This window comes from Radiomyces spectabilis (genome assembly GCF_025331425.1).
Source record: "Radiomyces spectabilis strain NRRL 2753 chromosome Unknown BYT42scaffold_21, whole genome shotgun sequence".
NCBI lineage: Eukaryota > Fungi > Mucoromycota > Mucoromycetes > Mucorales > Radiomycetaceae > Radiomyces > Radiomyces spectabilis.
The window spans coordinates 1-72089 of NW_026251946.1; the positions used below are offsets into that span (position 1 = coordinate 1).

A 72089-nucleotide genomic window follows, 5' to 3' on the forward strand; every position below is an offset into this window, starting at 1 on the left:
CCAGTATTGTCGATTATTTCATCACCAACATCCCTTGCGTCCTCAATCCTACCATCACCATCTCCTCCGATCTCTCATTAGGCTCTGATCACAAATTGATGTCCTTGTCTTTTGACTACACAATCCCTGTTGATCATCCTGCGCCTCCATCCTCCACTTCTACCCGTCACCTTTGGAATCTCTCACGCTTGCATGAAGATGATGTCCGTTCTCTGTATCAAGACTCCTTCCACTCATTTTCTGCTCCACTCCTTGACCAACTTGTTTCCATTCATACCGAACCTCCTTCTTCCCGGCCAGACATCGATTCGTTAAATGCATCCCTCAATGATGCCATATATTCGGCTCTTGATCACTCTGTTGGTTCCCGTTCTCCTCGTCCTGCTCACTGGAAAAGTTTCTGGTCCTCCGAACTCCAAGCCCTTGCCGATGCCCGCGATACAGCGTATCGTCGATGGCGTCGTGCTCGTGGATTGGATAAGGTACCCCTATGGGATGACCACCAAGAAGCTCACCGACGTTTCCGTGCTGCGGTGAAATCAGCCAAGCGCCGATCTTGGCGTGAATTTTGCGAAACTCTGGCCAAAGGTGAGTTTTCCCGCGCTATGTCCAAGGTCAAAATGATCCGAAACAGACGCCGCCAACAAGCTGGATTTTCCCATCCAGATGGCCCTGCAGCGGGCGCACAAGCCATGTGCGATCACCTTGCATCGGTTTATTCTGGTTCCTCTCTTCCTGTCACCCGACCTTTATCTCTTCCTTCCTTCTCGCGCCAACTTCCGTTTAACGGCCCATCACAGTCCTTTCCCATCTCGTTCCCTGCCGATGAAATTGCATCCACCATGCAACGACTTCCTGTGTGTAAAGCACCTGATGCTGACCACCTACGTACAGAAATGCTCTTGCCTCTTCGTTCTCATCTGGCCCCACTCCTTTCCTTACTTTTCGAAATCTGCCTTCAATGGTCCTACACTCCTTCTCTCTGGCGCCATGCCCAGGTGGTGCCCATCCATAAAAAAGGCGATCCCACCCTTCCTCAAAATTTCCGCCCAATTTCCCTCACCTCTATCATCCGCAAACTTTTTGAGATGTGTCTCATTCCTTTTGTTGAACGTGGTTCCCCTGTCCTTGATGTAGCCCAAGGCGGTTTCCAGCATCAATGTAGCGCGTTGGATCAAGCCCTCTGCTTGCATGACTTGATGCGCGCCTACCGCGATCGCCACAATCATTACCCTGTTGTTGCGTTCCTGGATATCAAAGCAGCCTATGATACTGTCGACCGACGTATCATATGGCAATCCATGCTTGTTTCCTCCGCCCCCATTTCTCTTGTGTCTCTCTTGGCAAACATGTTCGACGATGTCACCATCTCCGTTCTTTTACAGAACCACACCTCCTCGTCCTTCCATCCCGATACTGGTGTTCTCCAAGGCTCCGTCCTTAGTCCTCACCTTTATTCGATTTACATCAACACTCTTCCTGTTCTTCTCCGTTCCGCTGTTACAGCTTCAACCCCTTCCGTTCTTTCTTTGTCTCCTTCTGCTCCACCTGGTTCACCCCACGGTGATACTGTGCCAGCACCTATTGGTCTCCCGTATGGTCCGTGCCAGTCCCCCTCCACTGCTTCCCAAGTTCCCACACCTACACCCATCAATTGCCTGCTCTATGCCGATGATGTGGCCCTGGTTGGTTCTGCTAGGGATGTCTCCAACATGCTGGCCCTTGCGCAAACCCATTCTTTTACCCTCGGGTATAGATGGAGTCCAGCCAAGTGTGCTGTGCTCAATGCCCCTTCCGTTCTTTCTCATTCCATCAACCGGTTGTGTCTCTATGACGAGGTTCTTCCTTCAGTCGATGAGTTCACTTACCTGGGTGTCCCTTTTGACAGCAAAGGTATCTCGGTACCAGCGCTGATCAAACTTCGTTCCTCTGCTGCGTTGGCAAGCATGGCTCAACTCGCCCAAATGGGCTTGAATCGCAATGGTTTCCCTCTCCTTTTCTCCGCCCGCATTTATGCTGCCTTTGTCCGTCCGAAGTTGGAATATGGCCTCGCCATTGCCCCTCTTCGCCTAACCGATTACCGGGAGTTGAATCGTGCCCAAGATCGCTGCGTTCGCATGCTGGTCGGTGGCCATCGAACCTCTTCCACCAAAGTTCTCCTCCATATTTGCAACCTTCCCTCCATGTCTTTCCGCGCCGATACACTCGTTCTCAAATACCACCTTCGCGTCTCCTATCTCCCGGATGACTGCCTCTTGTCGCTCCTTTCTTCTTCTGTCCGTCTTTCCTTGCTCTCTCGTCTCCGTCAGAGGAAAATGGTCTTGGACTACCCTGCGGATGATGATGATCCTCCCCGTCTTCCCTCTTGGCTTCGATCGTACCGCCAAGCTGCTTTCGATTCCTTCCTAGCATCCACCTCCCAAGTTCTGATCCGTGCTTGTCACCCAGTTCTTCGGGTTGATCCGATTTTGTACCTTCCTGCCTCCTGTGCTGACCGTAGTCGTTTTCGACGATGGCGTATGGGTTGGCTTCCCGGCAAACCGCGTCCCTGTGCTTGTGGCATCGGGCTCACAACCCGGGCCCATCTGCAACTGTGTCCTGCTGTGCCTTTGACCCTTTGGCTCTTTCTCCCGCTTCCCCCGCCTGGGTTTACTGGACTCCGCGTTGACTATGCGTTGAACCAGCTTCCCACGTCCCCCTCCGCTCCTTGTCCCCCTTGGTGGTCTGCTCTGTGCCGACTCTTGTGGCACTACGACTGCCTGTGCAATCCTGATGGTAATTACACCACTGATGCCCCCCCTGGTCAGCTTTGGCTGGATCAGTCTCGCTCGCCCATGCGCGAACAGCACTAATTTCCCCTCTTTGGCTTTCCTCTCCCACTGCCAAACTTTTCTAGTGCACGCTGTGGAAGGAACCATTGAGTTGATCTTAGTTGCCGAGTAGCCTTTGTTCCTCTGACCCCTCCACTTTCCTCTTTTTTCACCTTTGTGTCTCGATAGGTGTTTTTTTCGTTCCCTTTTCCTTTGTGTACTGGATAGACATATCGACCCATTGGTCTTCGTCATCTGTATTCTCTAAAAAAATAAACAAAATCTTTCGTCTGAGCTACATCCCCACTTTTCTTTCGGTTTTCAATCACTTTTTGCCTTTCAGAAATCGGCAAAAGGTTTTCCCGTCAAAAGAAGTACACATCCATACTAAAAATCATCCATCCATCAACAAAACTGTTGCATCCATCATCAGTAAGTCCGTACGTACCCATTGATACTACTCCGACGTCTGTAGACCGCTTCCTTGCCATGCAACATTCCGATTCAGTTCCAGCTGAATCCCGCCACCAGGCGACATTACAACATGTCGCTAATGTTCCCCCCAGCATGCCCCATGTGGACCTCATGCAAGTCGTCGCTGCTCTCCAGCATACTGTTGCAGCTATGCAAACCGACCTCTCGTCTGCACTGGAACGTGTAGACCGATTCGAAGCCGTTGTGGAGGAAAACTCCCAACTACGAGCCAAAATCGCTGCTCTTGAAGCACGTCTGACGGAGTCAGAAAAACATTCCGCCGCCCCCACCAAATCCACTTCCGTTGCTGGCAATATGCCCACCGCCACCGTCTCCCGCGCCACTGACCCTGCTCCCGTGGGAGCTCTAGCTTCTTCCTGGGCCCAAGTTGTCCGCAAACATCATCCAGCCCCACTGGCTATTCCCACCCGCCGTCAAACGGCCATTGCCCGTTCCTTCCAGCCTGCCGAAGGCCCCAAAGGTTTCGAATACCTTTATTTAACACGCTCCCGCCGCATGGATCGGCCTGAAATCCGCCGCAGTCTGCGCCGTTTAGGCTTGGACTCTGCCCGTATCCTCGATATTTCTTTCTCTGCCCGTTCCGCCATTGGCTTGCTTATGCATGTCCAATATATCCCGGTGGCCAAAGAAATTTTGGCCAAATCGAAAGTGGTGCCTCTCGATTCCTTTGACCCTCAGGATCCTACCCACTTGGATGATCCTAAATACTCAGACCTTCCTGCTGCCCACAAAACCAGCATGGCTCTCGACTTGCACCGTAACCGCTGCATGCGTACGCTTCATTTCCTTCGTCCCGCTGTTGCCATCCCGGTCACCCGCACCTTTTTTAATGCTGGTTGGATTAGTGAGGACGATGCCATGACTATGACCAGTCGTTGCCTCCACGCCATGAAGTATAAGGATCGCGATGCCTTTTCACCTTCGCAATCTGAGACCACCGATGCTGACGATGATGCCTCTGCTATGGACGTTTCTGATCATGAAGCACATGATGAGGATGCTTCCATTCACTCCACTGCCACTCCCACCACTGCTACCGCCACCACCTCGTATCAATAATGCCAGAATTATCAATTGGTTTGTGGAATGCTAATGGTCTCCAAGCTTCCACTATTCATGATGTTTTGCCGCACTGTCACTCCTTCTCCTTACTCTTCATTACCGAAACTTGGCTTCTCCCCCCTGCCCGATTACCCACCTCATGGAATCAAATCCATTTATATGGTACACCTGTTGCTGGCAACTACCGTGGTTTCATAGGCATTTCCGCTCTTATTTCCCCCTCCTGTCCTTATCCAGTTTTTCAATTACCCTCATTTTCCAACTATGCCCTCTCTCTCAAGCTTGGTCCGCTTCATGTTATATGTTTATACCTTCCCCCCTCCCTCCCTCCCGAAACAATTATGCAAGTCCTATCATCCATCCCCCTCCTTGACGATACCATTATCTGTGGCGACCTAAATGCCCGGATGGGTGATTATATTGGCGATCATGATTCCAACCCACGCGGCTCCCTACTCAAGCAATGGCTGTCCGATAATCAGCTCGAAGTGCTAAACGTTTCTCTCGCCTTTGGCCAACCCACCTTCCTTTCCTTCCGACGAGAACAAGAAATCAGTAGTATCATTGACTTGTTTATCACCAACACTCCTTTCTCTTTCCAGTCACCCAACATCACCATTCGTTCCGACCTCTCTCTTGGCTCTGATCATAAACTTATGTCACTCTCCTTTACCTACGATCACCTTCCTGCCGAAACTCCTCCACCACAACGCCGCACATGGAATCTCTCTCGCCTTCATGAACCTGACGTCCACTCCTTATATAACCGCTCCTTTATTTCCACCACCAACACCCTTCGCCACACTCTTTCCGACCTCGCCACCAACCCCCCACCCACTCACCCTGACATTGACCACCTCACTGGTGAGCTCAATGATGCCATTTACACCTCCCTCGACCAGTCCATTGGTCCCCACCGCCCCCGTCCATCCCATTGGAAGCACTTTTGGAACGAAAGTCTCCAAAATGCCGCTGACAATCGAAACTGCTGCTACCAATGATGGCGTCATGCCGCTGGTATAGACAAAGTTTACTGGTGGACCAAACACCAAACCGCCTGCCAGACTTTCCGTTCCGAAGTCCAAGCCGCCAAACGGGCATCCTGGCATGCTTTTTGTCACTCATTAGAAACCAATTACAACAAAGCAACCTCCAAGGTTGCCCAGTTGAAACGACGTCGTCGCCCCCTCCAATCCTTTACCCATCCTGATGGTCCCGCAGCCGCAGTGGAAGCAATGTGTTTCCATTTACAGTCTGTGTATAATGGCCATACCCTTCCCTCGACTTGCCCACAAATTCTCCCGCCTTCCCCCACTCCAAACGAACTGTTCGACTGTCCTTTTTCATAAGCATCGATCCAGTATCACATCCGCCAACTTCCCAACCGCAAAGCTCCTGGTGTTGACCACCTCAAAGCCGAAATGCTCCGCCCCATCACCTCCGCCTTATCCTATACGCTCCTTTGTCTCTTTCGCCTCTGCTGGCAGTGGTCCTATGTTCCTACCTTGTGGCGCCATGCCCAAGTGTTTCTGATTTTCAAAAAAGGCGATCCCACCCTTCCCTCCAATTATCGCCCGATTTCCCTCACCTCCGTTCTCCGTAAACTTATGGAATTATGCCTCGCCTCTTCTCTCCATGCCTTTTCGCCTGCACTGGATATTGCCCAAGGTGGTTTCCGTCCTCGTCGCAGTGCCCTCGACCAAGCTTTATGTCTCCATGAACTTATGCACTCCTACTTCCACCGCCACCATCATTTTCCCGTCATCGCGTTCCTGGATATAAAGGCTGCCTATGATACTGTCGATAGACATATTGTATGGCAGGCCCTCTCCAACGCTGATATGCCTCCACCTCTTTTGTCTCTCCTTATGCACCTCTTTGACGATGTTTCTGTTTCCGTCCTTCTTTCTAACCATTCCTCCACTTCGTTTTCCCCTGCCACAGGTGTCCTCCAAGGCTCTGTTTTAAGTCCCCATCTTTATTCCGTTTATATAAATTCCCTTCCTTCCCTTCTTCGTAACGCCGCCACTTCCACTACCACCCGATTAACGGTTTCCGATACACCCTCTCCCACTCCTGTCAATTCTCTCCTTTTCGCCGACGATGTTGCCATCCTAGGTTCCTACCAAGAAGTCAAGTCCATGCTTACTCTCGCCTCCCAACACTCCTTTGAACTTGGCTACCGATAGAATCCTGCCAAATGTGCCATCATCAACCACCCTACCGCCCGTACCGTCACTCCCCTCTCTCTCTATGGTGAACCACTTCCCATAGTAGAAGAATTTATTTACCTTGGTGTTCCCTTCTGTCGCTCTGGCCTCTGTGCCTCGTCCCTCATTAAATACCGCACTGCCCCTACCATGCTCGCCATGTCTGTTCTCCACAGCATTGGTGCTAGCCGCTCTGGTTTCTCCCTCCTCCTCAGTTCCCGCCTCTACGCCCAGTTCATCCACCCCAAGTTTGAATATGGGCTCGCCATCTCTACATTCCTTAAAAAAGATTTCAAAGCCGTCGAAAAACTCCAGGATCGATGCCTTCGTATGATCGTTGGCGGCCATACCACATCCTCCACCACTGTCCTTAAACACCTCTGCAACCTCCCCTCCATGGCTTTTCGTATCGACATCCTCACCACTCGTTTCTGCCTTCGTGCTTCCCGTCTTCCCTCCGATTGTCTCCTATCCTTAATATCTGCCGACTTCCCTACCACTCGTTTATCTTCCTCTCTCCAAAAGAACCGCTTATACAGTACAGCCGTAACGAGGAAGAACACAAGAAGCACTTGCACATGGTGTTGGAAAAATTGCGTGAACACAAGCTGTTTCTGAACCCGGACAAATGCGAATTTGGTGTCGACGAATTGGTTTTCGTTGGATTTCGAGTGACTAAGAACGGTATCCTGCCGGATAACAAGAAGATTGCGAAGCTGCAAACTTGGCCCACTCCCACCAATGTCCAGGAGGTGCAACAGTTCCTTGGATTGGCAAGTTATTACCGCCGATTTATCAAGGATTACGCCCACATCGCCGCACCATTGACCGACCTCACGCAAGGTGCTGGACTGAAACGCCGAAAGATCATTTGGTCGCCGAAATGTCAAGCTGCTTTCGAAGAATTGAAGACACGGTTAGCCTCTGCTCCTGTGTTGGTGGCTCCTCGACTCAATCGTCCGTACAAGGTGTATACAGACGCTTCAGATTTCGCTTGTGGTGCTGTACTGGTTCAAGATGACGACGATGGTTTGGAACATCCGATCGCCTATGAGAGCAAGAAGTTTAGCAAGACTGAGCAAAATTATCCTGCTCAAGAAAGGGAATTATTTGCTATCCTTCATGCTTTGCGCACGTGGCGATGTTTTTTGGATGATACCAAGTATGTGGTATACACGGATCATTTGCCACTTCGATACTTACGTTCGCAGAAAACTCCAACCCCTAGGCTGGTACGCTGGATTAACGAGCTGGAACTGTACGACCCCGATATTCAGTATCGACCAGGCAAACAACAAGTAGTACCGGATGCACTCTCTCGGATCGTTCAAGACCCTAACGATGACCATGATGAGAAGCCCGTAGTGCCCGAATACTTATACTTAATGGACACGGTGATGCCTGTGGTGCATGATACAGATTGGCCTCTTTATTACATGTACACCGAAGAAGCCATTCCTGAGTCCGTACGAGAACAGCTGAAGGAAAATAGCGATACGTTTATGATCAAGGACGACGTAATCTACCACCGAAACGATGAACACTGGACCCGATTTGTTCCTTACGTTGAACGTGCCGACCTGCTTGCTCGTTATCACCATTCCGTTGGACATGCCGGATTGTCAACCATGTTACACGTATTACAACCCCGTGTATGGTGGCCCCAGATGAAGAAGGAAATCGAAGAATGGTTACAGCAGTGTCAAGAGTGTCAACTAGCCGGTAAACCTCAAAGATCTGTTCGCAAAGCGCCGATGCATCCTCTTAACGTCCCGGAACCGTTTGGACAATGGCATCTGGATTTCATTGGTCAATTACCTACGACTCGTCAAGGCAATCATTGGATCATTGTTGCCGTGGATTATTTGACGAATTGGCCAATTGCTCGAGCTGTCCCAGTGGCGTCTGCAGCAGCGGTAGCAGACTTTTTGTACGAAGAAATCGTCATGCGCTTTGGTTGCCCCAAGGAGATTCTCTCGGATCGTGGTGCTGCCTTTATGTCCCAAATCTTGCAGCGATACACGAAACGAATCAAGGCAACGCATCGATTTACGTCGGCTTATCATCCTCGAACGAACGGAAAAGTCGAACGCTTGAATGGAACCCTGAAGTCGATGCTCATCAAGTACTTGCGTGAACGAATTCATGAATGGGATCAACACTTGGACGCAGCCGTATGGGCCTTACTGTATGTGTTCGTAAACACGCTACTACTGGACATAGCCCATTCTACTTGGTGTATGGTCGAGAACCTGTGCTCCCTGGTGACCCATTACGACCTTATCTAGCTGAACCTGATGTTCCTGTGGACCCGAACAGACCTTCTGAAGAGCTAGACAAGCTAGAATCAGCCCGTCAAGACGCCGAAACACAACTGAAGTTGCAAGCCGAATGTGACAAAGTTCGATGGGATGCTACGGTTAAGCCCATTACGTTCGAAATTGGTGACTTAGTCTTGTTGCGTGTGGAACAGAAAGTTGGATTGGAATTTTCATGGGAAGGACCTTATCATGTACGACGCAAGAACGACGACAACGATGTCTATTTATTGGAAAGTCTTGATGGCGTGGTTCGACCTGATTGGATACATGTCGATCGCCTGAAGCAAGCAAACACAGTCGAACAGTTACTCGAAACGCGACCCTGGTTCGATGTGCGAACGTCCCGTTCCCAATGGCCTGCTGGTGCATTACGCGATTTGCCACCATCTAACGACTTTCATGAAAAGGTTGACGCCATCGTGAACGAGCCCAACACTCACGATGCGCAAGAAATCGTTGCTCCCGAAAACCCCATGGTTGAAGATGCCGTCGAAACACCTGCCCTGCCGAATGACTCCGAAAATTCTATGGTTGACGAAGTTATCGATTCACCCGACGCAACAATCGATCAAGAGGATACAATCTGTGATGAAGATCTCGACGACACTGAAATTATCGACAGACCCGATGTCCCCAATGTCTCAGTCGATTGACCCTAACGAACATGACCGCTCGGATTATGAACCCGCTTTGGATTTAATGAACGACCCCGACATCACTGACGACGTGGTTTCAACCGAACTTGAAGATGTCCCCGCTATGTGCGAAGTTGACACCGTTGAACCCACGGCAATTAACGAAGTTCCACTGCAGACGACAGAACCCATCAAAGAAATGGCTCCTTACAATACCGAGATAGCATCCTCATTGGATGAACCGTTGGAATAAGATCCTACACTGGACGAACCCATCGATGCCCCTATGGATCTTTCTACCGTGCCACCTCCTGACCAGTATCACCTTTCTGACTCGGATGCCTCTTTCGATAACGAAGCCCGAGGATGGACTTCAGGCAAGAGGGGGGGTATTGTCAGTTACGCCAGTTCTTCTTTTGCGCCGATTAGATTTGCTATACCAAAGTTTAGCAAATACGGAAGACAGCGCATTGGCTCGTCCGCAGATCGATGTCTGGAGGAACCTTCGAGAAGGTATGAAGGACCAATGGATGAACGAGGCATACCAAAGGTATTGCCTGGAAAACGGAAGAAATATAGACCGAATCCGTTTAGCATTAAAGTGGTCCGCAATACTTGTTGATTGGTTATGTTTCGGAATAATAGAAAACCGTGCAGGAAGTTGACGAGAACCTTCCTGAAGATTGTAGACATAAAAATGATCTTGATAGAAAATATAAATATGACCATGTTATGGTAGAAATAAAGAAGAAAAAAAAAACTACAGATTTAAACTGAACTCTAAAGGAGTACTCAAATCTGACACTTCCAGTGTTTCATTCGGGCTGGGGTAGACTTTAAACGTTCTTCAGAAGGGATACTTTTAATCCGGCGGTACTTCTGGTATTCTTCAACTAATTCTTTTCTTAAAATTTCTTGTACGTGTTCTTCGATTTCGTACAGATGTAAGGGATATTTTCTCAAGGTTCGGAGGATCAGTGTTCATGGAACAGCCGCTACCAATTGTCGTACTTCACTCGGATCTGATATACAGTCAAGATCACCAAAGTGGTTTGCCAAGAAATATAGGTCTAAAAACGACTGACTTTTTATTATTCTGTTTGTTCTGTCTTTTATATCTTTTCTCTAGTTTACTGATTATTAATCTATTATACAAAAGGGTATTAGCCCTTTTCAGAGTCTATATGTTATTGGTGTTGACTCTTCACTTGCGAGGGAGTCCGCAGGGAGTTCTGATTGGTCAGAATGGAAACAGGTCACGACACTCTGTCAGATTTGAGTACTCCTTTAGAGTTCAGTTTAAATCTGTAGTTTTTTTCCTTCTTTATTTCTACCATAACATGGTCATATTTATATTTTCTATCAAGATCATTTTTATGTCTACAATCTTCAGGAAGGTTCTCGTCAACTTCCTGCACGGTTTTCTATTATTCCGAAACATAACCAATCAAGAAGTATTACGGACCACTTTAATGCTAAACGGATTCGGTCTATATTTCTTCCGTTTTCCAGGCAATACCTTTGGTATGCCTCGTTCATCCATTGGTCCTTCATACCTTCTCGAAGGTTCCTCCAGACATCGATCTGCGGACGAGCCAATGCGCTGTCTTCCGTATTTGCTAAACTTTGGTATAGCAAATCTAATCGGCGCAAAAGAAGAACCGGCGTAACTGACAATACCCCCCCTCTTGCCTGAAGTCCGTCCTCGGGCTTCGTTATCGAAAGAGGCATCCGAGTCAGAAAGGTGATACTGGTCAGGAGGTGGCACGGTAGAAAGATCCATAGGGGTATCGATGGGTTCGTCCAGCGTAGGATCTTGTTCCAACGGTTCATCCAATGAGGGTGCTATCTCGGTATCGTAAGGAGCCATTTCTTTGATGGGTTCTGTCGTCTGCAGTGGAACTTCGTTAATTGCCGTGGGTTCAACGGTGTCAACTTCGCACATAGCGGGGACATCTTCAAGTTCGGTTGAAACCACGTCGTCAGTGATGTCGGGGTCGTTCATTAAGTCCAAAGCGGGTTCATAATCCGAGCGGTCATGTTCGTTAGGGTCAATCGACTGAGACATTGGGGACATCGGGTCTGTCGATATTTCAGTGTCGTCGAGATCTTCATCACAGATTGTATCCTCTTGATCGATTGTTGCGTCGGGTGAATCGATAACTTCGTCAACCATAGAATTTTCGGAGTCATTCGGCAGGGCAGGTGTTTCGACGGCATCTTCAACCATGGGGTTTTCGGGAGCAACGATTTCTTGCGCATCGTGAGTGTTGGGCTCGTTCACGATGGCGTCAACCTTTTCGTGAAAGTCGTTAGATGGCGGCAAATCGCGTAATGCACCAGCAGGCCATTGGGAACGGGACGTTCGCACATCGAACCAGGGTCGCGTTTCGAGTAACTGTTCGACTGTGTTTGCTTGCTTCAGGCGATCGACATATATCCAATCAGGTCGAACCACACCATCGAGACTTTCCAATAAATAAACATCGTTGTCGTCGTTCTTGCGTCGTACACGGTAAGGTCCTTCCCATGAAAATTCCAATCCAACTTTCTGTTCCACACGCAACAAGACTAAGTCACCAATTTCGAACGTAATGGGCTTAACCGTAGCATCCCATCGAACTTTGTCACGTTCGGCTTGCGACTTCAGTTGTGTTTCAGCGTCTTGACGGGCTGATTCTAGCTTGTCCAGCTCTTCAGAAGGTCTGTTCGGGTCCACAGGAACATCAGGTCCAGCTAGATAAGGTCGTAATGGGTCACCAGGGAGCACAGGTTCTCGACCGTACACCAAGTAGAATGGGCTATGTCCAGTAGTAGCGTGTTTACGAACACGTAAGGCCCATACGGCTGCGTCCAAGTGTTGATCCCATTCATGAATTCGTCCACGCAAGTACTTGATGAGCATCGACTTCAGGGTTCCATTCAAGCGTTCGACTTTTCCGTTCGTTCGAGGATGATAAGCCGACGTAAATCGATGCGTTGCCTTGATTCGTTTCGTGTATCGCTGCAAGATTTGGGACATAAAGGCAGCACCACGATCCGAGAGAATCTCCTTGGGGCAACCAAAGCGCATGACGATTTCTTCGTACAAAAAGTCTGCTACCGCTGCTGCAGACGCCACTGGGACAGCTCGAGCAATTGGCCAATTCGTCAAATAATCCACGGCAACAATGATCCAACGATTGCCTTTACGAGTCGTAGGTAATTGACCAATGAAATCCAGATGCCATCGTCCAAACGGTTCCGGGACGTTAAGAGGATGCATCGGCGCTTTGCGAACAGATCTTTGAGGTTTACCGGCTAGTTGACACTCTTGACACTGCTGTAACCATTCTTCGATTTCCTTCTTCATCTGGGGCCACCATACACGGGGTTGTAATACGTGTAACATGGTTGACAATCCGGCATGTCCAACGGAATGGTGATAACGAGCAAGCAGGTCGGCACGTTCAACGTAAGGAACAAATCGGGTCCAGTGTTCATCATTTCGGTGGTAGATTACGTCGTCCTTGATCATAAACGTATCGCGATTTTCCTTCAGCTGTTCTCGTACGGACTCAGGAATGGCTTCTTCGGCGTACATGTAATAAAGAGGCCAATCTGTATCATGCACCACAGGCATCACCGTGTCCATTAAGTATAAGTATTCGGGCACTACGGGCTTCTCATCATGGTCATCGTCAGGGTCTTGAACGATCCGAGAGAGTGCATCCGGTACTACTTGTTGTTTGCCTGGTCGATACTGAATATCGGGGTCGTACAGTTCCAGCTCGTTAATCCAGCGTACCAGCCTAGGGGTCGGAGTCTTCTGCGAACGTAGGTACCGAAGTGGCAAATGATCCGTGTATACCACATACTTGGTACCGTCCAAAAAACATCGCCACGTGCGCAAAGCATGAAGGATAGCAAATAATTCCCTTTCTTGAGCAGGATAATTTTGCTCAGTCTTGCTAAACTTCTTGCTCTCATAGGCGATCGGATGTTCCAAACCATCGTCGTCATCTTGAACCAGTACAGCACCACAAGCGAAATCTGAAGCGTCTGTATACACCTTGTACGGACGATCGAGTCGAGGAGCCACCAACACAGGAGCAGAGGCTAACTGTGTCTTCAATTCTTCGAAAGCAGCTTGACATTTCGGCGACCAAACGATCTTTCGGCGTTTCGGTCCAGCACCTTGCGTGAGGTCGGTCAATGGTGCGGCGATGTGGGCGTAATCCTTGATAAATCGGCGGTAATAACTTGCCAATCCAAGGAACTGTCGCACCTCCTGGACATTGGTGGGAGTGGGCCAAGTTTGCAGCTTCGCAATCTTCTTGTTATCCGGCAGGATACCGTTCTTAGTCACTCGAAATCCAACGAACACCAATTCGTCGACACCAAATTCGCATTTGTCCGGGTTCAGAAACAGCTTGTGTTCACGCAATTTTTCCAACACTATGTGCAAGTGCTTCTTGTGTTCTTCCTCGTTACGGCTGTACACCAGGATATCGTCGAGATAAACCAACACGAATCGATCGATATATTCTCCGAGAATTCGATTCATCATTGCTTGAAACGTTGGTGGAGCGTTCGTTAAACCAAAAGGTAACACCTTGAACTGATACTGTCCATATCGAGTGTTAAACGCAGTTTTCGGTCGATCCTCGTCACGTAATCGTACTTGATGATATCCGCTTTTGAGATCCAAAGAAGAGAAAATACGTGCGCCAGCCAAGCGATCCAAACATTCGTCAATTCGTGGCAATGGAGAAGTGTTTCGAACCGTCAGTTTGTTCAAAGCTCGATAGTCAACACACATACGCATGCTACCATCCTTCTTTCGTACGAACAATACTGGAGCACCCCACGGTGACTTGCTGGGTTCGATCAAGCCTTTGTCCAATAACGCCTTGATCTGTCGCTGAAGTTCATCTAGTTCACGCGGACTCATCTTGAAGGGGTTTTTCGATACGGGTGTTGCGTCGCCGACGTTGATCACATGCTGTACGTCGCGTTCTGGAGGCAAACCAGGTAACTCGTCTGAGAATAGGTCTTCGTATCCCTCGATCCACTTAGCAGCTTTCTTCGATAAATCGGACACCACCTTGATGTCGTTCTCGCTGTTGACCAACAACAGGGCTACTTCTTCTCGCTGCTTGATCGACTTGACCACTTGCCTCGGGCAACACACAAAATTCAGTTCGTCATCGTCCGTTCGTTCGTTAGGGGAGAGCACCATCTCGCCCTTTGCCGTCTGGATCCGCCATGTTTTCGTCTTCCAGTCTACGGACGGGTTAACCGTTTCAAGCCAATCCATGCCCAAAATGAGATCGAATCGACTGGGAATCACCAATGCCTCGATGTGATCTTCTTTCTCGACTTGTCCAAAGGAGAAAGGCACCTTGACCACCGTATCCACCATGATCGTCTTGTTACCAGCAGACTTAACTGGCAGAGCGCATTTCAACTTGCGTTGCGGCAAACCTTTTGCCAGACGTTTGGATACATAGTTCGCTGAGGCTCCCGAGTCGATAATAACTTGCATAGATTCTCCGGCGATATAACCTTTATATGTCGGCAAACCAATTGCACCACGTCCTTCGTTGGCCAAATGCTGTAATTCTTCCAAATGGTCGCGTTCCTTTTGCCAACGGTCGTGAGTTTCCTTGTCCTGGTACCACTTGAAAGGGGAAGAAGCTTTCGATTTCTTGACACCACCGCCCTGCTTCTTCCCAGCACCCTGATCCTTGCTTCCAGGACCTAGTTCCGGTAGAGGGGTGGTTACATCTTCTTTGCGCAATACGGCCCCCTCTTGACCTATTGCGCGTTGACTTTTAAAGCAGCTTTGGCCGCTTTAACCACTGGGCAATCCTTCACGAGGTGACCTTCCTGGTCACAGGCATAGCACTTCGGGGTCTTGACGTGCTTCTTGCCGTTGGGACGTCGTTGTCTCCTGGGACGATCCAATTCATGCAAGTCCAGATCCATCGGTTCGGGTCCATTGAACCGACGTTGAGCTTGCTGGGGACGGAATACGGGACGGAAATTACCACGGCGAGCATCTTCGTAGTCCATAGCCAACTCGATGGCACGATCCAGAGTCTCCGGTCTATAGGTGTACACATATTCCTGGATCGGAATACGTAAACCACGAGTGAAGCGATCCAAAGCTTCCGCTTCCGAGACATCACCAGCGATCGCTCTCAAGTCCTGGAACTCTTCGGCATAACGTTGCACGGAACCAGTTTGTCGTAGGTTGTGCAACTTTCCACGGACTTGTCGGTACACACCAGTTGGGACAAAGTAGTGCCGAATGGCATCGCATAAATCTTCCCAGTTATCGATCGTATCGTCACCACTAGTCTGCTTGTGACGTCGCCACCACATCTTCGCCTTGTCTTCGAGGAGCATAACAGCAAAGTTGAACCGCTGTTCCTCCGGCATTTTTGTAAAGGTGAAGTATTGGTCGACATCATCGATCCAGTTTTCCACAACGACGGGGTCCTTGGCACCTCGGAACTTCGCAGGCAGAGGAACCTTGACTTCTGCACCTTGGGTCTGCTTTCCGGCGTTTTCTTCCTTCTTCTTCTCGCGTTCCAGAAGGTAAGCCAAAGCTTCAGTGAGAGTCTTCATTTGTGCGTCCATAGTTCCGGTTTCGTCGTAATAGTAATTGGGCTCAGGTCGGGTTTCTTTTCAGCCGCTACCAGTTGTCAGATTTGAGTACTCCTTTAGAGTTCAGTTTAAATCTGTAGTTTTTTTCCTTCTTTATTTCTACCATAACATGGTCATATTTATATTTTCTATCAAGATCATTTTTATGTCTACAATCTTCAGGAAGGTTCTCGTCAACTTCCTGCACGGTTTTCTATTATTCCGAAACATAACCAATCAAGAAGTATTACGGACCACTTTAATGCTAAACGGATTCGGTCTATATTTCTTCCGTTTTCCAGGCAATACCTTTGGTATGCCTCGTTCATCCATTGGTCCTTCATACCTTCTCGAAGGTTCCTCCAGACATCGATCTGCGGACGAGCCAATGCGCTGTCTTCCGTATTTGCTAAACTTTGGTATAGCAAATCTAATCGGCGCAAAAGAAGAACCGGCGTAACTGACAACTCTAAAGGAGTACACAAATCTGACATTGTTATGAACGTTTTAGGAAATACCAAAAAAGGATACGCCAATTTTAGCAAAAATATTGATTCCTGCCAGATTCGAACTGGCGACCGTCTGTGTGTTAGACAGACGTGATAACCAACTACACCAAGGAATCACTGGTTATTCCACTATTCATCACTTTTTTCACGGATAATAGTTTTACCGGTTTCAGCAAAACTTTGACAACGAATAGCAGCAAAACAACAAACCCTCCAACTGTAAAAACACTCTCAAGCTCCACTACCAACCTCGCAGAACAAGTTTCGTTAGAAGCTCCAAGCGAAAGCACCGAATTCTGTCCTGCGATTCCAACATCCGGCCATCCAACAAAAAAATTATTTATCAGTAAACGGCGGTGAACATCTATTTTACCAGCCCGCATTACTTGAATCCCCGCACTTAAACGCACGCGTCCAAACTTTCCTGAACAACTGTCCACCGTTTCTGACCTGCAACTGTTAATGGGCGCCGTCAAAACAGTGCAAAAAAAACCCGAGAAAAGCCAAGGAGCCCTTGGGCTGGCCAAGCCGCCCAAAATTTTTTCTCCTGACGCCGTGGCCCTTTTAGCCTCCGATTTCGCTGAAATGCGTCAGTCCCAACTCAGCTGCCTCAAATGCAACAAGTCCACCATCAGGAAAAATGGCCACACTAAGACTGAACCAGCCATGCCCATTTTTCTCTGTCAATGCGGCCAACGTTTTTCGCATATTAAGATGCGCCAACTGATCGACCAAACCCGCGCTCGTGATGCTTCTGTGGAAACGTTACCTGATATCACCATGGTTGAATCGCCTGAATCTCAGGCATCTACTCCGACCCAGAACCCAGCTACACCTCTTGCACTGACGGAACAACCTCTACCCTCCACCATGTTACAATTTGAGCATCATGAAGCCCTTCCATCATTCATGACAGCCATGGTCGCTCAAATGAATCAAGTTCTCCGCCGCCTCGATGAGTATGATCAACTGAAGGCAGAAAATCATCAGTTAAACCAATCGTTGGCTGCTGCCGAAGCTCGAATCGCCCAGCTTGAAGCTCAATTTGAAACCCAATATGCTGACCCTACCCCCATTGGAGCAATGGCTTCTAAGTATGCATCCACCTCCACAGACCCCCCTACAACCGACACTTCCCCAGTCAAGGACACATGGGCTTCTCGCACTAAAAAAAACCTACCTAAAAAAAAGTTCTCAACCAAACAAGTGGAGACCGTTGCAAGAACCTTCGCGACTAATAGTAAGACCCATGGTTTCCGCTATGTCTATATCCCCAGCAAGTTCCGGATGAAGACTAAGGAGATTCGCAGCCGCCTTCGCATTCTTGGATTTAATAATTCACGCATTCTGGATGTTCACTACCCCGATCGCCAAATTGTTGCCCTGCTGATCCATAATGACTATTATGATGAACTTACTACCCTCCTTGCCAAACACACCATTCAGCAGATCAAAGATTTCAACCCACGCGACCCTATGTGTTTGCGCGATCCTAAATTCGAAACCTTGGCTGCCAAGGATCGTCAACAACAGGCTGATCAACTCCATGTCGAACGACTTGAGCGTGCCATTAATTTCATCCGTGCACCTGTCAAATTTGCAGTCGCCCGGTCTTTCCATCAACAACAGTGGCTCTCCGATTCCCACCTCCAGTCCATTCTTTCCCGCACTGAACTCACCACCACCCCACCTGACAATCCTTTTCTCACAAATGATGATGACACTAACGTCCGCCGCATGTCGATTACGAGCGACACTTCCACCCAGACTAACGCGAACCAAATATCCGATCAATGAGTGAGCCCATTACACTCTCTTTATGGAACGCCAATGGCCTCCAACGTCACCTCATAGATACGATCCTCTCCTATATCCCGAATTCTGCACTTATGTTTATCACCGAAACCTGGCTTCTCGAACTCCATACCTTTCCCACACACTGGATCCAACATCATACCTATGGAACACCACTACGCAATGCTTATGTCGGCAGTATGGGTATATCCCTACTTGTCAACCCATCCTTTCCTTACCACGTTACTGTCCTACCGAACTCCTCTCCTTATGTTCTCTCCTGCATTGTCACCGATACACTCATCCACTGTCTCTACTTACCGCCCTCGCTTTCTTCCTCTGCCGTCATGGCTGTTCTCAACTCCCTCCCCTTTCATCACGACAACACCACCAATACCATCCTATGCGGTGATTTTAATGGACGCATCGGTACCTTTATTGGAGACAATATTTATACACCCCGTGGTACTATGCTTCTCGCTTGGATACAAGAGCATGGACTAACACTTTGGAATGCCTCTCTGGCCTATGGTATACCCACGCTTCTTTCGGGCCACGGTTCTAGTATCATCGACTGGTTTATAAGCACGCAACCACTCTTGAACCCCTCTATGTATGTCAGTAGTGATCTCTCTCTGGGATCAGATCATAAAATCGTCCATATCACATACACTCCTTCTACCCCTCCTCCCTCAAGCACTTCTCACCATCCACGTCGCCTATGGAATCTCAGTCGTTTTCGCTACCCTAGTCGCTTAGACCAGTATCTCCAATCCTTCAACACCCTGTCCGCTCCTTTATCTGACTTACTTACCACCACTCTTTCCACTCGTTCGCCTCCTCCACTTGATGCTCTCAATGACCAATTGTGCAATGCCATTTATTCTGCACTTGACCAAAGTGTAGGTAAACGTAAACCTCCTCGCCGAAAGTGCAAATGGTTTTGGAACGATGAACTCCAGAAAGCATTTGACGATCGTGAACGCTGCTACCGACTCTGGCGCCGAGCTTCTGGTACAAGTAAACTTTCTCGTTGGGTAGATCACCAACGCGCTGCTGCCATTTTCCGCCGCCTTGTATCTCGAAGACGCCGCCTAACTTGGCGCGAGTTCACTGAGAAACTGTCTACTGGTGATGTTGCCACTGCCACAACCACAATCAACAAAATCCGCCGCAACCGTAAAACTAATCCTTCTTTTTCTGACCCTGCTGGTCCAGTGGTCGCTGCTGACCACATTCTGACACACCTCGAATCAGTTTTCTCCGGGAATCTTCTTGGACCCTCCATTACCGAAGAACCCGTTTCCTCTGCTCCCTTTTCAACTCCTTGTCCGATCGATTATTATACCGTCACTCAGGCTCTCAATCGCCTCGCTTGCCGAAAGGCGCCTGGTATTGATCATGTACGTACTGAAATGCTCCTCCCACTCATTGACACACTCGTTCCACTCCTCGTAAAACTTTTCGCCCTCTGCTGGAAGTGGGGTCAAACCCCTTCTGTATGGCGCGTTGCTCAAGTGGTCCCAATCTACAAGAAAGGCGATCCATCCAACCCTTGCAACTACCGCCCAATCTGTCTGACCTCTGTTTTCCGCAAACTGTTCGAAAATTGTCTTGCTCCCTCTCTGGAAATTGCTGCTCCCACTCTTGATATTGCGCAGGGTGGTTTCCGTCCTGGCCGTAGTGCCATGGATCAAGCCCTCTGTCTGCACGAATTGTCGGTGATGCATGCTACCATTCACGGCCAAAGTCCTGTAATAGCATTTCTTGACATCAAATCAGCGTACGATACCGTCGACAGAAACGTCATCTGGCAAGAACTGGAGCTCGCCGCTGCACCGCCCCTGCTCGCCCTCTTAAAAAATCTTTTTGATGATGTTGAGATCGAAGTTACTCTCTCTGGTATCACCTCGCGCCGTTTTCAACCTGCCACTGGCGTTCTCCAAGGATCTATTCTGTCGCCGTTTTTATACTCTGTATACATCAACTCACTGCCCTCCCTCTTGCGTCTCACTGAAGAGGCGATCAATCCTATCGATGATGATTTTGACTTTCCCACGGAATTTCTTGTTCAGAACCAACGCATAAACTGTCTACTTTACGCTGATGATATTGCCCTGATCGGCACATGGGCAACCATGCCTGCTCTACTCGCGGCCTGTGAGCGCCATAGCCGTCAACTTGGATACCGATGGAATCCCGATAAATGTGTTATCACCTATCCTGGATCTCCTGCCATTCACCCACGACGACCCCTTACTCTGTATAACGTCCCACTTCAGAGCGATCAATATTTTAAATATCTTGGTATTCCGTTTAACAACAAAGGCCTCATTGATTCAGCGCGACTCATCTACGAAAACAGCCGTGGTGCAGTTGGTGCTATGCGTGTTATCCATTCCCTGGGTGCAAATCCCAATGGGTTCTCTCGTCTCCTTTCCGCTCGTTTATACCAGCAATTTATTCGGCCAAAATTCGAATATGGCCTTGCTTTGATCCGCCCTTCGGTGAAGGAAAAGATAAAACTTGAAAAAGCACAAGACCAGTGTCTACGCTTACTTTTCGGAGGCCACCGCACATCCTCAACCATGGTGTTTAAACACTTGACCCGTCTTCCAGCAATGGTACATCGCCATGCCATCCTCCAGGTAAAATACATCTTTCGTGTGCGTAATACCCCAGATGATAGCCTGCTCGCTGCACTTCGCCCATCTATCTTTACCACGGGCCACTTATGGTTCCAAATTCACAAAAACGAAATTTGGATTTCATTATCCCGCCCACGTGCAGAGACAAGCCCTCAAGACCTCAAAAAAGCGATCACTACATACAAGCAGGATCAGCTCGAAGCTCGACTGAACAGTCGCAATAGCATCCTCCTCCGCGCATGCCGACCCCAAGCTAGAATAGATCCCATCCTATTTCTCCCAATGACCCGACACGAACGTAGCCGCTGCCTTCGCTGGCGCATGGGATGGCTACCAGGCCGCCCACGCACTTGTTGGTGTCAAAAGGACCACACTAGCCGTCGCCATCTTATCTGGTGCCTCAACATGCATGAACGATTACAACTCACTGGATCGAACCGCCCAGATGACCCGCTCTCCTTTCGACTGAATCAGCTTCCCTGTTCCCGCCCAACATCTGCTGCCCGCATTACGTTTTGGCGTAATATGTGGCCACGTATATGTTGCATTCTTCTTGAGGTCGACCAAAGTTGTCACCCAGATCCACATTTTCTTGAATACCATGATCCTGATCCCGGTCGCAGGTTTTATTTTTCATGACTTTCCCACCACACTGACCTGGCGAGAGCAATTTGCTTCACACCTGAAGCTCGTGCTCGGCTTCGCCTCGCCTTCAATAAACCTTTAACCTACACCAAGGAATCACTGGTTATTCTGATGCGGCCTGTTGTGGATGTTCCGGTCGGCCTTTAAAATATTGGTCCGGAGTTGGCTGTCCGGCATGCGACCCGGAATTTGCGAATGTAAATTTTAGCTTAAATCGAATTGATCATGCATTGTGAATAAATCGACTCTTCTTTGAGATCTATTTTTTGGGGGGCCTTACGTTTATTTCGTGCTGACAGCAGACTTATTGACGACCCTATTTCTAACATTATATCGACTTGACTGTCACAGAAATATACTTGGATTGCAGTATCAGAACGGCAATAAGGAGTATTGTCAGAACGGTACTGATCGTATATTTTTGCGGAAAGGCGGAAACCGTGCAACGACCTTCACTGTTTTATTTTACCTTGATCATATCTGTACCGCGGGCTCTATCACTTACCACTCATTCCCCGATCCCTATTTTCGTTCTTCTTTAATCGCCAGCCACATACACGTATCAATTCTGTGAAAACCAAAGTTGTGCAAGCCTCGGCCGACTGCCTTTTTCGGATTTCCCTTGTTCTGGTTAATTTCTGTGGTTGCCTGAATTCGTTGGTCTTTTCCCTTTCTTTTGGTGTTTCTCCCATGGTGCTATGATGTTTGGGCGATGAAATATCGATCGATTTGTCGGTTCCTTCTTTTTCAGAAGCGGAGTGTGAATTGGAAGTCCTGTTCGATTTTTCGTGAAGTTCGTTTAACGATCTGAAATTATCTTATGATCATTACGCGTTCTGATGATGACTCAAACCATGATTATTTCTATTGTTCTTACATATTATGTAATCCCTTAATTAAGAAACTATAGTACGGTGAAAGTATTTACAGTGACTCAAAAAAGTGGGGCAATGTTTGTGAAAAATGTCTATTTAAATGAATTTCTCAAAAATGGATGATTCAAATTAAATGATATTTCATACAGATAAACTACAGATAGTACTCTAAAAAATAAAAAAAAAACGAAGCAGATTGATTGGCTAGATCTAGAGAAATCGCCGATTAAAATATATTATGCATTGCCCCACTTTTTTGACTTACCTAATTTTTATTATCTACCACTTTGTTTGTCCACCTTTAGCCTGAATCACGGCCGCCAAACGTGCTGGCATACTTTCAATATGCTTCACACACATTTCCTTCGTTACTTTTTGGTACCAGACATCTCCTGTGCGCTTCCAAAGTTCAGTGATGCTGGTGGATGCTGTATCATATCCACAAAGCTGACACTTGAGATAATACCATAGGTTCTCAATGGGGTTGAGATCTGGAGAGTATGGAGACCAATCCAAAATGTTAACCTGATTGTCTTCTAACCACTGGCATGTCAATTTTGAGGTATGCTTAGGATCATTATCATGTTGGAAGATAATATCCTTCAAATCTATATTATAATCATGCAAGATTCTGAAGAGATCATCTTGCAGAATCTTACAATATAGATCAGAATTCATACCACCATCGATCTTGGTAATGTAGCCAGGGCCCTCAGCAGTGATACAGCTCCATAGCATAATGCTACCATCACCATGCTTGACTGTAGGATTAACGTTATGATCGCGAAGAGGCTCTCCACCTTTCACCCAAGTCCAATGCTTCCCATCAGAACCTAAACGATTGATTTTAGTTTCGTCACTAAACACCACACGTTTCCAATCATCTACAGTCCAATGTTGATACTTCTTTGCAAACTGTAGACGAAGCTTCTTGTGTCTTGGTGTCAATGGAAGTGCGTTTGGTTTAATTCGCGGTTCAAAACCACATGCTGAAAGGTGATTTCGGATGGTTTGGGCGGAAATAAAAGTATTTTCTGCTGCAAGCTGTCTTGCAGCGTCAGCAGCAGTAGTGTAAACACCAGTGGCGAACTTGCGCAAGATGAGCCACCCAAGATTAGTGCTGATTGTTGATGGGTGGCCATTGGCAGCATTAGACTGAATGTCTAATTGCTTAGCAATTCGTCCAATCGTTCGACGTGAAACGCCAAGAGCAGCTTCAATAGTCCGTTGGGACTCTCTACGTCGCAAACGTACTTCAATATTCTGAGTGGTGGTGGTGGGAATTGACTTCATGTTAGGATGGTTGCTAATTGCGAAAATCGTTGGTAATTGGTGAAGAGGATGGAGATGAATCACTTGATTTTGAAAGAGAAAAAAAGAGAAGGCCTTGTTTTGATAGCGTCCATGATTTTGAAGAATTTCGGACAGCAGTCACTTAGGAAATTCGCGCCTGCCAATTTTTTTCCATACAACTCAAAAAAGTAGGGCAATGACATATAAAATCGAATCGCCCATAACTTTACAACCAGACATGGGAACAATATGAGTAAAAATTCATTCGAAAGGTAATTAAAAGGGCTTTTATTTAAAAAAAGAAAACTGTACTTTATTATGTAGGAAATTACAAAATTAAATAAAACGCACATTTTTTGCAAACATTGCCCCACTTTTTTGAGTCACTGTAACGAGGTTACTGGTGCTCCATATCAAGAAAAATCCTCGTTGAAGCCCGGTGGTGGAACTGGTGGTGCGAAGTCTGGTGCTTATTTGGTGGAGGCCGTTCCTTCGGTTGACATTTTGTCCGCTGAGAAACGCCGACGCGTGGAAGATCAAGAACCGAGTAAGACAGTTGTCAAGACAAGTAAGACCGCCGTTCAGCCTAGAAAATCGCGCAATCCCCCGAGAACGTTGGAAATCGATCTTATTCCAAAGAAGATCTGGGATAAATTGCAACACACCGACGCTGGATTAACCATGGCGGACTGGCTATATCTGGAACGACAGGCTGGAAACGATATTGCCGCGGGTATACGTTATTGGCGGCGAAGAAAACCAGCCAAGGAAAATTCCATGCAAGTGAACAATTTGGAAGTGCTCTCTGATTCCGAAGACAGTCTCGATCTTGGTTCCCAGGCCAGCAGTGAAACTGAATCTGATGTGTTGGAATGGGAGAAAGACATGGAGTGGGAAAGTGATACCGATTCCGTCGATACGAACGATATGACGTACCCTTATGATCTTTCCAAGATGCGTGTTGGGTCTCCTCTCAAGGGAAAAATTTCCATCAATGGTCATGAAGTCGAAGCGGTGTTCGATACTGGTGCAAGTGTGAGCGTCATCGGCAAGGATTTGAGCGACCGACTTGGTTTGGCCACGAATGGTGATCAGATGCATTTGTCTGGTTTTAACATTGGTAACAAGGACCCCAGCGATATCACGACCGATGTGCCCATTTGCGTTGCTGGCAAGATACGACCTGAACATATGTGTGTTCAAACGACCAAAGGAAAGAAGGACCTTTGCCTGCTTGGTATCTCTTGGTTCCATGCTCATGGTATTGAAATTTCGTTGCAAGATAATACCTTGAGAATACCTTGCAAGAAGGGTGTGGTGATCCTACGGTGCCATACGGAATATTCTGGTGCAGCAAGAAACAACGATGAAGTTGAAGCCTATGCCTTGTCCGTGTGTCCGACGTCATCTGATGTTTTCAATGTGGAAAACGACCTCGAGGATCGACTGGTTCCTTACCTGAACGATGTGACCGAACAAGAAGGTGTTTCTGACTAAGACCAGCAAGAAGGTGAGAAGACCGAGTTGCCTCCAGCTATTGGCTCTGTGGTGCGCACGTATGATAGTTGTTTCGTCGAGACCAGTGGTCTAGGAAAAGTCCAGGTTTTGGAACATGAAATTCCACTCCACAATGTTCATCTGATTCGTTCCAAGCCCTTCCATTTAACCTGGAAAGAAGAAGACCATCTGAAGAAGGAGTTGCAAGAGATGATCGAGTTGGGGCTCATCCGTCCTTCCGCTGGAAAGTGGACTTCGCCCGTATTTTTTGTTAAGAAAAAGGGTGGCGAATTACGCATGGTTATTGACTACCGACGCCTGAATCAAGCTACGATCAAGGATGCCTTTCCGTTGCCGTTAATTGACGAACTCCTGGACTCTTTTGGTGGTGCGAGCGTGTTCTCGACTCTGGACGTGGCCAGTGGTTACTGGCAGGTACCCATGGCAAGTCAAGACATTGAGAAGACTGGTTTTGTGACGAAGTTTGGCACATATGAATTTACGGTGATGCCGTTTGGCTTGACTTCGGCCCCTTCTACATTCCAAAGAATGATGACCGTGTTGCTTCAAGATTATATTGGTAAATTTGTGTACGTCTTTATTGACGATATTATTCTGTACTCCCGATCTCTAGAGAAACATGCCCATCATTTGGAACTGGTGTTCGAAAAGTGCCAAAAAGCCAATCTGAAACTGAAACGAAAGAAGTGTCATTTTGCGCAAGACAAGGTGGAGTACTTAGGACATGTGGTGACTGCCGATGGATTGCTCCCCAGCGACTATAATGTCGAGAAGGTGATGAAGTTCGCAGCCCCTCAAGATGGTGATGATATCCGGTCATTCCTTGGTATTGCCAGTTATTACAGAAGGTTTATCAAAGATTATGCTACCCTGGTTCAACCGTTGACAAGGCTCTTGCGGAAGACCGTGGAATTTCGATGGGACGAAGAACAAGCCCGTGCATATGAAAATCTGAAGACTGCCCTAGTGAATCCCCCGGTTTTGTGCTATCCGGATAGACAGAAGGTACAGATCCTTACGACGGAAGCTTCTACCAAAGGTCTTGATGCGATCCTTTCCCAATCCAAGGATGGTACTGACTCCGAGGAAAGGGTGATCGCTTATGCCTCCTGAACGGTGCGTGGTCCAGAACATAATTATTCCATTACTCATTTGGAAGCTCTTGCCTTGATTTGGGCCATTCAACATTTCCGCCATTACCTCTTGGGACGAAGATTCATTCTGCGAACTGACCATGCCGCCCTGGTTTACATCAACAATCTGACCAAGCAGACCTCGAAGTTGGCGAGATGGGCCGCTTGTCTCATGGAATTCGATTTCGAAATCCAGTACGTGAAGGGAAAATCCAACCCTGCTGACTCCCTTTCCCGGTTGGTTCGAGATTAGCGATCGAAGAACTTTCGTTCTTCATTGTTTCTTATTATGTCACCTTGCTGACATGGAGAGAATAAATTTATTCTATTCATGATTTATTTTTGGTTACCGGCTTTTACTCTGATTTTTACTTTTTGGTTCGCACATCTGTCTCCCCTTGGTTTATCTCATCTCATTTCATGGTGAAAAATGAAGTTTCCTTAGTTTTTGGCTCTCTACCAGTACTTGGAAGGTGGTGCTTACCCTCTGGATTGTGACCGGATTACGAAGCAAAGGATACGAAGACATGCGAACAGGTTCGAAATCCATTTGGATCATTTGGTGGAAAAAGGTTCGGCGCGCGAAGTCTTGCACGAGAGGAACGAATGGTCTATCCTGGAGCAGCTCCATGCGGAAGGTCATTTTGGTCCCCGGAAGTTGGCTGAGAGGATTCAAGAGAGTTTTGTTTGTGACAATGTTCAAGCGAAGGCTCGTTTATTGGTCAAGGAGTGCACGACTTGTCAATTCCGCGCACGAAGAAGAATCGCCCGATCGAACCTCATGCGATTGATAGAAACCCCGGAGATGCCTTTCACTCTGGTTGGCTGCGATGCCATTGGCCCCTTGGAAGTTACTGAACAAGGAAACAAGTATATCCTTACTGCCATTAATCATTTGACGAGATGGCCTATCGCGAAGGCAGTAAAGGATATTACTAAAAAAACTATGGTGGATTTTCTGTACTCTGAATTGGTTGTTCCCTATGGTGTCCCGAAGTATCTCTTAACTGACCGCGGCTCAAATTTTGTCTCTGAATATACGGTATCTTTTCTGAAGGCTATTGGTTGCCGAAATGTCCCCACAACTGCATATCGCCCGCAAACGAATGGATTGTGTGAAAGACTGAATCAGACACTGGCGTTCACTTTGGCAAAATTGGCTCGCGACAAGGACGACGTTTATCAATGGGATCGTTACTTGGACAAGACACTTCTCGCTCTAAGGACGTTGAAAAACGAGGCGACTGGACAGATTCCTGCGTTCCTTCTATTCGGGTATAAGATAAAGACTCCTGCGACTTGGTCGGCGCCAATACATGGGTATGTCGAGGGTGACTACGAAGAAGACGTGGCCAAGCGGATTGAGTTCATTCATGAAGATTTGAAACAAATACGAGAGGAAGCATGACAAAGGTCCGACGCAAGAAAATTGGTGGCGAAGAAGTATTATGACCAAACGGTTTATCCAAAAGCTCCATTCCAGATTGGTGATCTCGTTCTTATGAAGGATATGACGCCTCGAACCAAGTTCAGTGACAAGTGGATCGGTCCATTCATGGTGGTGAAGGTGAATGCTCACAGTGGTACATAGTGTATCATTTGGAAGGTGCAAGGAATCAGCAACGGTTGAAGGGTGCAGTAAACGGTGACGTTTTGGTGCCCTACCACGAGTCTACAAGAATGGTACCAGAGGTCCAGCCCGCCTACAAACGGTTCAAAGCCTAGATATCCCAAAGGAACCTGCATATGGCCTCGGCTTGAGGGGGGTATTTGTGAAAACCAAAGTTGTGCAAGCCTCGGCCAACTGCCTTTTTCGGATTTCCCTTGTTCTGGTTAATTTCTGTGGTTGCCTGAATTCGTTGGTCTTTTCCCTTTCTTTTGGTGTTTCTCCCGTGGTGCTATGATGTTTGGGCGATGAAATATCGATCGATTTGTCGGTTCCTTCTTTTTCAGAAGCGGAGTGTGAATTGGAAGTCCCGTTCGATTTTTCGTGAAGTTTGTTTAACAATCTGAAATTATCTTATGATCATTACGCGTTCTGACGATGACTCAAACCATGATTATTTCTATTGTTCTTACATATTATGTAATCCCTTAGTTAAGAAACTATAGTACGGTGAAAGTATTTAAATGTCTTTTAGAAATTTTCTGTATCTACATCCTTAAGCTTTTGTCTTTTGATCTCTTATTCTGGGAATACATCTTTTCGAAGATACACTTTGGACTAGCGCCTACATTTTTGGAAGTCTCTTTGGAATAGTCTGATAGTTTTTACAGTCGGCTATCACCCTATTCGGATTTACAGTAACAAGAAGTTAGTATTCAGAGGAAGAACCATGGAAGTTCTGAAGCTAATCTTCTCTGTTCTGAATATTCTTTCTTTGGGTTACTCTTGTATCAATTTGGTTACCACTCTCCCACCACACTTCTTCATCACTTTTCTCGCGGATAAAAGTTTAACCGGATTTAGTAATTACCTTGACAACTAGAGAGAAAGATTCAGCAACACAACCTTCCCCAAATTTACCTTCCACGTGTTGCCCAGCACCTGCTAAGCAAGATCCATTAGAACCGCCAAGCGAAATAGTGAACTTTTGCCCCGCAATTCTGACATCTGGCCGCCAGCTGAAACAATATTCTTTAAGCAAACGGCGCCGCTCATCTCTGCTCCCGCTACGCATCTCCCGCCTACTGATACAGAAACGTACCCGAACCACACTTTCTGAAACCGTTACTGCATCCGCCGAATGCGAACTTCCAATGGGTGCGATTAAAACCACCAAAAAATAGAAAAAACCCAAGAACTAGCTGGGGGGGGCAAAACCTCTTAAAAATTTTTCGCCCACTGCCCTAAAAAAACTGAACTCCGATTTTGAGGCCTTGCGCCACACTGCCCTCAAATGCTCGAAATGCCTGGATCTTGGCCACATCAACAAAAATGGCCATACCAAAACTAATCCCGCCATGCCCATTTTCCTTTGCCGTTGTGGCCACCGCTTTGGTCATATAGATATGCAATTTTTGATCGAACAACATCTCGGTCGAGCTGCCTCTGCCTCCCAAACCATGGACTCCCAAATGGGCGATGCTCAACAGGAAATTCCCTCCATTCCCACCACCACGGTTACACCTGCTGCTGCTAGTACAACTGCGACCACCAAGCCATCCTCTGCTCTCCACTTCGAACACCATGAAGCACTCCCTGAGTTCATGACTGCCATCATGGCTGAACTCAACCAACTCTGCGGCCACATGGATCAGTACGACGAACTGATCGTGGAAAACCAACGGTTGAAAAAATCATTGGCTGATGCTGAGGCCAAAATTGCCCAGCTGGAAACTCAGCACCCGTCTTCTACCTCGTCTGGTGCCATGGCATCCAAGTATGCCCATGACGATTTCCTGTCCATCACCACCACCGCTTCCTCCACCATTGTGGAAACTTGGGCCCAGCGCGTTAAGCGCACCACAAAATCCAAGGTCTCCCCCAAACGTATGGCTACTCTCGCCCGCGCCTTTACTTCACCTAGTGAAAACCATGGTTTCCGCTATGTGTATATCCCTAGCAAATACCGAATGCGAACCAAGGCCCTTCGCCAAACCCTTCGTACACTCGGTTTCGATAATTCTCACCTTCTTGATGTGCATTACCCTGATCGCCAGGTCGTCGCTTTGTTGATCCACAATGACTACCACGAAACCTTGACCAATTTGTTTGCTCGTCACAACATCTCACCCCTCAACGAGTATAATCCCCATGATCAATCGCGTCTGCACGATCCCAAGTTCACTGAACTATCCATGGAGGACCGTCAACATGAGGCTGATCAGATCCACCTCAAGCGCCTTGAACGTGCTCTCCAGTTCATTCGTGAACCGGTTAAATTTGCCGTTGCCTGTTCCTTCCACAGCCACAAGTGGATCGACGATGAGATGCTCCGTTCTTTCCTCCAATCGCGATCCCAACCCACCACCACCCCTGCCAATCCTTTCACAATGAATGATGATCATGACGAACCGATGCAAATCGCCAGCTCAGACTCCACCAGCACCTCCACCCCCGAAAATATCCATCAATGAGTGACCCTCTAATGATCACTTTATGGAATGCCAACGGGCTTCAACGTCAACTTATTGATAATCTACTTTCCTTTACCTCAGATTCCTCACTAATCTTTATTACTGAAACCTGGCTTCTCTCCCCACACTCATTTCCCACCCACTGGTCCCAATACCATAACTATGGCCAACGCCTCCCCAACGCTTACGTCGGTAGCATGGGTATTTCACTCCTTGTAAATCCTTCCTTTCCTTACCCCATCACAGTCCTTCCAACCACATCACCATATGTCCTCTCATGTATTACTGCCAATTATCTAATTCACTGCTTGTACTTTCCCCCATCCCTCTCCGATTCCGATGCCCTTGCCACCCTTAATGCCTTACCTTACTCTGCACCCGGCACCACAAATACCATACTATGCGGTGATTTCAATGCGCATATCGGTTCCTTTGTTGGTGACCACTATGTTAGCCCTCGCGGTACAATATTTTTAGAATGGATCCACGAACATGGCCTCACCCTATGGAATGCTTTGCTGGCCTATGCCCAATACACCTACCTCCGTGGTAATGGTTCCAGTATTATTGACTGGTTCCTAAGTACTCAGCCGCTCCTTACACCTTCCATGCACATCGATCAAGACATATCCCTGGGTTCCGATCATAAGCTTTCCCACCTCACTTTCGTTCCCAACATACCACCTCCTTCCTCCACCACTCATCATCCACGCCAATTATGGAATCTCAACAAACTTGCCGACCCCCATCATTGCGATCGCCTCCTCCAATCATTTACCATCAACATACATTCATTACAACAAGACCTGATCGAAATATCCGATTCCCACACCACTCCTTCTCTCGATTCCCTCCACCACCGCCTCTGTGATGCCATTTATTCATCACTTGACAGCACCGTTGGACGGCGCCGCCCTCCTTGACGATCCTGCAAATGGTTCTGGAACCAGCAGCTCGAAGATGCTTTTGAGTACCGTGAGCTCTGCTATCGTAAATGGCGGCGAGCTGAAGGTCTCAGCAAAATGTCCCGCTGGATCGATCACCAACGAGCCGCAGCCCAATTCCACCGTTTAGTCAGTCAACGAAAACGACAAACATGGCGTGAATTTTGTGACAAGTTGACTGATGGTGAATTTAGTGCCGCAACCGCCATGATGGGTAAATTACGCCGCAACCGTAAGACATCCCCACAGTTCACCGATCCTACTGGTCCCACTGCTGCTGCCAACCGCATTGCTTCTCATCTTGAGCAAGTATATGCTGGTAACCTCCTCACCCAATCCGCTCCTTCTGACAATCCGTCCACTACCTCCCCTGTTCCATTTAATCTCGCCTGTCCCTTTACCTCCACCCAAGTCGCTGCTGCCATCAAACGCCTAGCCCCAAGAAAAGCACCTGGAGTCGACCATATCCGCGCCGAAGTACTTCAAGTCCTCACCGAACCACTCTCTCCGCTCCTTTCCCGCCTCTTTACACTCTGTTGGAAATGGGGGACTTGTCCCTCTGCCTGGCGAGTCGCACAAGCTGTACCAATTTACAAAAAGGGCGATACAACCGATCCTGGAAACTATAGACCCATCTGCCTCACGTCCATGTTCCGGAAAATTCTGGAGTATTGCCTAATGCCCAAATGAGAACGAATTGCCCCTCCTCTCGACATCGCACAAGGTGGATTCCGCCCAGCACGTAGTGCTATGGATCAAGCCCTCTGTCTTCATGAGCTATCCATCACCCACCGCACCCTCCATGGACAAAGTCCTGTAATCGCCTTCCTCGACATCAAATCTGCCTATGACACCGTTGATCGGAATGTCATATGGCAGGAAATCGAATCCACTGCTCTCCCTCCACTCCTTTCCCTGCTCAAATGCCTGTTCAATGAGGTTGCTATCGAAGTCCTGCTCTCAGGCGTCAACTCCCCTCGTTTTCAACCAAAAACCAGTGTCCTTCAAGGTTCCGTGCTCTCTCCTTTCCTTTATTCGTTATACATCAATACCCTCCCTGGTGTCCTCCGTCTCGCCGAAGCCTCATTATTTCCTGACGATGATGATTTTGCCGCTCCCCCTCAGTTCCTCGTCCGTGGCCAACGCATCAATTGTTTGCTTTATGCAGATGATGTCGCGATTATCGGTTCATGGAATACTATTCCCATCCTCCTTACCGCCTGCAAACGCCACAGCCAACAACTTGGCTATCATTGGAATCCCGAAAAGTGCGTCGTTTTATACAATGGCTCTCCCTCGGTTCCCCCTTCCCTTCCTTTGACCTTGTATGATGTTCCTCTCCAGAGTACCTCTATCTTCAAGTATCTCGGTGTGCTGTTTAATGATCAAGGCCTGATAGATCCGACTCGCCTGATTCATCAGAACAGTAGCAGTGCTTTGGGCACCATGCGTATACTCCACAGTTTGGGCGTCAATTCCCATGGTTTCTCCCATCTGCTCTCGGCACGATTGTACCAACAATTTGTTTGCTCAAAGTTCGAATACGGCCTTGCTCTCCTTCGCTTGTCTGTTAAACAGAAAACCCAACTTGACCGTGCCCAAGATCAATGCTTACGCATGATCTTTGGTGGCCATCGAACTGCTTCCACTGTTGTGTTCCGACACTTGACCCGCCTGCCCACCATGGCTGAAAGATATTCCATCCTTCAAGCCAAATACCTGTACTGCTCCTACCACCTTCCCGACGACAGTCTCCTGAGTGCTTTAAAGCCTCACATTAAAAACACACCGCACCTCTGGCCTTCCTTCTATAGGAATCAAATCTGGGTTAGCCTCCCTCGACCTCGCTCCCAAATGTCTACCAAAGACTTCAAAGCTGCCATCTGGACCTTCCGCCGAAACACTTTCTCGCACCATCTTGAAAGTCGTAACAGTGCTCTTCTGAGTGCATACCGCCCATGACTTGGTATTGACCCTGTCATGTGCCTCCCAATGACACGCCAAGAATGTAGCCGCTGTATCCGATGGCGAATGGGCTGGCTTCCCGGCCGCCCTATTACCTGTTGGTGTAAACGCGACCACACAAGCCGCCGCCACTTGATTTGGTGCCTGAACATGCATCATCGACTCAGAGTTCGCAACGATCCCAACCATGCCGATCTGCTATCTTTGGTACTCAACTAGCTGCCGAAATCAAGACCAACTTCCTCCCATTGCATTGCATATTGGCGCCGAACCTGGCCGATAGTCTGTCAAATCCTCCTTGAGGTTGACCAGGCCTGCCATCCTGACCCGGATTTCCTTGCACTTCGTGACCCTGACCCTGGCCGTTCACTCGTGAATTGGCTCTTACCACCACCTGTCTCCGTTTCTTTGGAATCGGAACATGGCTTCATTTAGATTTTTTTTCTCTTTTTTCATGCATCTGTTTCCTTTTTCATTTTTTCCTGCTGTCTTATACAGTAGGTTTTTTCATGACCTATCTTCTCTTCCGAACTGGCGAGAGCAATTGCTTCAAACCAGAAGCGTGTGCTCGGCTTCGCCTCGCCCTCAATAAAACATTTCATCTACACCAAGGAATCACTGGTTATTTGTGAAAACCAAAGTTGTGTAAGCCTCGGCCGACTGCCTTTTTCGGATTTCCCTTGTTCTGGTTAATTTCTGTGGTTACCTGAATTCGTTGGTCTTTTCCCTTTCTTTTGGTGTTTCTCCCGTGGTGCTATGATGTTTGGGCGATGAAATATCGATCGATTTGTCGGTTCCTTCTTTTTCAGAAGCGGAGTGTGAATTGGAAGTCCCGTTCGATTTTTCGTGAAGTTCGTTTAACAATCTGAAATTATCTTATGATCATTACGCATTCTGACGATGACTCAAACTATGATTATTTCTATTGTTCTTACATATTATGTAATCCCTTAGTTAAGAAACTATAGTACGGTGAAAGTATATTTAAATGTCTTTTAGAAATTTCTGTATCTATATCCTTAAGCTTTTGTCTTTTGATCTCTTATTCTGGGAATACATCTTTTCGAAGATACACTTTGGACTAGCGCCTACATTTTTGGAAGTCTCTTTGGAATAGTCTGATAGTTTTTACAGTCGGCTATCACCCTATTCAGATCTACAGTAACAAGAAATTAGTATTCGGAAGAAGAACCATAGAAGTTCTGAAGCTAATCTTCTCTGTTGTGAATATTCTTTCTTTGGGTTACTCTTGCATCAATTTGGTTACCACTCTCCCACCACACTTCACATATTCCACTATTCATCACTTTTTTCATGGATAATAGTTTTACCGGATATAGTAATTACCTTGACGACAATAGAGAAAGACACAACAACCGAACCTCCCAAAAACTTACCTCCCAAGCATTGCCCAGCACCAGCTAAGCAAGTTCCATTAGAACCGACGAGCGAAATCATGCATTTCCGTCCTGTGATTCCAACATCTGACCACCTGCTTAAAAATTATTCTTTGAACAAACGACGCAGGTCATCTCTGCTCCCGCTCCACATTTCACGCTTACTAATTCACAAACGTACTCGTACTACTTTTCCTGAACTCCTTACTTCATCCACGGACAATTATTATTATAACACACAGATTTTATATTTTAAACTCAGGCAAATTAATTTAAAACTGAAATTGAAAATTAAAAAGTCTAATAATTTATTATTAATTATAATTTTTTAAATATTTAAATTAATTAAAAAATTAAAAAAAATTAAAAAAAATAATAGGAGCTATTATCTATTTAATTAAGATTTAAATTAATTATAATAGATGCTCCACTATGACTTTTTATCAAATAATATAAATTATATATATAATTATTATAGTTAATTAATATATTTAATAAAATAAATTATAATAATTAATCTTTTTTAACTTCAAATATAAATATAAATATAAAATCCAAAAAAATAGAGATAAATGAGATAAACTCTTTTTATATCTAATTTTTTAAATATATTAGTTATTATATAAATAAACAAAGAATATTATATAATAAATATATTTTATTATAAGATTAAAATTATTATTAAATTGTATTTTTAAAATGCTTTATAATTATTTAATTTTAAAATTTTAAATAATAAAAATTTTATAATAATAAAAAAATATTGTAGATGAGTTTAAAAATAAATTACCATATATGGTATCTGTGTTCTATAATAATATTTGTCCTCATCCACTGAACGCCAACCTCAGATGGGTGCGATAAAAAGTAACAAAAAAATAGAAAAAGCCCAAGACCTGGCTGGAGTGACCAAATCTCTTAAAATTTTCTCACCCAATGCCCTGAAAAAACTCCACTCCGATTTTGAGATCTTGCGCCACACTGCTCTTAAGTGCCCGAAATGCCTGGATCTTGGCCATATCAACAAGAATAGCCATACCAAAACGGAGCCACCCATGCCCATCTTCCTTTGCCGCTGTGGATATCGCTTCGGCCATATCGACATGTGATTTCTCATCGACCAACACAATGGTCGTGCTGTCTCTGTCTCCGCCTTGCTCCCCAAGAATTCCAAAATGACCGAAGCTGAACAGGCTTCTGTACCACCTTCTGCTCCCAGTGAAACTTCGATTTTCCAGCCGCTGTCTGCTCTGCGTTTTGAACACCATGAAGCCTTGCCTGAATTTATGACTACTATCATGGCTGAACTTAATCAAATGCGCACCCGCATGGACCAGTATGATGCACTAATTGCTGAAAATCAGAGATTGAAAAAGTCATTGGCTGCTGCGGAAGCCAAAATCGCCCAACTTGAAGCTCAGACCTCTTTTCCTGCTCTGTCTGGTGCCATGGCATCGAAATATGCCCATGACACCATTCCGCCGCCCACCCCTGCCGCCCCCACAACTGATGACACATGGGCTAAGCGTGCGCAACACGCAAAAAAACCCAAAGTGTCCCCTAAGCGCATGGCCACACTCGCCCGAGCTTTTGCCCCCACTAGTGAAACTCATGGATTTCAGTATGTATACATCCTCAGCAAATTCCGTATGAAGACCAAGGCCCTTAGACAGACCTTACGTATGCTTGGTTTTAACAATTCTCGAATCCTTGATATCCACTATCCAGACTGTCAGGTCGTTGCTCTGTTGATTCACAACGACTACCACGATACGCTGCTTGCTTCCTTTGCCCATCACAACATCACCCCAATCAAAGACTTCAATCCCCGTGATCAATCGCGTCTGCGTGATCCCAAGTTCAATACTTTATCCTTGGAAGACCGTCAGCGTGAAGCCGATCAGATCCACCGCCAACGGCTTGAACGCGCTCTCAAGTTCATTCGTGAACCTGTGAAATTTGCTGTCGCCCGCTCCTTCCACAGCCAAAAGTGGATTGATGATGATATGCTCCGTTCCTTTTTACAATCCCGTACCCAGACAGAATCCAATGCTGCCACCTCCACCATTCCTTTCCGCACCACGGATGATGATGATGACAAGATGATTCTCTCTGGCAATAATTCCACCAGCACCTCCCAACACGAAAAATCTGATCAATGAGTGACCCTTTAACGATTACTCTATGGAATGCCAATGAGCTCCAACGACACCTCATTGATAACCTTCTCTCCTTTACTTCAGATTCCTCACTCATCTTTATTACTGAAACTTGGCTTCTCTCACCACACTCATTTCCCACCCACTGGACCCAACACCATAATTATGACCAATGCCTTCCCAATGCCTACGTTGGTAATCTGGGTATCTCACTCCTTATCAATCCTTCCTTTCCTTATCCCATCACAATCCTTCCGATCACATCACCCTATGTCCTTTCCTGTATTACCGCTGACCATCTCATACATTGTTTGTACCTTCCTCCCTCTCTCTCTTCTGCCGACGCTCTCACTATCCTTAACAACCTCCCTTTCTCCGCACCTGGCACTTCAAATACTATACTGTGCGGCGACTTCAATGCTCGTATCGGTCCCTTTGTTAGTGACTATAACATTAATTCCCGCGGCACATTATTTTTGGAATGGATACATGAACATGGTCTTACCCTATGGAATGCCTCACTGGCTTACGCTCAGCCTACCTACCTCCGCGGTAACGGATCTAGCATCATTGACTGGTTTCTCAGCACCCACACACTCCTTACACCTTCTATGCATATTGACCACGATATTTCCTTGGGCTCTGATCACAAACTCTCCCACCTTACCTTTATCCCATCAGCACCTCCTCCTTCCTCTGCCATCCCACATCCACGTCAATTATGGAACCTCAGCAAACTCGCTGATCCCACTTACCGTGACCGCCTCATCCACTCCTTTACATCCAACATACATTCCCTACACCATGACCTGATCGAACTCTACGATTCTCCCACCGCTCCTTCTCTTGATCGTCTCCACCAACGTCTCTGTGAAGCAATTTATGCTTCCTTAGACACCACCGTTGGCCGCCGCACGCCTCCTCGACGATTTTGTAAATGGTTTTGGAACTCACAACTTCAAGACGCATTCGATTATCGTGAATCCTGTTACCAGAAATGGCACCGCGCCGAAGGCGTTAGCAAAATGTCCAGATGGATCGATCATCAACGAGCCTCTGCCCAGTTCCGCCATTTAGTCAGCCAACGCAAGCGACAAACCTGGCGTGAATTTTGTGACAAGCTGACCACTGACAACTTTAGTGATGCCACTGCCATGATGGGGAAATTACGGCGCAATCGTAAAACCACCCCTCAGTTCACAGACCCTGCTGGCCCCACAACTGCCGCCAACTGCATCGCCTCTCATCTCGAGCAAGTATATGCTGGTAACCTCCTCGCCCATTCAACTTCTTCTGGCGATCCGTCTCATTTTTCCCTTGTTCTCTCTTCTCTCGTTTGCCCCATCACTTCCATCCAGGTTGCTGCCGCTATCAAACGCCTTGCCTCCCGAAAAGCACCTGATGTAGACCACATTCGCGCTGAGGTACTCCAAGTCCTCATTGATCCACTCTCTCCACTCCTTTCCCGCCTTTTTGCACTCTGTTAGAAATGGGGGACTTGTCCCTCTGACTGGCGAGTCGCACAGGCTGTACCCATCTACAAAAAGGGCGATATTACTAACCCAGGAAACTATTGACCCATCTGCCTCACTTCCATGTTCAGAAAAATTCTTGAATACTGTCTTATGCCCGAACTCGAACGCGTTTCCCCTCCCCTCGATATCGCCCAAGGCGGATTCCGACCAGCACGTAGTGCAATGGATCAAGCCTTATGCCTCCACGAGCTTTCTGTCATCCACCGAACCATCCATGGACAAAGTCCTGTTATAGCTTTCCTAGATATCAAATCTGCCTATGACACCGTTGATCGGAACGTCATATGGCAAGAAATTGAATCTACGGCCCCACCTCCACTCCTTTCTCTCCTCCATAATTTATTTGACGACGTCTCCATTGAAGTCCTGCTCTCAGGCATCAATTCCTTTCGTTTCCAACCTAAAACCGGTGTCCTCCAAGGTTCCGTACTCTCTCCATTCCTTTATTCTTTGTACATTAACACCCTTCCTGGTGTCCTCCGTCTTGCCGAAGCATCACTTTTTCCTGATGATGATGACTTTGCTGCTCCCCCACATTTCCTTATCCGCAGTCAACGCATCAACTGCCTCCTGTATGCTGACGATGTTGCGATCATTGGTACTTGGAATACTATGCCTACTCTCCTTGCCGCCTGTGAAAGGCATAGCCAACAACTAGGCTATCGATGGAATCCGGAAAAGTGTGTCGTTTTATACGATGGTTCACCTTCGGTTTCCCCCTCCATTCCTTTAACACTTTACAATGTTCCCCTTCAATCCGCCTCCACCTTCAAGTACCTCGGTATTCCTTTCAACAGCTAGGGCTTGATCGATCCGACTCTCCTCATCCACCAGAACAGCAGCGGCGCCTTGGGTACCATGCGTGTCTTACGTGGCCTGGGTGTCAACCCACATGGTTTCTCTCGTTTGCTTTCCGCTCGCTTGTACCAACAATTCGTCCGTCCCAAGTTCGAATATGGCCTTGCCCTTCTTCGCCTTTCTGTGAAACAGCATATTCAGCTCGATCGTGCTCAAGATCAATGCTTACGCATGATTTTTGGTGGCCATCGCACCGCATCCACAGTTGTTTTCCGTCACTTGACCCACTTGCCCACAATGGCTGAACGATACAGCATTCTCCAAGCCAAATATTTATTCCGATCTTACCACCTTCCTGACGACAGTCTTTTGAGTGCTCTAAAGCCTCACATTAAACATACTCCACACCTTTGGCCTTCCTACTACAGGAATCAAATCTGGGTTAGCCTCCCTCGACCCTGCTCTCACACGTCTGCAAAAGACTTTAAATCTGCCCTCTGGACGTTCCTTCAAGACACTTTCCAGCATCGGCTGGATAGTCATAACAGCATCCTCCTTCGCGCCTGCCGTCCCCGTCTGGGCATCGATCCCATCATGTTCCTGCCAATGACTCACCATGAACGAAGTCGTTGCATCCGATGGAGAATGGGTTGACTTCCTGGCCGCCCTATTACCTGTTGGTGCAAGCATGACCACACAAGCCGGCGCCATTTAATCTGGTGTTTGAACATGCACCGGCGTCTCAACGTTCGCAATGATCCTGATCACGCTGATCCACTCTCTTGTATTTTGAACCAGCTCCCAAAAACCCGCCCCACCTCATCCCATCACATTGCTTACTGGCGCCGTACCTGGCCGATTGTTTGTCAAATCCTCCTTGAGGTAGATCAGGCTTGTCATCCCGATCCTGATTTCATTGCTTACCGTGATCCCGCTCCTGGTTGTTCCCTCGTGAACTGGCTTTTGCCCCCACCTGTTTCTGTTTCTTCGGAATCAGACATTAGCTCCATTTAGATTTTTTTTATTTTTATTTTTTATTTTTCATGCATTTGTTTCCTTTTTCATTTTTTCCTGCTGTCTAGTACAGTAGGTTTTTTTATGACCTACTGTATCTCCCCCCTCGATCTGGCGAGAGCAACGTTGCTTCACTCCAGAAGTCTGTGCTCGGCTTCGCCTCGCTTTAATAAAACTTTCATCTACACCAAGGAATCACTGGTTATTCCACTATTCATCACTTTTTTCACGGATAATAGTTTTACCGGTTTCAGCAAAACTTTGACAACGAATAGCAGCAAAACAACAAACCCTCCAACTGTAAAAACACTCTCAAGCTCCACTACCAACCTCGCAGAACAAGTTTCGTTAGAAGCTCCAAGCGAAAGCACTGAATTCTGTCCTGCGATTCCAACATCCGGCCATCCAACAAAAAAATTATTTATCAGTAAACGGCAGCGAACATCTATTTTACCAGCTTACATTACTCGAATCCCCGCACTTAAACGCACATGTCCAAACTTTCCTGAACAACTGTCTACCATTTCTGACTTGCAACTGTTAATGGGCGCCATCAAAACAGTGCAAAAAAAACCCGAGAAAAGCCAAGGAGCCCTTGGGCTGGCCAAGCCGCCCAAAATTTTTTCTCCTGATGCCGTGGCCCTTTTAGCCTCCGATTTCACTGAAATGCGTCAGTCCCAACTCAGCTGCCCCAAATGCAACAAGTCCACCATCAGGAAAAATGGCCACACTAAGACTGAACCAGCCATGCCCATTTTTCTCTGTTAATGCGGCCAACGTTTTTCGCATATTGAGATGCGCCAACTGATTGACTAAACCCGCGCTCGTGATGCTTCTGTGGAAATGTTACCTGATATCACCATGGTTGAATCGCCTGAATCTCAGGCATCTACTCCGACCCAGAACCCAGCTACACCTCTTGCACCGACGGAACAACCTCTACCCTCCACCATGTTACAATTTGAGCATCATGAAGCCCTTCCATCATTCATGACAGCCATGGTCACTCAAATGAATCAAGTTCTCCACCGCCTAGATGAGTATGATCAACTGAAGGCAGAAAATCATCAGTTAAACCAATCGTTGGCTGCTGCCGAAGCTCGAATCGCCCAGCTTGAAGCTCAATTTGAAACCCAATATGCTGACTCTACCCCCATTGGAGCAATGGCTTCTAAGTATGCATCCACATCCACAGACCTCCCTACAACCGACACTTCCCCAGTCAAGGACACATGGGCTTCTCGCACTAAAAAAAACCTACCCAAAAAAAAGTTCTCAACCAAACAAGTGGAGACTGTTGCAAGAACCTTCGCGACTAATAGCAAGACCCATGGTTTCCGCTATGTCTATATCCCCAGCAAGTTCCGGATGAAGACTAAGGAGATTCGCAGCCGCCTTCGCATTCTTGGATTTAATAATTCACGCATTCTGGATGTTCACTACCCCGATCGCCAAATCGTTGCCCTGCTGATTCATAATGACTATTATGATGAACTTACTACCCTCCTTGCCAAACACACCATTCAGCAGATCAAAGATTTCAACCCACGCGACCCTATGCGTTTGCGCGATCCTAAATTCGAAACCTTGGCTGCCAAGGATCGTCAACAACAGGCTGATCAACTCCATGTCGAACGACTTGAACGTGCCATTAATTTCATCCATGCACCTGTTAAATTTGCAGTCACCCAGTCTTTCCATCAACAACAATGGCTTTCCGATTCCCACCTCCAGTCTATTCTTTCCCGCACTGAACTTACCACCACCCCACCTGACAATCCTTTTCTCACAGATGATGATGACACTAACGTCCGCTGCATGTCGATTACGAGCGACACTTCCACCCAGACTAACGCGAACCAAATATCTGATCAATGAGTGAGCCCATTACACTCTCTTTATGGAACGCCAATGGCCTCCAACGTCACCTCATAGATACGATCCTCTCCTATATCCCGAATTCTGCACTTATGTTTATCACCGAAACCTGGCTTCTCGAACCCCATACATTTCCCACACACTGGATCCAACATCATACCTATGAAACACCACTACACAATGCTTATGTCGGCAGTATGGGTATATCCCTACTTGTCAACCCATCCTTTCCTTACCACGTTACTGTTCTACCGAACTCCTCTCCTTATGTTCTCTCCTGCATTGTCACCGATACACTCATCCACTGTCTCTACTTACCGCCCTCGCTTTCTTCCTCTGCCATCATGGCTGTTCTCAACTCCCTCCCCTTTCATCACGACAACACCACCAATACCATCCTATGTGGTGATTTTAATGGATGCATTGGCACCTTCATTGGAGATAATATTTATACACCCTGTGGTACTATGCTTCTCACTTGGATACAAGAGCATGGACTAACACTTTGGAATGCCTCTCTGGCCTATGGTATACCTACACTTCTTTCGGGCCACGGTTTTAGTATCATCGACTGGTTTATAAGCACGCAACCACTCTTGAACCCCACTATGCATGTCAGTAGTGATCTTTCTCTGGGATCAGATCATAAAATCGTCCATATCACATACACTCCTTCTACCCCTCCTCCCTCAAGCACTTCTCACCATCCACATCGCCTATAGAATCTCAGTCATTTTTGCTATTCTACAGTAGTCACTTAGACCAGTATCTCCAATCCTTCAACACCCTGTCCGCTCCTTTATCTGACTTACTTACCACCACTCTTTCCACTCGTTCGCCTCCTCCACTTGATGCTCTCAATGACCAATTGTGCGATGCCATTTATTCTGCACTTGACCAAAGTGTAGATAAACGTAAACCTCCTCGCCGAAAGTGCAAATGGTTTTGGAACGATGAACTCCAAAGAGCATTTGACGATCGTGAACGCTGCTACCGACTCTGGCGCCGAGCTTCTGGTACAAGTAAACTTTCTCGTTGGGTAGATCACCAACGCACTGCTGCCATTTTCCACCGCCTAGTATCTCGCAGACGCCACCTAACTTGGCGCGAGTTCACTGAGAAACTGTCTACTGGTGATGTTGCCACTGCCACTGCCACAATCAACAAAATCTGCCACAACCGTAAAACTAATCCTTCTTTTTCTGACCCTGCTGGTCCAGTGGTCGCTGCTGACCGCATTCTGACACACCTCGAATCAGTTTTCTCTGGGAATCTCCTTGGACTCTCTATTACCGAAGAACCTGTTTCTTCTGCTCCCTTTTCAACTCCTTGTCCGATCAATTATTATACCGTCACTCAGGCTCTCAATCGCCTCGCTTGCCGAAAGGCGCCTGGCATTGATCATGTACGTACTGAAATGCTCCTCCCACTCATTGACACACTCGTTCCACTCCTCTTAAAATTTTTCGCCCTCTGCTAGAAGTGGGGTCAAACCCCTTCTGTATGGCGCGTTGCTCAAGTGGTCCCAATCTACAAGAAAGGCGATCCATCCAACCCTGGCAACTACCGCCCAATTTGTCTGACCTCTGTTTTCCGCAAACTGTTCGAGAATTGTCTTGCTCTCTCTCTGGAAATTGCTGCTCCCACTCTTGATATTGCGCAGGGTAGTTTCTGTCCTGGCCGTAGTGCCATGGATCAAGCCCTCTGTCTGCACGAATTGTCGGTGATGCATGCTACCATCCACAGCCAAAGTCCTATAATAGCATTTCTTGACATCAAATCAGCGTACGATACCGTCGACAGAAACGTCATCTGGCAAGAACTGGAGCCCGCCGCTGCACCGCCCCTGCTCGCCCTCTTAAAAAATCTTTTTGATGATGTTGAGATCGAAGTTACTCTCTCTGGTATCACCTTGCGCCGTTTTCAACCTGCCACTGGCGTTCTCCAAGGATCTATTCTGTCGCCGTTTTTATACTCTGTATACAGTGACTCAAAGAATTGATCCAATGATCGCCGATTTTTTACTTTATTGCAATTATCTCTACAACCATCATATATATCGCCATCGTTAAAAAAATATGTTGTAGCCCTTATTCATAGCTCTGTAACAAAAAAAAGATGAAGTCTCTAGCATAAGTAGATAGTGAGTAATCAGTATTTGCATGCGACCACTCATTGGATCAATTTATTGGGTGACACTTACTTATTAAATTAATAGTTGATAGCACCACCTTTGGCTCTAATAACTGCTTCCAGGCGGTCAGGCATAGTAGCAATAACCTTTTGGCATGCTTCTTTGGTAACTTTGTGATACCAAACATAAGCAACACGATCCCACAGCTCTTTTATGGACTTGGGTGCTTCATCATAGTCAGCAAGCTGACATTTCAGATAATACCACATATTCTCAATTGGATTGAGATCAGGAGAGTAGGGAGGCCATTGGAGTACTTTAACATCCTTTGCTTCAAACCATTCTTTTGCCCTTTTGGATGTATGCTTAGGATCATTGTCCTGTTGAAAAATGATATCATGAAGATCCATACCATAACTTCTCAGACTACCAAGCATGTCATCCTCCAAAATATGGCAATATAATTCTGAATCTAATCCTCCTTCAATTTTGGTTATAAGACCAGGACCGTTTGCAGTGATACAACTCCAGAGAACAAGACTGCCACCACTATGCTTGACAACATGATTGACATTATGATCTCCAAGCGGCTTTCCCTCTTCTCTCCATGTCCATTGCTTACCATCAGAGCCCAAACGGTTGATTTTTGTCTCATCAGAGAACACAACCCTTTTCCAGTCTTCAACTGTCCAGGAACGATACCTTTTAGCAAATGCCAGGCGAGCCTTTTTTCTAGCAGCAGTTAATGGTAATGCATTAGGCTTGATCATTGATTTGAACTTATTTTTTTTCAGAAAGTTTCGGATCGTCTGGGGGTGGATAGACACTGTAGCAGAAAGTTTTCTGCTGGCGTCTGTAGCATCCTTATATTCACCAGTGTTGAATTTCCGGAGGATGAGGCGACCCAAGTTGGTGGTGATTACTGATGATCGTCCGGAGGAATTACCAGCAGGAATGGCTAATTGCTGACGAATGCGGCCAACAGTACTGACACTGACGTTAAAACGTGAGGCAATAGTGCGGTGAGGAACGTTTTGACGAAGTTGTTGCTCAATGTTGTTAATCTGATCTTGAGAAATGGGTTGCATCTACACAGAATGTTGTTAATTAGGTCAATTGTGAATCAGATGTGCCAATTGAGAGATCTGGTTGCAGATTTCACCTTGAATTCAAATAAATCGGTGGAAGAAGTGGGAAGAAATAATTTTCACAGCTTGCTGTTTACTTACTGTGACGGTTTTTAATGAAAACTGACCACCCAATAAATTGATCCAATGAGTACTTGTGCGGAAAATATAATTACTCATCATCTACTGAAGCTAGAGACTTCATCTTTTTTTTGTTACAGAGCTATGAATAAGAGCTACAACATATTTTTTTAACGATGGCGATATATATGATGGTTGTAGAGATAATTGCAATAAAGTAAAAAATCGGCGATCATTGGATCAATTCTTTGAGTCACTGTACATCAACTCACTGCCCTCCCTCTTGCGTCTCACTGAAGAGGCGATCAATCCTATCAATGATGATTTTGACTTTCCCACAGAATTTCTTGTTCAGAACCAATGCATAAACTGTCTCTGATGATATTGCCCTGATCAGCACATAGGCAACCATGCCTGCTCTACTCGCGGCCTGTAAGCGCCACAGCCGTCAACTTGGATACCGATGGAATTCTGATAAATGTGTTATCACCTATCCTGGATCTCCTGCCATTCACCCACGACGACCCCTTACTCTGTATAACGTCCCACTTCAGAGCGATCAATATTTTAAATATCTTGGTATTCCGTTTAACAACAAAGGCCTCATTGATTCAGCGCGACTCATCTACGAAAACAGCCATGGTACAGTTGGTGCTATGTGTGTTATCCATTCCCTGGGTGCAAATCCCAATGGGTTCTCTCGTCTCCTTTCCGCTCGTTTATACCAGCAATTTATTCGGCCAAAATTCGAATATGGCCTTGCTTTGATCCACCCTTTGGTGAAGGAAAAGATAAAACTTGAAAAAGCACAAGACCAATGTCTACGCTTACTTTTCGGAGGCCACTGCATATCCTCAACCATGGTGTTTAAACACTTGACCCGTCTTCCAGCAATGGTACATCACCATGCCATCCTCCAGGTAAAATACATCTTTCGTGTGCATAATACCCCAGATGATAGCCTGCTCGCTGCACTTCGCCCATCTATCTTTACCACGGGCCACTTATGGTTCCAAATTCACAAAAACGAAATTTGGATTTCATTATCCCGTCCACGTGCAGAGACAAGCCCTCAAGACCTTAAAAAAGCGATCACTACATACAAGCAGGATCAGCTTGAAGCTCGACTGAACAGTCGCAATTGCATCCTCCTCCGCGCATGCCGACCCCAAGCTAGAATAGATCCCATCCTATTTCTCCCAATGACCCAACACGAATGTAGCCGCTGCCTTCGCTGGTGCATGGGATGGCTACCAGGCCGCCCACGTACTTGTTGGTGTCAAAAGGACCACACTAGCCATCGCCATCTTATCTGGTGCCTCAACATGCATGAATGATTACAACTCACTGGATTGAACCGCCCAGATGACCTGCTCTCCTTTCGACTGAATCAGCTTCCCTGTTCCTGTCCAACATCTGCTGCCCGCCTTACGTTTTGGCGTAATATGTGGCCACGTATATGTCGCATTCTTCTTGAGGTCGACCAAAGTTGTCACCCAGATCTACATTTTCTTGAATACCATGATCCTGATCCCGGTCGCGCTCTGCTTTATTGGCTAGAAAACTCTGCACCACCATCCACTCGTAACGAGTCTCAACAATCCCAGTAGTCTACTATAGCTACCTGTCCCATAGAGAACTGATACTCCCTTCCTGATCTTCTTTCCTTTTTTTTGTTTTCCTGCTCGCAGGTTTTATTTTTCATGACTTTCCCACCACACTGACCTGGCAAGAGCAATTTGCTTCACACCCGAAGCTCGTGCTCGGCTTCGCCTCGCCTTCAATAAACCTTTAACCTACACCAAGGAATCACTGGTTATTCTGATAAATTCGGAGTGGTATGTTGAGCTGCGAGCCGAAGGGCAAACCACTACAGTTAAATAGCTATTCCGTACAACCCGGACGTCCGGTGCTTTTCAATTCCTGACGTGGCCGGTATTTCTAACTTGCCATTTTGGGATTCTGTGTTATGCAGACTTCCCTTTCAGAATAAACATTCTTATTTTGGACGAATTCTCGTTTTGGATGGGGAAAAAGACACTAAGCCGCAACCGTCATTAAGAGAGACAGTTAGGCACTTCGTGTACAGTAGCTCTTCTTTGAGTCTTTAATCAATTCTTGTAATTGCTGTAATGTCTTATCAATGCGAATTCAATGCTCATGCCGCTAGCGCTTCTAGCGCTAACGGCGTTACTACAGTGACTCAAAAAAACGGCGCACAATATGCAATTTTTTGCCGTTTATATATTTTCCTCGAGATCTGTTGATGAGAAAAATCTGAAATTTAGCCTGAATAAACTTTGGATAGTTTTTTAAATACATGCCAAATTTCATGCAAATCCAACTATTGGTTCCTGAGTTACATGCGCTTGAAGTCAGCCGGTCGGTGCGCCATTTTTTTGACTTTGCCAAAAAATCGCTGAAACAATTAGCGACCACAAAACGTATTAAATAGTAGCTCAACATCTGATGATGGGAACGATGTCAAACTTTAATAGAATATACTAGAGATAGTTGTGAATAACTACGAAAAAAAATGATGTTATTTCATTGGAAAATGACTGAGATATAGGCGAAACAAAACGATCGGTCGGTTTCCGAAAAAAATAAAAAATTGTGGCGACCTTAATTTTATATAAAAAATAAATCAGTATCTCTATAACAAATGATCAGATCATCTCCATATTCACCATACACATTGTCCACATATTTGTTATAATACATATAAAAAAACAGCTTGAAAGCATGCATAGATCTACAGATATTAAGATTCTTAACATGAATGCAATAAAATAAAGCTTAAAAAACTTACCTTTCATGGTTTATTACCATTTTGTTTCACCTCCTTTGGCTTGAATAACCGCCTGCAGACGTCGTGGCATAGATTCAATGTGTTTTATACACATTTCCTTGGTTACTTTTGTATACCAAATGTGAGAGGTTCGACGCCATAGCTCATCAATGCTAGTAGGGGCTGTATCATATGTACAAAGCTGAGCTTTCAAATAATACCACAAGTTTTCAATAGGATTGAGGTCAGGTGAATAAGGAGGCCATTCTAGCACATCAACATCATGTTCCTGCAGCCACTGTCTGGTTAATTTTGAGGAGTGTTTAGGATCATTATCATGTTGGAATATAATGTCCTGAAGAGTCAAGCCATAATGTGATAATGTCTTGCCCAAATCTTCCTCTAGGATTCGACAATAAATTGTAGAATCCATGCCACCATCAATTTTTGTAATGTAGCCAGGGCCCTCAGCAGTGATACAGCTCCAAAGCATAATATTACCACCACCATGCTTGTATACATGATTGATATTATGATCGCGCAAAGGTTCTCCATCCTTATACCAGGTCCATTCCTTTCCATCAGATCCCAATCGGTTCACCTTGGTTTCGTCGCTGAAGATCACTCGTTTCCAATCATCTACCGTCCAGTGCTGATACTTTTTGGCGAAGGCAAGACGAGTTTTCTTACGATTAACTGTCAGAGGAAGTGCGTCAGGTTTTTTGCGGGACTGATAACCAGAGTTTTTAAGATGGTTACGGATGGTTTCAGCAGATATATGATAACCATCCGCCTGTAGCTCCCTAGAAGCATGAGCAGCGGTACTGTATTCACCAGAACTGAACTTGCGCAGTATGATGCGGCCGAGATTAGTGGTAATTACCGATGGCCGCCCATGTGGAGCATCAGTGCTGATGCGAAATTGCTTAGCAATGCGACCAATTGAGCGTCGAGAGATCCCAAGTTGTCTTGAAATAGACCGAATAGACTCCCCAGAGTTCAAACGAGCCTGAATATTCTGGCGGGTGGTAGAAGAGATTGCTGTCATGTTGGTAATTCAATTCAAAATCGTGATGAGTGCTAATTAGAGCGCAGATGAGGGTAATTGCAAAATCAGGATGCAGTAGAAAGGATAAAAGGTCGCCTAACAACGCCCTTTTTTTGTACTAAAGTCGGAGTGCATGAATAAAGTGACACTGGTGGGAAAAAATAATCAGTACTCACCTTACAAAGGTGAAAAATTCATATGTAATTTTTCTCCTATGATTGCTTTCTAATGATCTACTGCACCTAAAAATCTGAAACTTTACATGAATGTTACCATCACAACTACAAGCATGCAAAAAAAATTTGGAGTAAATTGAATCAGCAGTTGTCGAGAAAACAATACAAGAGGTACAGCAAAACGGTATCTTTTTATCGTCCGGAAATTGACCGATCGTTTTGTTTTGCCTATATCTCAGTCATTTTCCAATGAAATAACATCATTTTTTTTCGTAGTTATTCACAACTACCTCTAGTATATTCTATTAAAGTTTGACATCGTTCCCATCATCAGATGTTGAGCTACTATTTAATACGTTTTGTGGTCGCTAATTGTTTCGGCGATTTTTTGGCAAAGTCAAAAAAACGGCGCACCGACCGGCTGACTTCAAGCGCATGTAACTCAGGAACCAATAGTTGGATTTGCATGAAATTTGGCATGTATTTAAAAAACTATCCAAAGTTTATTCAGGCTAAATTTCAGATTTTTCTCATCAACAGATCTCGAGAAAAATGTATAAACGGCAAAAAATTGCATATTGTGCGCCGTTTTTTTGAGTCACTGTATTTCGATTAATGTGATCTGCCTATTTATACTTTAGTCTTGAGTCGGAATTAATAATTATCAGTGAGCAGTCCTCGGTTATAAGGTGTATTAGGAAGGATCCACATGCTGTGGTGTGACAGCTTTACCTGTATGAATTGATCTCGGCGATAGATCCAAGTTATAGATGAAGAGGCTCAATCGGTGTTATGGAGAAGCTCACTCAGAATGGAAACACGTCTAGATCCCGATCTTTCCTGTTTGGAAACACCAGTCTAGGATGGATAATACGACAAGTAGTGGATATACCACACTCCTTTTTAGCTTCCTGCAAAGGTGTCCACCCTTCGCAACCACATCCGCTCGTCAATGGAAGGTCAAGGAGTAATCAAGTTTGTCGTTTGCCCATCTTGCCACCATACTACTTGCATGAGTCAGTATCGGTTGGACGAATTTGCTGATCCTGTCAATGATCTTTTGTGCAAATATCGTGACTTTCCACAACGTCCTCCTTGCAATAACCGATTATTCAAACTCAAGTCTGGAAACAAGGCTGCTCCCATCAAAGAGTATGCTTACAACTCAGTCAAAACGACCCTGGCGATAATGTTTGCGCGTGACAGCTTTCAACAAGCAATCAACGGGTGGAGGATCCGCAAAGGGGATACCGACAGGCTCTACGACGTCTATGACGGCCGCATGTGGCATGAAGTGAAAGACGTTGAGAATAACACCTTCGCGGATGATGAACAATCTGTCCTGCTGACATTAAACATAGATTGGTTCCAAAAATTCGACACAGGTAAGCCTACAAGTTGGTGGACTAGATTTAGTTTCATAAACTTAAGGATTTGACTGTCATGACCATTCCTGCGTATACGTTGTCTTGACCATAATGCACGACCATGTGTATTATTAGCCCAAGCACACTCTCCACTGTTGCCGTGCTGGTCCATATGCATACCCCTTACTTGATCTCTATATTCCTCTCTTACTGTTGTTCTCTCCTTTTGCTGATCTATGCTTTACCTCATGTTATGCTCTGCATTTCATTTAAATTATTTTATTATCGTTGTCTGTTCTGTATCCGATCCTTTAGTATAAATATCCGATCTCTTCTTATGAAATAAACCTCAGTCAAGAATTGTGTGTGCTGTGTGTACTGTATATTCTCTCATACTATCTTGTTCTCCATCTTGTATTGTCCTTCTCTTGGTCCTTTTCCTGTTTCTATTCTTGTTCCGATTTCATTTTTGTTTCTTGTTCCTGTTTTACTGTATTCCTTTTCTTGTCTTATCTTGTCTTTGTCTTGCGAAAGCACTTAACACCACTCTCTTGTCCAGCCTGCACTGATCCTCCTGTAATCAGTGTATAACATTGACACAGGTCGCATATATTCTGTTGGTGCCATATACCTTGCAGTGAATAACCTCCCCCGGTCCCAATGATTCAAGCCAGAGAACGTGATTCTCGTTGTTGTGATCCTTGGGCCGCATGAGCCAAAGATACATCAGATACAGTATATTATGAATGTGATTAAATATAATTATTATAAAATTAAAAAAATTAAAAAAAAATAGATGATATATATGATATGATTATAGATGATAAATATAAATATAATATTAAAAGAAGTATATTTATTAAAGATATGAAAAAATATGATTTATGTGAATATAAAATAAAACAAAAAGAGGGGTGTTATAAAATTTATATGAAAAAAATGGTTCAAAAAACCAATTAAAAAAAGTTTATGAATTTAAAACATATAATAAAGATAAAAAGAAAGAAAAAAAAAGAAAAACAATAGATAAAACTCTTGCAAATGATATAGTAATTGATGAAATAATACCTATTATTAAAAGATTAAAAATTAATTAAATATCTAAAATTTAATCTGAGTTTAAAAATGAATTACTATATATGGTATACAGTGACTCTAAAAAGTGGGGCAATATTTGCAAAAATGTGCGTTTTATTTAATTTCGTAATTTTCTACATAATAAAGTACAGTTTTCTTTTTTTTAAATAAAAGCCCTTTTAATTACCTTTCGAATGAATTTTTACTCATATTGTTCCCATGTCTGGTTGTAAAGTTATGGGCGATTTGATTTTATATGTCATTATCCCACTTTTTTGAGTTATATGGAAAAAAATTGGCAGGCGCGAATTTCCTAAGTGACTGCTGTCCGAAATTCTTCAAAATCATGGACGCTATCAAAACAAGGCCTTCTCTTTTTTTCCCTTTCGAAATCAAGTGATTCATCCCCATCCTCTTCACCAATTACCAACGATTTTCGCAATTAGCAACCATCCTAATATGAAGTCAATTCCCACCACCACCACTCAGAATATTAAAGTACGTTTGCGATGTGGAGAGTCCCAATGAACTATTGAAGCTGCTCTTGGTGTTTCAAGTCGAACAATTGGACGAATTGCTAAGCAATTAGACATTCAGTCTAATGTTGCCAATGGCCGCCCATCAGCAATCAGCACTAACCTTGGGCAGCTCATCTTGCACAAGTTCGCCACTGGTGTTTACACTACTGCTGCTGACGCTGCAAGACAGCTTGCAGCAGAAAATACTTTTATTTCCGCCCAAACCATTTGGAATCACCTTTCAGCATGTGGTTTTGAATCGCGCATTAAACCAAACGCACTTCCATTGACACCAAGATGCAAGAAGCTTCGTCTACAGTTTGCAAAGAAGTATCAACATTGGACTATAGATGATTAGAAATGTGTGGTGTTTAGTGACAAAACTAAAATCAATCGTTTAGGTTCTGATGGAAAGCATTGGACTTGGGTGAAAGGTGGAGAGCCTCTTCGTGATCATAACGTTAATCTTACAGTCAAGCATGGTGGTGGTAGCATTATGCTATGGAGCTGTATCACTGCTGAGGGCCCTGGCTACATTACCAAGATCGATGGTGGTATGAATTCTGATCTATATTGTAAGATTCTGCAAGATGATCTCTTCAGAACCTTCCATGATTATAATATGGATTTGAAGGATGTTATCTTCCAACATGATAATGATCCTAAGCATACCTCAAAATTGACATGCCAGTGGTTGGAAGACAATCAGATTAACGTTTTGGATTGGCCTCCATACTCTCCAGATCTCAACCTCATTGAAAACCTATAGTATTATCTCAAGTGTCAGCTTTGTGGATATGATACAGCACCCACCAGCATCACTGAACTTTGGAAGTGCACAGGAGATGTCTAGTACCAAAAAGTAATGAAGGAAATGTGTGTGAAGCATATTGAAAGTATGCCAGCATGTTTGGCGGCCGTGATTCAGGCTAAAGGTGGACAAATAAAGTGGTAGATAATAAAAATTAGGTAAGTGTTATGCACTGATTACGGGAGGATCAGTGCAAGCTGGACAAGAGGGTGGTGTTAAGTGCTTTCGCAAGACAAGGACAAGACAAGACAAGAAAAGGAATACAGTAAAACAGGAACAAGAAACAAGAACGAGATCGGAACAAGAATAGAAACAGAAAAAGAACCAAGACAAGGACAAGACAAGATGGAGAACATGGTAGTGCGAGGGAATACATACAACACACACAATTCTTGACTGAGGTTTATTTCATAAGAAGAGATCGGATATTTATACTAAAGGATCGGATACAGAACAGACAACGATAATAAAATAATTTAAATGAAATGCAGAGCATAACATGAGGTGAAGCATAGATCAGCAAAAGGAGAGGACAACGGTAAGAGAGGAATATAGAGACCAAGTAAGGGGTATGCGCATGGACCAGCATGGCAACAGTGGGGAGCGTGCTTGGGCCAATAATACACATGGTCGTGCATTATGGCCAAGACAACGTGTACGCGGGAATGGTCATGACAGTAAGTCAAAAAAGTAGGGCAATGCATAATATATTTTAATCGGTGATTTCTCTAGATCTAGCCAATCAATCTGCTTCGTTTTTATTTTATTTTTTAGAGTACTATCTGTAGTTTATCTGTATGAAATATCATTTAATTTGAATCATCCATTTTTGAAAAATTCATTTAAATAGACATTTTTCACAAACATTGCCCCACTTTTTTGAATCACTGTATATGTCCTATAATAAATATTTGTCCATTGTTTCCTTTTACCTTGCATCTGAAATAATGTAGCCTACATTTGAAAATTGGTCCCACTGACCACTGAAGAAAAACAATGCTGCCATAGTTTACAGTAGGGGGTAGCGGCTGTTCCTCATAGAATATTTTTGATTACTAGATTTGAGCTCCAAAATCTTCAGTAATATATTGTGAAATAGGGACCATCGTTTTAAAATAATTTATTAATGTAGGAAATGGTACATTTGTTATGCGATATTTTTATCTTCATTGTCCGGCCTGTCCAACGCAATTTTATAACTTTAAATTATATACCATTGCGGACCATAATTAGCCACGTACTTATATTAAAATATGTATACATAGCAAAATATTTCGTGGATGTTAGCGAATATATGTGCACTAAAATAAACAAAAATTTGCAGCTGTTGTTATATAAAGTACTTGTCCAAATAATATGTGTAGTCGCCAGCGTCTTTAAATATTTTTATAACTAGGGTTTTCAGGACAAATAAATATTTTAAAAATAATAAAGATGCAATTTGTTTGTCATATCATAGCGCGTGTATGTGTGATGATTTTGCTGTGAGTAATTACGGTGGGAGTTACGGTTCGCGATTTACAAATTTCGTTGGTAGTCGGGGATGTTTTGGGTTATAATACGTTAGGCTGTTGATTGGTTGTACAGTACTAGACTCGCTTCTTTTATATTAGGACAGAGAAAAGACTGGATCTTGACTTTAATTCTGGGATTATAGCTTCAGGTTCTAGAGAAGTCTACTCAGACTTCACTGAAAATTTAAAATACTAGGATAAGACCTCCTTATTGTAGAAATCAGATTGTCATGACCATTCCTGCATATATGTTGTCTTGGCCATAATGCACAACCATGTGTATTATTGGCCCAAGCACACTCTTCACTGTTGCTGTGCTGATCCATGCACATACCCCTTACTTGGTCTCAATTATTTTATTATTATTGTCTGTTCTGTATCCAATCCTTTAGTATAAATATCTGATCTCCCTCATGAAATAAACCTCAGTCAAGAATTGTGTGATGTGTGTATTCCCTCACACTACCTTGTTCTTCATCTTGTCTTGTCTTTGTCTTAGTTCTTTTCTTGTTTCTATTCTTATTCTGATTTTGTTCTTGTTTCTTGTTTCTGTTTTATTTCTTTTCTTGTCTTGTCTTATCCTTATCTTGCGAAAGCACTTAACACCACTCTTTTGTCCAGCTTGCACTGATCCTCCCGTAATCAGTGCATAATACAAATACAGTAAATCATTCTTAAATAGTACTTTATTAAGTTGGCTAAAAAAAAAGAGTGAAGCAGTTACAGTACTGTATAATAGAGTTTTCTTCATTACATACTATACTGTAAGACATTGAATATAAAATTAGTACTATGGTCAGTCAATATTTTATCAGGGCACCCAAAGTGCATGATGATTTCTTTATAGATGAATTGAGTGATAGCTTGACTGATAGCATCAGGAACTGTGCAAGCAATAGGCCAGTTTGTTAAATAGTCAACTGCAACTATAGTGACTCAGGAAATTGATCTAATGTTTGTTGATTTTTTACTTTATTGCAATTATCTCTACAATCACTACATCTACTGTATCCACCCAAATAAAAAACATGTTGTAGCTACTGTATACAGTAACTTCTAGCTTTAAAAAAATGATGAAGATTTTAGTATAAGTAGATGATAAATAATCAGATTTCTACATGACTGCTCATTGGATTAATTTTCTAAGTTACACTTACTGTACTTATTGAATCAATAATCAATCTGTCTATCTTTGGCCTTAATGACTGCCTTTAAATATTGAGGTATAGTGATAATATAGTATACTATACTTCTGGCATGCCTCCTTTGTCACCTTGTTGTACCAGATATAATGGACCCGCCTCCATAACTCTTCCATTGATGTGGGTGCTTCATTATAATCAGCAAGCTGACACTTCAGATAATACCACATATTTTCAATAAGATTCAGATCAGGAGAGTAAGGGAGCCACTGAAGTACTTCAATACCCTTGGATTCAAACCATGCTTTTGCTTTTTGGATGTGTGCTTAGAGTCATTATCTTGTTGAAAAATGATATCGTCAATTTGTATACCATATTCTTGAAGGTTACTAAGTATATCATCCTCCAAAATATCACAGTATAAAGCTGCGTCCAATCCTCCTTTAATTTTGATAATTAAACCAGGGCCATTGGCAGTAATGCAACTCCAAAGAAAGAGACTGCCGCCTCCATGCTTGGTAACATGATTAATGTTGTGATCTCTAAGTGGTTGCCCCTTCTGTGTCCATGTCTACTGCTTACCATCTGATCCTAAGCGATTGATTTTTGTTTCATCAGAAAATACTACTCTGTTCCAGTCTTCAACAGTCCAAGAATGATTCTTTTTACAAAGGTAAGGCGAGCTTTCTTCCTGGAGAGGATCAAAGGCAAGGCGTCAGGTTTATGCATGGACTTACAGTGACTCAAAAAAGTGGGGCAATGTTTGTAAAAAATGTCTATTTAAATAAATTTCTCAAAAATGGATGATTCAAATTAAATGATATTTCATACAGATAAACTACAGATAGTACTCTAAAAAATAAAATAAAAACGAAGCAGATTGATTGGCTAGATCTAGAGAAATCGCCGATTAAAATATATTATGCATTGCCCCACTTTTTTGACTTATCTAATTTTTATTATCTACCACTTTGTTTGTCCACCTTTAGCCTGAATCACAGCCGCCAAACATGGAGGAACAGCCACTACCCTCAGAACGTATCATGAATGTTGACGACCTCACAACATCATGATACCACACCCATAGACAAGTAGCAACACTTTGTTTATGCTACCCACGTCAGACACCCCCACTGACCTTTTTTTTTAGTTTTTGATACAATTAATAATTTAATGACATAATAATATATTTTTATTTTAATTTTTAAATCAGATATAAAAAATAATAAATTTTGTATCTTTAAAATATAATATATATTTTTTAAATATTATATTATATTATAATGATAACAATAGTTCCTCTTATCTGTCAATCGCCCGGTGGCTTCTTTATTATTATTTTTTTCTTTTTAAAAACAATCTAATGACTGAAAATAAAAAATAAAAAATTATTTTATTTTTAATTTTGCCAGTCTATTAGCTAAGAGGAACAGCCACTACCCTCAGAACGTATCATGAATGTTGACGACCTCACAACATCATGATACCACACCCATAGACAAGTAGCAACACTTTGTTTATGCTACCCACGTCAGACACCCCCACTGACCTTTTTTTTTAGTTTTTGATACAATTAATAATTTAATGACATAATAATATATTTTTATTTTAATTTTTAAATCAGATATAAAAAATAATAAATTTTGTATCTTTAAAATATAATATATATTTTTTAAATATTATATTATATTATAATGATAACAATAGTTCCTCATACTGGCATACTTTCAATATGCTTCACACACATTTCCTTCGTTACTTTTTGGTACCAGACATCTCCTGTACGCTTCCAAAGTTCAGTGATGCTGGTGGGTGCTGTATCATATCTACAAAGCTGACACTTAAGATAATACCATAGGTTCTCAATGGGGTTGAGATCTGGAGAGTATGGAGGCCAATCCAAAACGTTAACCTGATTGTCTTCCAACCACTGGCATGTCAATTTTGAGGTATGCTTAGGATCATTATCATGTTGGAAGATAACATCCTTCAAATCTATATTATAATCATGCAAGGTTCTGAAGAGATCATCTTGCAGAATCTTACAATATAGATCAGAATTCATACATCATCGATCTTGGTAATGTAGCCAGGACCCTCAGCAGTGATACAGCTCCATAGCATAATGCTACCACCACCATGCTTGACTGTAGGATTAACGTTATGATCGCGAAGAGGCTCTCCACCTTTCACCCAAGTCCAATGCTTCCCATCAGAACCTAAACGATTGATTTTAGTTTCGTCACTAAACACCACACATTTCCAATCATCTACAGTCCAATGTTGATACTTCTTTGCAAACTGTAGACGAAGCTTCTTGCGTCTTGGTGTCAATGGAAGTGCGTTTGGTTTAATTCGCGATTCAAAACCACATGCTGAAAGGTGATTTCGGATAGTTTGGGCGGAAATAAAAGTATTTTCTGCTGCAAGCTGTCTTGCAGCGTCAGCAGCAGTAGTGTAAACACCAGTGGCGAACTTGCGCAAGATGAGCCGCCTAAGATTAGTGCTGATTGTTGATGGGCGGCCATTGGCAGCATTAGACTGAATGTCTAATTGCTTAGCAATTCGTCCAATCGTTCGACGTGAAACGCCAAGAGCAGCTTCAATAGTCCGTTGGGACTCTCCACGTCACAAATGTACTTCAATATTCTGAGTGGTGGTGGTGGGAATTGACTTCATGTTAGGATGGTTGCTAATTGCGAAAATCGTTGGTAATTGGTGAAGAGAATGGGGATGAATCACTTGATTTCGAAAGGGAAAAAAAGAGAAGATCTTGTTTTGATAGTGTCCATGATTTTGAAGAATTTCGGACAGCAGTCACTTAGGAAATTCGCGCCTGCCAATTTTTTTCTATACAACTCAAAAAAGTAGGGCAATGACATATAAAATCGAATCGCCCATAACTTTACAACCAGACATGGGAACAATATGAGTAAAAATTCATTCGAAAGGTAATTAAAAGAGCTTTTATTTAAAAAAAAGAAAACTGTACTTTATTATGTAGGAAATTACGAAATTAAATAAAACGCACATTTTTTGCAAATATTACCCCACTTTTTTGAGTCACTGTATCTATATCGAGATAATAAATACACATACAGTATCTTTAGATAATAAATGTGTATTTAAAGCTACAATTTTTAAAATATTTAAATAAATGATAATTTATTTTTAAAAATATATAAAAATGTATCAATAGTTTTTTAATTGTGTTTTTAAATAAATAAATGGTCAGAGAAGGTGTCTGACATAAATAGCATAAATAAAGTGTTGCTACTTGTCTATGGGTGTGGTATCATGATGTTGTGAGGTCATCAACATTCATGATACGTTCTAAGGGTAGTGGCTATTTCTCTTAGCTAATAGACTGGCAAAATTAAAAATAAAATAATTTTTTATTTTTTATTTTCAGTTATTAGATTATTTTAAAAAGAAAAAAATAATAATAAAGAAGTCACCGGGCGATTGACGGATAAGAGGAACTATCTATATCAAGATAATAAATACACATATCTTTAGATAATAATGTATATTTAAAGATACAATTTTAAAAATATTTAAATAAATGATAATTTATTTTTAAAAATATATAAAGGCAAAGGTCAACAAAAAGTGACTGTTGAGTTTAAAATTTGAACATTTAAATCGCCGACATTTTTTTATAGATCAGATAAAGAAACTGAATTTCAATATGTAATAAAATTAAGATAAATATAGATCATGTTAATGAATTTGTTTTGAAAATAAAAAGATCTGTCATTATAGATTGTATGATCAAAAATAATATTAAAAATATAAATATAATGATCTCCATTAGTTTTTTAGATGCATCGTTTTGGTATCTTTTTCGAAATGTGAATTTTAGTAGATAATTAGCATATCCTTTTACATTATCTTTGTGTATTCCAGGCATGAAATTATGAGTATGTTTCCACCATCCTTCAATTGAGTTTGTATGTGCACCTGTGATAGGATCCTTGAACTGCTTTGAATGATTGACAGAAAGATGCTCGAATTCAAGAATAGGTTTTATGTTATCATATTCTTTTCAGCGATCTATTATAATAATTGTTCCTGGTAAAACGTGCTTGTCAATAAGAGGAACTAAAAATTAAAAAAATTAGATAATCTATTAGATGAAACTTCAGATATACTTATGTAGAGTTCCTTCATTTCTATTTTCAACAGATATAAGAAAAAATCTTGGAGGATTACTATGACGTTCATATCCGCCAACTATCCATATATCATTTCTTCTTCTTATCATATAATACAGTATTCCATATAGTAAATACTTTAATAATTAAATATATATGTATGTATTATTTTATCTCCTCTATTATGTTTTCTTTTACCAAATTTTGCTTTGTCTATTTCAACAACTTTTCCAGGTCCTCCAATTTTGTGCTGCCATTTATTTATATCATTTAATATCCACCTAAATATCTGCTCTTGGAATACAGAAAACCAGTAGCTGATTTTGTTGATGCTTAATGAAAGTAACTTATGAATCAATTTTCTTGGAAGATCTACAATATCTTTAGTATATTAAGTATATAAAGGCTAACTTTTTACCTTTTTCTCATAAATATATCAGTTCTATCATTTTTCGAGGTGATATCTTGGAATTTTGAAAAATACTTCCAACAAAAACCCTATTCACTTTGCTATATTTATAGCATTTCCATCTGTAACTATTTGACCATTTGCATAGTCTCATAATATGTTGACAGTTTGTACAATATCCTTTTGATATTATACTATTGTTTAATATTCAAAACATTGCATCTTTATCATTTTGGATTTGTTTATTCAGATCGGTATAGTTTTTAAACAACATGATGATTGAGAAAGAAAGATTTAGGCACCAGAAATTGTCCACAACAATGTTGGTTGCTATATATTCATACTCCGCTAAAAACATTTTCTATATTTGGATATTCACCTTTTGTTGTATGCTGCCTATATAAAAATGTATTAATAGTTTTTTAATTGTGTTTTTAAATAAATAAATGGTCAGAGGAGGTGTCTGACATGGGTAGCATAAACGAAGTGTTGCTACTTGTCTATAAGTGTGGTATCATAATGTTGTGAGGTTGTCAACATTCATGATACATTCTAAGGGTAATGACTGTTTCTCAACTTGAATCTTATAATCCTAGTATTCAATACAAATCTGATACCAAAAATATTGTCTCTGATTTACTTTCCCATTTTGATGGCCCTTTATGTGAGCCTGAACCTTTTAAAATCAAGCCAAAGTATCTCTACAGTATCAATGAACCTGAAGAACCCCACATCGATTCCTATAATGATTGGCCCCACTGGTATGTGAAAGACCCAGAAACCTGGCCTGCTGAAATCAACACAAAACTCAAGCAGTACTATGACTATCCACGATAACATGATTTTCTACCATCTACAGAAGAATCATCCTAAAGAACTTCAATACCTTTGTTTTGTTCGCCATGCCGACTTAATTCAAGATTATTACAAAGGCTTTGGGTATACTGGAACTGCAACTATATACAACCTGATGAAGACTCATTGGTGGTGGCCTGGAATGCATAATACAGTGACTCAAAAAAGTGGGGCAATGTTTGTGAAAAATGTCTATTTAAATGAATTTCTCAAAAATGGATGATTCAAATTAAATGATATTTCATACAGATAAACTACAGATAGTACTCTAAAAAATAAAATAAAAACGAAGCAGATTGATTGGCTAGATCTAGAGAAATCGCCGATTAAAATATATTATGCATTGCCCCACTTTTTTGACTTACCTAATTTTTATTATCTACCACTTTGTTTGTCCACCTTTAGCCTGAATCACGGCCGCCAAACGTGCTGGCATACTTTCAATATACTTCACACACATTTCCTTCGTTACTTTTTGGTACCAGACATCTCCTGTGCGCTTCCAAAGTTCAGTGATGCTGGTGGGTGCTGTATCATATCCACAAAGCTGACACTTGAGATAATACCATAGGTTCTCAATGGGGTTGAGATCTGGAGAGTATGGAGGCCAATCCAAAACGTTAACCTGATTGTCTTCCAACCACTGGCATGTCAATTTTGAGGTATGCTTAGGATCATTATCATGTTGGAAGATAACATCCTTCAAATCCATATTATAGTCATGCAAGGTTCTGAAGAGATCATCTTGCAGAATCTTACAATATAGATCAGAATTCATACCACCATCGATCTTGGTAATGTAGCCAGGGCCCTCAGCAGTGATACAGCTCCATAGCATAATGCTACCACCACCATGCTTGACTGTAGGATTAACGTTATGATCGCGAAGAGGCTCTCCACCTTTCACCCAAGTCCAATGCTTCCCATCAGAACCTAAACGATTGATTTTAGTTTCGTCACTAAACACCACACGTTTCCAATCATCTACAGTCCAATGTTGATACTTCTTTGCAAACTGTAGACGAAGCTTCTTGCGTCTTGGTGTCAATGGAAGTGCATTTGGTTTAATTCGCGATTCAAAACCACATGCTGAAAGGTGATTTCGGATGGTTTGGGCGGAAATAAAAGTATTTTCTGCTGCAAGCTGTCTTGCAGCGTCAGCAGCAGTAGTGTAAACACCAGTGGCGAACTTGCGCAAGATGAGCCGCCCAAGATTAGTGCTGATTGTTGATGGGCGGCCATTGGCAGCATTAGACTGAATGTCTAATTGCTTAGCAATTCGTCCAATCGTTCGACGTGAAACGCCAAGAGCAGCTTCAATAGTCCGTTGGGACTCTCCACGTCGCAAACGTACTTCAATATTCTGAGTGGTGGTGGTGGGAATTGACTTCATGTTAGGATGGTTGCTAATTGCGAAAATCGTTGGTAATTGGTGAAGAGGATGGGGATGAATCACTTGATTTCGAAAGGGAAAAAAAGAGAAGGCCTTGTTTTGATAGCGTCCATGATTTTGAAGAATTTCGGACAGCAGTCACTTAGGAAATTCGCGCCTGCCAATTTTTTTCTATACAACTCAAAAAAGTGGGGCAATGACATATAAAATCAAATCGCCCATAACTTTACAACCAGACATGGGAACAATATGAGTAAAAATTCATTCGAAAGGTAATTAAAAGGGCTTTTATTTAAAAAAAAGAAAACTGTACTTTATTATGTAGGAAATTACGAAATTAAATAAAACGCACATTTTTTGCAAACATTGCCCCACTTTTTTGAGTCACTGTACAGTGACTCAGGAAATTGATCCAATGTTTGCCGATTTTTTACTTTATTGCAATTATCTTCACAACCACCATATCTATCCACCCCAAATAAAAAATATGTTGTAGCTATAACTCCTAGCTTTAAAATAAAAAAAAGATGAGGATTCTAGCATAAGTAGATGATGAGTAATCAAGGTTTCCACACGACCGCTCATTGGATCAATTTTCTGAGTTGCACTTACTTATTGAATCAATAATCAATCTGTCCACCTTTGGCCTTGATGACCGCCTCCAAACGTCGAGGCATGGTGGCAATATACTTCTGGCATGCCTCCTTTGTCACCTTGTTGTACCAGATATAATGGACCCGCCTCCATAGCTCTTCCATTGATGTGGGTGCTTCATCATAATCAGCAAGCTGACACTTCAGATAATACCACATATTTTCAATTGGATTCAGATCAGGAGAGTAAGGGAGCCACTGGAGTACTTCAATACCCTTGGATTCAAACCATGCTTTTGCTTTTTTGGATGTGTGCTTAGGGTCATTGTCTTGTTGAAAAATGATATCGTCAATCTGCATACCATATTCTCGAAGGCTACCAAGCATATCATCCTCCAAAATATCACAGTATAAAGCTGCGTCTAATCCTCCTTCAATTTTGGTAATCAAACCAGGGCCATTGGCAGTAATGCAACTCCAAAGAAAGAGACTGCCGCCTCCATGCTTGGTAACATGATTGACGTTGTGATCTCTAAGTGGTTGCCCCTTCTGTGTCCATGTCCACTGCTTACCATCTGATCCCAAGCGATTGATTTTTGTTTCATCAGAAAATACCACTCTGTTCCAGTCTTCAACAGTCCAAGAATGGTATCTTTTTGCAAAGGCAAGGCGAGCTTTCTTCCTGGAGGGGGTCAAGGGCAAGGCGTCAGGTTTATGCATGGACTTATAGTTGTTGGCCTGCAAAAAGTCCCGAATCGTCTGGGGAGCAATAGGCGTGGTGGAGGAGAGTTGTCTGCTGGCGTCCACAGCCGTTTTATACTCCCCAGTGTTGAAGCGTCGAAGGATCAGGCGTCTCAATTGTGTGGTAATCAGCGATGATCGTCCAGCGGAATTAGTGGCAGGAATGCCTAATTGCTTGTGAATTCGTCCGACTGTGGAAACACTGACGTTGAAACGTGAAGCAATAACTCTGTGAGAAACGTTCTCGCGAAGTTGTTGTTCAATGTTGTTGATTTTATCTTGTGAAATCGGATGCATCTACAGATGATCATGTTAATTAGGTCAATTAGGAATCGGATGAAGGAATTGAGCGAAATGGATGCGGATTTCACCTTGAATCGGAATAAATAACTGAAAGAAGTGAGAAGGAGAAAAAATTCGGCGATTCTATTTACTTATTGTGACTGTCCGCAAGAAAAGTAGGCAACTCAGGAAATTGATCCAATGAGTACTTGTGCAGAAAAAACGATTACTCATCATCTACTTATGCTAGAGACCTCATCTTTTTTTTGTTTTAAAGCTATGAATTAGGGCTACAACATATTTTTTTAACGGAAACAATACGTATGATAGTTGTGGAGATAATTGTAATAAAGTAAAAAATCGGCGAACATTGGATCAATTTCCTGAGTCACTGTAATATCCAAGCCTGGACTAAACTTATCTATCATGTTAATTAGCTGTCAACCAAGATCATAATATTCACAAGACCCTCATACACAATTTGAAAGTTTCCACCATCTTCTCCCACTGGCATCTGGATTTTATCAGTGAACTATCAATGACAAGCAATAATAACTCATAGATACTCATTACTGTCAATTATTTTACAAACTGGTCAATCGCTCGTGCAGTATCCGAGGCCACTGTTGCTGCTATTATTCAATTCATTTATGAAGAAATAATCCTTTATTTTGGTTGTCTTGACGAAATTCTAACTGATCATAGCCCTAACTTCATGTCTCAAGTGGTATCCAGATACAGTACGTCATACAGTATGTTCGCCTGTCACATCTGCAAGCATTGTACTACTGGTCTTAGTCCTTTTTTCATGGTATATAGTCAAGAACCCGTCTTACCAGGTGACCCTCTTCAGCCCATCATTGTGAACAAACCTTCAGCTGATCCTCAAGCTATTGTTGATACTCATAAACCTGGCCTTCTACGGCTCCAAGCCGATTGCTTAGCTGCTACTAAATGACTCTGCGAGAATGTTGAACGTGATAAAACCCTCTGGGATGCCGCCACGAAACATCAAGTCTTCTCTGTGGGCGACCACGTTCTTATACAGTGGGGGAAAAATGATCCAAACCTATGCTCTTTTTTTACGTTTTTATTCATACGGCAGCTTTCACTATATGTACTGTCCGAATTTTTTTTTATATGAAAAGTACATTCTCCTCTCTATATTGTCGCGAAATCCCGGTGATCGCATTGCAATTCATCCCATTGCATTTACCATTTCAAGATGAGCGGTCGGTTTGGACCATTTTTTCCAATAAAACCGAAAATAAGAAAAAGCATATTTTTCTTCCTTGCCGATATAATAAACGCTGGCAAAATAAAAGTATCTTTATGGCAACGTCCTTTAAAAAATGAGGAACTATCTATATCAAGATAATAAATACATATATCTTTAGATAATACAGTGGCTGAAAAAATTGTCCAAACCTATGCCGTTTTTTTACGTTTTTATTTATACCGCAGCTTTTGCTATATGTATCGTCCGAATTTTTTTTTTATATGAAAAGTACATTCTCTTCTCTACATTGTCACGAAATCTCGAAGATCGCATTGCAATTCATTGCATTGCATTCACCATTTCAACATGATCGGTCGGTTTGGACAATTTTTTCAATAAATCCAAAAATAAGAAAAAGTGTTTTTTCAGCTGTTTTTCTTCCTTGCCGGTATGAAAAACGCTGGTGAAATAAAAATATATTTATGGCAACATCCTCTAAAAAATATACACAAAGCATTCCGGGCAGAATCGTGCAATTCATAAACGCCATTAGCTCCATGTTGAATTCGGTGCATAATGAGTAGACCTGGGGACCGTCATCACACTGCATCTTTTTTTTTTCGTCAGTAAACCAGCAATTATTTAGCCGCCGTTTTTTATTTATTTTTTGTTCACATGCTTCCCTCTCTTCTTCCGAAGTTTCAGCCATTTCACACCAATCGTTCCCCATCTTTTGCTAATTATGCATCATATGTCAATGGCGATGGTTGCATAAAAACGCTTTATTAATACTGAGTATGCCCACCCTTGGCTCTCAGAACGGCTTTCACACGAGCAGGCATACTTTCAATGTACTTTTTACAAAGCTCCGAAGAGAACGTGTTTCACTGATCCTCCACACGAGTCCACAATTTGGTAACCCCACTGGCTTGGCGATCATAGCAGCTCAATTTGAGCTTGATGTGATGCCAAATGTGCTCAATGGGATTGAGGTCTGGTGACTGAGCAGGCCACGACAACACAGAAAAACGGCACGAGTTGAGGTACTCCTTGGTGTACTTGGCGGTATGTTTTGGATCATTGTCATGCTGGAAGATCATAACATTTTCGTTGATCTGATAATGGTCGATGGTATTCTGTAAAGTCGTCTTCAAAATACCAACATAATCTTCCTTCTTCATAGTACCGTCAAGAATTTGACAGGCATACCCAAGGCTTTCATAAGTCATGCAGCCCTATAGCATGATATTGCCTTTTCCATGCTTAACAGTGAGATCCAGATGATGGGACTTCAAAGGATTGCCAGGCTTGATCCAGCAGTATTTGACTCCATCTGAGCCCCAGACGTTGATTTTGGTCTCATCAGACCACACCACTCGCTTCCAATCATCGACAGTCCAATATTGATGGGCTTTGGCCCATTCCAGTCGTGCCTTGATATGCTTCTGGGCAAGCAATGGTTTCTTGATCTTGATGCGAGATTTAAAACCGAGTTTCTTCATCAGATTACACACGGTTTTATGTGTGCACGATACCCCCAGATCACTAAGGTATTCTTGCACGGCAACTGCAGTAGTAAGCTCATCAGAAAAAACCTTTCGGCGCACTGAAGTAAGGGTTGTTTTGGAAAATAACGTAGGCCGTCCAGCTTTGCTATTTTCGCGTTCTGGGAAGTACTGCTTGGCATACTTGGAAACAGTGCTGGTAGACATTCTCAGGGCACTGGCAATTTTTCTATAGGTCTCACCACGTGAAAGGCGCACCCGCAGGTTGTTGAGCTTGTCAGCAGTAAGTTGAGATGGCATGTTAGTGAGATGGAAAGAATGAGGTTACCACAGAGGATAAGGTTAATCAGGACTACATGGCACAACTGCTTTTATACTTTCTACATTGCTGTCAACTTAGACATCATTTACGATACCATAAAAGGCTTGCCAGCACAGCTTTTTATTACCGCAAGATTATTTTTTATGCTTTTCGGCTATTCTCTTTTTTGCGTCATTTGAGCACCATTCTTAATGAAGATTACATGCGGAATTGGCAATGGCATTAGGATGAATTGGAGTAAAATGCTTGGGATTTTAGCACAACGTAAAGAAAAAAATTCTCTTTTTCTATGAATAAAAAAAAAGTCGCGGTACTATGAAAAACGTGCTCAAAAAAAAGATGCAGTGTGATAGCGGTCCCCAGATCCACCCATTATGTACCGAATTCAACATGGAGCTAATGGCGTTTATGAATTGCACGATTCTGCCCGGAATGCTTCGTGTATATTTTTTAGAGGACGTTGCCATAAATATATTTTTATTTTGCCAGCGTTTTTCATACCGGCAAGGAAGAAAAACGGCTGAAAAAACACTTTTTCTTATTTTCAGATTTATTGAAAAAATTGTCCAAACCGACCGATCATGTTGAAATGGTGAATGCAATGCAATGAATTGTAATGCGATCTTCGAAATTTCACGACAATGTAGAGAAGAGAATGTACTTTTCATATAAAAAAAAAATTCGGACGATACATATAGCAAAAGCTGCGGTATGAATAAAAACGTAAAAAAACAGCATAGGTTTGGACAATTTTTTCAGCCACTGTATAACTAAAATTGAAGGAGGATTAAATTCAAAATTACATTGCTATATTTTGGAGGATGACATGCTTGGTAGTCTGAGAAGTTATAGTATGGATCTTTATGATATTATTTTTCAACAGGACAATGATCCTAAGCATATACAGTATCCAAAAGAGCAAAAGAATGGTTTGAAGCAAAGGATGTTGAAGTACTCCAATGGCCTCCCTACTCTCCTGATCTCAATCCAATTGAGAATATGTAGAGGAACAGCCACTACCCTCAGAACGTATCATGAATGTTGACGACCTCACAACATCATGATACCACACCCATAGACAAGTAGCAACACTTCGTTTATGCTACCCACGTCAGACACCTCCTCTGACCATTTATTTATTTAAAAACACAATTAAAAAACTATTGATACATTTTTATATATTTTTAAAAATAAATTATCATTTATTTAAATATTTTAAAAATTGTATCTTTAAATACACATTTATTATCTAAAGATATATGTATTTATTATCTTGATATAGATAGTTCCTCGTAGTATTATCTGAAATGTCAGCTTGCTGACTATGATGAAGCACTCAAGTCCATAAAAGAGCTGTGGGATCGTGTTGCTTATGTTTGGTATCACAAAGTTACCAAAGAAGCTTGCCAAAAGGTTATTGCTACTATGCCTGACCGCCTGAAAGCAGTTATTAGAGCCAAAGGTGGTGCTATCAACTATTAATTTAATAAGTAAGTGTCATCCAATAAATTGATCCAATGAGTAGTCGCATGCAAATACTGATTACTCACTATCTACTTATGCTAGAGACTTTATCTAAGGAACTATTGTTATCATTATAATATAATATAATATTTAAAAAATATATATTATATTTTAAAGATATAAAATTTATTATTTTTTATATCTGATTTAAAAATTAAAATAAAAATATATTATTATGTCATTAAATTATTAATTGTATCAAAAACTAAAAAAAAAGGTCAGTGGGGGTGTCTGACGTGGGTAGCATAAACGAAGTGTTGCTACTTGTCTATGGGTGTGGTATCATGATGTTGTGAGGTCGTCAACATTCATGATACGTTCTGAGGGTAGTGGCTGTTCCTCTCTTTTTTTTATTACAGAGATATGAATAAGAGCTACAACATATTTTTTTAACGATGGCGATATATATGATGGTTGTAGAGATAATTGCAATAAAGTAAAAAATCGATGATCATTGGATCAATTCTTTGAGTCACTGTAGGTCTAAAAACGACTGACTTTTATTATTCTGTTTGTTCTGTCTTTTATATCTTTTCTCTAGTTTACTGATTATTAATCTATTATACAAAAGCGTATTAGCCCTTTTCAGAGTCTATATATTATTGGTATTAACTCTTCGCTTGTGAGCAAGTCCACGGGGAGTTCTGATTGGTCAGTATAGAAACAGGTCATGACAAAGGTGATCAAAGCGTCATTACCAAAAACGTAAGTGTTGCTGTGAACGTTTTAGGAAATACCAAAAAAGAATACGACACTATAACAACTGCAAAAATTAAAAATCATTCCCCATCGGGGAGTCGAACCCCGGCCGTCTCGGTGAAAGCGAGAAATCCTAACCGCTGGACCAATGAGGACCTATATGTTTGTCGAGTTGAAAAACGTTCCAGTTCCGCCAAGCCAGTCACGTGACCACTACAGTTAAAGGGCGAAACCTGACGCCCCTGACGTCAGGTACTTTGAATAACCTGACGCGGAAGGTTTTTTTAACTTGCCATTTTGGGATTCAGTGTTATGCAGACTTCCCTTTTCAGAATAAACATTCTTATTTTGGACGAATTCTCGTTTTGGATGGGAAAAAAAAAAAAAACACTAAGCCGCAACCGTCGTTAAGAGAGACAATTAGGCACTTCATGTAGCTCTTTCTGGATTCTTTAATCAACTTTTGTAACTACTGCAATGTCTTATCAACGCGAATTTAATGCTCATGCTGCTAGTGCTTCTCGCGATACTAGCGTTACTAACCATACTAACCGTACTAACGATACTACACTTTTTGTTTCTAGCCGTTATATAGATTGCCACTGCAATAAATGTACTTCTCGACGCCCATCTGGCGAAGTTGTTCATAAACAACAAACCAGCCGGCAAATTCGCCGACATATAGAGCTTTATGGTCGTTCTCACCATCTTCTTTCGCCGGCGTCTGACGGGGACGATGGTACCTTGACTTGTGTATTTTATTTGATATACTTTCTCACGTCTTCTTTTTGTTTTCATAGACGACGACGTTGACATGAATGAGCCAGACAATGCCAATAATACACCGCTTTCTTTTCCTGATGCCGGTAATATATCATTCCGGCATTCATATAATCGGTAACTATGAAGTGAACGGTCAATGAATTTTCAACCTTTATTTAATCTGACTTCTTATTTTTTATATGCAGCAATTCATTGTTATTTGACGATTATTTTGCAATGGTAGATGACGAACTTCTTCATGCGACCAGCATCGTTCCTGGAATTGTGACAGAGGATTCGGCTGATGATGTTTTCGGAGAAGTGTTGATTGATGACTCTGGTGCCGAACTTGACATGGAGGGCGTTATTGAGGAAGAAGACCACGACTTATTGAATGACCTATCCGAAGATGACGACTATCTGCGCGAAGAGCAGGTAGAGGAAGAATACGAAGAAGCGCTGCCGCCAAGCTCGGCCAACTGGTTTACCTGGGTCGTCATGACTTGGGTTTACAATTTTTGCGTAAAATATCTGTCAAAGGAACGATCGAAACAGCTGATGATAGGTCTCAATTTTATTTTTCTGGTGTGCGGGATGGAATTTCGATTCCCTGCTGAGTTGTCGACCCTCGCGAAAATGGTCGGTACACCTGATAGTGTCAAGTCTATCATTCATTTTGTGGTCTGCCCCATTTGTCATAAGACAGAAAAAATTGACGATCTGCGGTTGGAACGGTACAATGATCCTGTGGAACAAGTTCGATGCAAGCACGTAGAAATCCCGCGACATTCAATGGCTCCATTCTCATCACCTTGCGGTCACCGATTATTCAAACGTTCCGCTGGAAACCGTCCTGTGCCCATCAAGGAATATAGCTATCTTCCTCTTATTCCGACCCTGCAAATGATGTTCCGCCGCGGAAACTTTGTTAACAAGATCAATTTATGGAGACAACGCACTTCCTTTGTCACTGGCAATCCATCAAATATCTTATACGATATCTATGACGGCCGTATGTGGAACGAACTCAAAGATCAACATGGAGAGCGTTTTGTTGATGATGGACGGTCACTTCTTTTAACCTTGAACGTGGACTGGTTCCAGCCTTTTGACACCGGGCGTCAGCATTCAGTCGGTGGAATTTACTTGACGATCAACAATCTTCCCAGGACGGAACGTTACAAGCCAGAAAATGTGATTTTGGCAGGCGTTATTCCTGGTAGCAAAGAACCTAGCAAACAACAGATCAACCATTATCTGCGGCCTCTTGTTGATGAGCTAGAACAGTTGTATGTTGGCGTTGGCGAAGGAGAAGAACGTATCCGCGCTGCTATTCTCTTGGTTGCTTGTGATATCCCCGCAGCTCGAAAAGTTTCAGGTTTCACAGGTACTTGACATAGCATTAATTTTTTTTCAGAACTAATAATGTATTCTTGGTAGGCATCTCGTCTTTACGTGCATGCTACAAATGCAACCGAACATTTTCAGCTT

The 72089-nt window shown here is 43.4% G+C and overlaps 10 protein-coding genes and 2 non-coding genes across 12 annotated transcripts; 8 read left to right on the plus strand and 4 right to left on the minus strand.

The window, feature by feature from the left end:
* Positions 1 to 3377: 3377 nt before the first annotated feature.
* BYT42DRAFT_550426 (uncharacterized protein) lies at positions 3378 to 4197 on the plus strand (the record flags this gene model as incomplete). Its single annotated transcript, XM_051566131.1, has 2 exons — positions 3378 to 4149; positions 4178 to 4197. The coding sequence occupies 2 exons, from the start codon at positions 3378 to 3380 to the stop codon at positions 4195 to 4197; spliced, it is 792 nt and encodes a 263-aa protein (XP_051418052.1).
* A 12520-nt stretch (positions 4198 to 16717) lies between these two features.
* On the minus strand, positions 16718 to 16791 carry BYT42DRAFT_t161. Its single transcript has one exon. It is a non-coding gene; the product is annotated as a tRNA-Val (tRNA).
* BYT42DRAFT_590780 (uncharacterized protein) lies at positions 16777 to 17272 on the minus strand (the record flags this gene model as incomplete). Its single annotated transcript, XM_051570506.1, has 1 exon — positions 16777 to 17272. Exon 1 carries the CDS (start codon positions 17056 to 17058, stop codon positions 16777 to 16779), a length of 282 nt encoding a protein of 93 aa, XP_051418053.1. The 5' UTR covers positions 17059 to 17272.
* A 333-nt stretch (positions 17273 to 17605) lies between these two features.
* On the plus strand, positions 17606 to 18472 carry BYT42DRAFT_506385 (uncharacterized protein; the record flags this gene model as incomplete). Its single annotated transcript, XM_051565094.1, has 1 exon — positions 17606 to 18472. The coding sequence occupies one exon, from the start codon at positions 17606 to 17608 to the stop codon at positions 18470 to 18472; it is 867 nt and encodes a 288-aa protein (XP_051418054.1).
* Positions 18473 to 24320: 5848 nt separating this feature from the next.
* On the plus strand, positions 24321 to 25532 carry BYT42DRAFT_213887 (uncharacterized protein; the record flags this gene model as incomplete). The annotated part of the gene is made up of 1 exon (XM_051562563.1): positions 24321 to 25532. A coding segment is annotated over one exon (1107 nt), but the record flags the coding sequence as incomplete, so codon positions are not given.
* A 2341-nt stretch (positions 25533 to 27873) lies between these two features.
* Positions 27874 to 28579, plus strand: BYT42DRAFT_590788 (uncharacterized protein). The gene is made up of 3 exons (XM_051570507.1): positions 27874 to 28171; positions 28253 to 28347; positions 28376 to 28579. Exons 1-3 carry the CDS (start codon positions 28083 to 28085, stop codon positions 28483 to 28485), a joined length of 294 nt encoding a protein of 97 aa, XP_051418056.1. The 5' UTR covers positions 27874 to 28082; the 3' UTR covers positions 28486 to 28579.
* Positions 28580 to 29987: 1408 nt separating this feature from the next.
* BYT42DRAFT_590791 (uncharacterized protein) lies at positions 29988 to 30695 on the plus strand. The gene has a single exon (XM_051570508.1). The coding sequence runs from the start codon at positions 30077 to 30079 to the stop codon at positions 30659 to 30661; it is 585 nt and encodes a 194-aa protein (XP_051418057.1). The 5' UTR covers positions 29988 to 30076; the 3' UTR covers positions 30662 to 30695.
* Positions 30696 to 36490: 5795 nt separating this feature from the next.
* On the plus strand, positions 36491 to 36964 carry BYT42DRAFT_477646 (uncharacterized protein; the record flags this gene model as incomplete). The annotated part of the gene is made up of 1 exon (XM_051563643.1): positions 36491 to 36964. A coding segment is annotated over one exon (474 nt), but the record flags the coding sequence as incomplete, so codon positions are not given.
* Positions 36965 to 41334: 4370 nt separating this feature from the next.
* BYT42DRAFT_550431 (uncharacterized protein) lies at positions 41335 to 41723 on the plus strand (the record flags this gene model as incomplete). The annotated part of the gene is made up of 2 exons (XM_051566132.1): positions 41335 to 41648; positions 41669 to 41723. 2 exons carry the CDS (start codon positions 41335 to 41337, stop codon positions 41721 to 41723), a joined length of 369 nt encoding a protein of 122 aa, XP_051418059.1.
* Positions 41724 to 41763: 40 nt separating this feature from the next.
* Positions 41764 to 42285, plus strand: BYT42DRAFT_479606 (uncharacterized protein; the record flags this gene model as incomplete). Its single annotated transcript, XM_051563670.1, has 1 exon — positions 41764 to 42285. A coding segment is annotated over one exon (522 nt), but the record flags the coding sequence as incomplete, so codon positions are not given.
* Positions 42286 to 60433: 18148 nt separating this feature from the next.
* BYT42DRAFT_506392 (uncharacterized protein) lies at positions 60434 to 60607 on the minus strand (the record flags this gene model as incomplete). Its single annotated transcript, XM_051565095.1, has 1 exon — positions 60434 to 60607. A coding segment is annotated over one exon (174 nt), but the record flags the coding sequence as incomplete, so codon positions are not given.
* Positions 60608 to 69919: 9312 nt separating this feature from the next.
* Positions 69920 to 69991, minus strand: BYT42DRAFT_t160. The gene has a single exon. It is a non-coding gene; the product is annotated as a tRNA-Glu (tRNA).
* Between the last annotated feature and the right edge of the window lie 2098 nt (positions 69992 to 72089).

Coding starts and splice junctions, on each gene's coding strand:
- BYT42DRAFT_590788 (XM_051570507.1), top strand. CDS start 28,083: ATGAAGGATATGACGCCTCGAACCAAGTTCAGTGACAAGTGGATCGGT. Junction 28,172..28,252: donor AATGCTCACAGTGGTACATA/GTGTATCATTTG, acceptor CCCTACCACGAG/TCTACAAGAATGGTACCAGA. Junction 28,348..28,375: donor ATGGCCTCGGCTTGAGGGGG/GTATTTGTGAAA, acceptor AAGTTGTGCAAG/CCTCGGCCAACTGCCTTTTT.
- BYT42DRAFT_590791 (XM_051570508.1), top strand. CDS start 30,077: ATGGCTACTCTCGCCCGCGCCTTTACTTCACCTAGTGAAAACCATGGT.